Source organism: Primulina tabacum, chromosome 9, assembly GCF_025594145.1.
Source record: "Primulina tabacum isolate GXHZ01 chromosome 9, ASM2559414v2, whole genome shotgun sequence".
Lineage (NCBI taxonomy): Eukaryota > Viridiplantae > Streptophyta > Magnoliopsida > Lamiales > Gesneriaceae > Primulina > Primulina tabacum.
The window spans coordinates 2,058,073-2,119,020 of NC_134558.1; the positions used below are offsets into that span (position 1 = coordinate 2,058,073).

The window sequence follows — 60,948 nt, forward strand, 5'->3', positions numbered from 1 at the left end:
GAGACTAACTGTCATAAGTTGATCATGAACTGGGACTATTTAAACAACTATTAATAGAATTCAAACTGGTGTCAGTTGACAATGAACAACTGATAACTTAAAGTCCTTGGTAAATGTGAAAGACGCATTGATTAACTTGAGACTCTTCAGCTTCTCCAACGTCATTTTCCTATAAATAAGATGATAGTGATAAAAATGTGATGCAATATCAGTTCAAAAATATTTCAATATGTCTGATTCTGATGCATGCAGCAGCACTCATGTTTATGTTACTGAGCAGTCAACCCCTCGTTTAAAAGATATCAAGAGAAAGATGGAGATATATGTTTTTCAGAAGGTGATGTTAACATGGGAAAAGATTCATGAGTTGAAGAGGGTGAGTGACAGTGGTGCTATTCCTACTCGTGCTCAGGAGGCAAGAGCACTGAAATACCTTGAACGTTTTGAAGTGAGGCATGTTAGGGATTTGGTTGAAGACAAATGTCTTTTGGAGGCGATGCTATGGAAGGAGTGGCATGTTGTTGATAAGATTTCGAAATCTAGGGCATTTGCTAGAGTTCGAATTTATGAGTTAAATGATTGGGTTAGGGCGTGGCTAGATTCAGTTGATTCCATGATATCTTCTGTAAAATGGGAACGTTGGTATTCTTAATGAAGTGTTATTTTCAATTTGTTGTGTTCCTATTTTCTGCATATAATTCTGTTAGTGAAGCAATATTACTAATAATTTCTAAGATAAATCAATTAAACCAAGAATATTTCGAAAGTAAGAAAACTTAGCCTCGGGTAATGGTTTTGTGAAGATGTCAGTTGCTTGCTGTTCAGTTGAAATATATTCTAGTCGAATATCCTTCTTTAACGCATGATCCCTAATGAAGTGATGCCTGACATCTATATGCTTGGTCCTTGAGTGAAGAACTGGATTATAAGTGATGGCAATTGTGCTGGTATTATCACAAAATATGGGCGATTCAGTTGACGTTACTCCATAATCCTTCAGTTGTTGCTGAATCCAGATCAGTTGTGCACAACAGCTACCAGCAGCAAGATATTCTGCTTCTGTTGTTGAGGTAGTTATGGATGTCTGCTTCTTACTAAACCAAGAGATCAGTCTGTCTCCTAAGAACTGACAAGATCCACTTGTACTTTTGCGATCAAGCTTACATCCTGCATAATCTGCGTCTTAATATCCAACTAAATTGAAGGTGGAGTCTTTGGAATACCATAGCCCAACATTTTGTGTGTCCTTAAGATATCTCAGAATTCTTTTAGCAGCTGAGAAATGTGATTGCTTAGGATTTGCTTGAAATCTGGCACACATACAGACAGCAAAAACAATATCAGGTCGACTGGCTGTTAGATACAACAATGAACCTATTAATCCTCTATATAATGTCGCCTCTACTGATATTCCCCCTTCGTCAGTATCTAGTTTAACTGATGAGCTCATGGGAGTAGTTGCAGCTGAGCATGATTCCATACCAAATTTCTTTAGCAACTCATTTGTATATTTTGTTTGACTAATGAATATACCAGTTTCCAGTTGCTTCACTTGCAGTCCAAGAAAAAATGTCAGTTCACCCATCATGCTCATTTCAAACTTTTCCTGCATTAACTTAGCAAACTTTTCGCACAATTTGGGGTTAGTTGACCCAAATATTATATCATCAACATAAATTTGAACTAATAGAATATGATTATTTTTAGTAAATTTGAACAAGGTCTTATCAACTGATCCGACTGTAAAGTCATGATCAGTTAGGAATTTTGAAAGAGTTTCGTACCAAGCCCTGGGAGCTTGTTTAAGACCATATAATGCTTTGTTCAAATAGTATACATGATCAGGAAGTTTGTGATTTACAAAACCTGGAGGTTGTTCAACATATACTTCTTCTTGTAACTGACCGTTTAGGAATGCACTCTTCACATCCATCTGGTAAACTTTGAAGTTTTTGTGAGATGCATAAGCAAGAAATATTCTGATTGCTTCCAATCTTGCAACTGGAGCATACGTTTCATCGTAGTCAATTCCTTCTTCTTGCCTATATCCTTGTGCTACTAGTCTTGCTTTGTTGCGTATAACTGAACCGTCCTCGTTTAGTTTATTCCTGTACACCCATTTTGTACCTATAATGGTTTTTGAAGTTGGTCTTGGAACTAAGTTCCAGACGTTATTGTGAGTGAACTGATTCAGCTCTTCTTGCATAGCATTTACCCAGTTAGGATCAGCAAGAGCTTCATCAGTTTTCTTTGGTTCCATTTGTGAGACAAAGGCTGAATGAATAAATAAATTTAACATTTGATTGCGAGTTCTTACTGGATCAGATGGATTTCCTATTACCAATTCTGGTGGATGTGATTTTCTCCATCTGTACTCAGCATTCGTTGCATCTGCAACTTCTTCAGTTGGTAACTGAATGTAGTTTTCAGCTTCAGTTGATGCCTCGTCAGCTGATATTTGAATATTATCATTTTCCTTTAATAACTGTTTGTCAGCATTGACTTCCTGCTCATTTAATTGATCCAATATCTCTGGTTCTGGTGTTTGAAGAATGTTTTGATTATTATGATTTTCATCTTTGTCATCATCTTCCAAACTGATATCTGAACATCGATCAGCTAGCTCAACTTGATCAGTTGGCTTATCAGTTAGTGCAGTTTCATCAAAATCAACATGCGCAGATTCTTCAACATTTAAAGTTTTCTTATTAAAGACTCTATAAGCTATACTAACTGATGAATATCCAAGGAATATTCCTTCTGCAGATTTGGCATCGAATGCTTTTAAGTAATTTTTACTATTATCATGAATAAAACATCTACAGCCGAATATTTTGAAATAAGTGATTATACTTTTTCTTCCATGCAATATCTCATATGGTGTTTTCATATGATTCTTATTAATCATTGATCTGTTCTGAGTATAACATGCAGTGTTTACTGCCTCTGCCCAAAATCTTTGAGAAATACCAGAATCAGCAAGCATTGTTCTAGCAGCTTCTTTAAGGGTTCGATTTCTTCTCTCAGCTACACCGTTTTGCTGAGGAGTTCTTGCTGCTGAGAGCTCATGCTTGATTCCAGCATTTTCTAGAAAGCTTGAAAGTGTTTGATTGATGAATTCAGTTCCTCGATCAAATCTGATTCGATCAATCCCAACTGATTTTTCATTTAAAAGTCTTTTAAAGAGTTTAATTAGTTGTGCAGCCGTATGGTCTTTGGATTTGAGAAAGATAACCCAAGTAAATCTTGAAAAATCATCTACGACCACCAAGGTGTATTTCATTCCCCCTAAGCTCATGACTGGTATTGGACCGAAGAGATCCATGTGCAATAGTTCTAAGCATAGGGATGAAGACTTACAACCCTTGTTTTTGAAAGAAGATCGCACTTGTTTTCCATACTGACATGCTGAGCAAAGTTTTTCTTTTGAAAAATTTATTTTGGACAAACCAGTTACAAGTTCATGTTTACTCAGATAGGCAATAGATTTAAAGTTTAAATGATTTAACCTTTTATGCCACAACCAGTTTTGAGATGATTTTGAAGCAATAAAGCAGACTGGTGCATGAGGCTGTTCATTCCAACTGACTTTATATGTGTTTCCACATCGTTTGCCAGTTAGTATGATTTCATCAGTTGATGTTTTAACTGAGCATGAGTTTTTATCAAATTGTACCGAGAATCCATTGTCGCATAACTGACTGATGCTAATCAAGTTATACTTCAGATTCTCTACTAATAAAACATCTTTAATAGTAAAGTTATCATGGATAAGCTTACCCTTACCCACGGTTTTACCTTTGGAATTATCTCCGAAACTGATGTTTGGACCACTATATTTGGTCAGTTGAGATAGCATACTTGCATCTCCTGTCATATGTCGTGAGCAACCGCTGTCCAAATACCATATTGAATTTTTATCTGTACCTGTTACCTGCAAGCACACACATAATATGATTTGGTACCCATATCTATTTGGGTCCAAAACTTATTAGTCCCTTTGGAACCCATACTTGGATTAGTCTAACTGAATTTCCAGTAGCTGTATTCCAAATGGTTTTTCTCGGCTTTTGTGTGTTTGGTGAGTAGTGTACAGTTGATACAGTATGTGTTTTAGTCTTATTCAACTGATTGTTCAATCTGTATCTCTTCTGAACTGGCTTGCAGTTATAGTAATTGACATAGCCATTCGAATAGTTTTTGTGAAATATTTTTGATGACCCGCTTTGTGAATCAGTTGAAAGCTTTTGGCTATAGCCAATCCCATATCTTCTAGCCTTGTTCAACCTCTCAGTAGGTTGTTCAATCAGTTTACTGGGCTCAATTTGTTCTTGTACCACTGCTGATTTGACAAAGTGAATGTACTTCCCTTTGTTCATTGTCAGCTTTGGTTGAGTATCATTTGAAAACGTTTCTCCTTGATTACTGAACCCTAAACCAGTTTTATCAGAAACTGATTTTTGTGAATTCTGCATCTCATTCAGTGCAGTAGACGAGTTATTCCAAGATTGAATGAGTTCAGTCTGTTTTGAATTTTCAAGGATCAATTTCTGGATCAGTGACTGATCTTTCTTTCTCTCTGCTTTTAACTCAGCAATTTCCCTTTTTAGACTCAACCCATCAACTGATTCATCAGTTTTGGTTTTATTGTCCATGGGATCATTTTGCTTTGACTTTATTTCCTCAAATGATGATGCAAGTTTCTGGTACTCATTTACCATTTCATGCAATGTTAAAATGAGTTCTTCTCGTGTAAAATCAGTTGAACTAAAATCAAATACATGTTGACTTGTAGATTCTGCTTCTGTATCATTGGTCATTAGACATTTGACTTCCTCTTCATCACTTGAGCTATATGAGCTTTCTGGTTCTGATTCGTCACTATCAGTTTCTGCCCATTTGGATTTGTTCTCTTCAGCTAATAGAACCTCATGTTTCTTTTTGTAGGTTTTCTTATCATCTCTGGATCTTCTCTTATGCTCATATGATTTCTTTCTTCTGTCAGTTGATCCTTGACTGTCCTTTTTAGGTTTAGGACAGTCAGCAATATAATGACCTGTTTTGCCACAATTGTAGCAAGCATTTATTTCTTCTTTGGAATTGTTTTTCTGGTATTGCTTCTGAAAGTTTCCTTGGTTCTTTCTCATGAACCTCCCAAACTTTTTGATGATAATGACATAGCATCATTGCTTAACTGATCGGCAGATTTCTCGACTGAACTGGTTGATTCAGTTCTTACAGCTGCTAGAGCAGTTGTAGCTGTAGGAGTAAATGGTTCTCCTTCTCTGCTCTGCAATTCAAATTCATAAGCCTTTAAATCAGCAAATAGTTCATGAAGTTTGATCTGGTTCAAGTCTTTAGATTCTCTCATAGCCATAGTTTTGACATCCCATTCCTTTGGAAGACCTCTTATCACTTTTAGTGCAACCTCTTTGTTAGTATACACCTTTCCGAGTGCATTTAATTCATTTACAATACTGCTCACCCTTTCATCATACTCATTCATTGATTCTCCAACCTTCATTTTGATATTGTCAAATTTCTGAACAGCAATAGAGAGTTTATTTTCTTTTGTTTGGTCATTTCCTTCATATAACTGAATCAACTTTTCCCAAATTTCTTTTGCTGTTTTGCACATCTTTATTTTGTTGAATGTTGCTTTGTCCAGTGTTTTGTATAGAGTATCTTTGGCCACATTGTCAAGATTGGCTTTTTCTTTTGTCCTCAGTTGTCCACTCTTCTCTAGGCTTTTGAATTCTCTGTGGTGCCCCTTTAGTTATGGCAATTGCTTGTATTTGCTTTTAGAATCTTCATGGGTCCGTCTGTTATGACATACCACATGTCATCATCTTGTACAGCTAAGTGAGCCTACATTCTGATTTTCCAGTCATCGAAATCTTCTCTTGAGAACATAGGAATTTTATTGAATGAAGTCATGCTAGCAGATTTATAGATCAGAAGTATTCAAGACCAAGATTCAACCGCTCTGATACCACTTGATAGGATCGATTGACGTGTCAAGAGTGTTTAGAAGGGGGGGGGGGGTTGAATAAACACTCTCAATTAATATTGGTCTTATCGAATTTTTGGGTTCAGTTTGGTGACAAACTGATTCTCGGAATCTTGTTGGTCAATATCAATCAGTTAAACTAAGGTAGTTGCGGAAGGTAACTGATTGACAGATAGAATACAGAACTGAAATAAAATACACAAGGATTGTTTCTGGATGTTCGGAGAATTCAATTACTCCTACGTCACCCCTTCTATCACAAGGATAGGATTTCCACTAAAAGACTTTGATCCAATACAACACTTGTACAGACCCACTTCAGTTAGGACTTACCCACTGCCTAAACTGAAACTCTTAGTATTACAAAATGATCTCTGTGCGTAACTGATCTTAGCACTATTGAATTAACAAATATTACAGAGTGCTAGTTTGCTCAACTTGTAGCCTTGATTGCTACGAATAAATCAAGTAAGAGTGAGCTGAGATTTTGACAGAGTAATAGCAAGTTTTGAATGATGTATCGTTACTTCTTCTTTTTCTTCTGCCATATTTATACTCTTCTTTTCCAACGGTAATCTTGAGATAAATTTGAATCTTTGTATCCGTTGGTTTCCACTTGATTATTCCTTCGATATTGTTTGCTTCATTTGTTGTAATTCGGCGTCTTAATTGCTTTGTCCGGAATGCGTTGTTTTAAGTAGTCTTGGTTGTTGTGCGGTGCTCTTGTAAACTGTTATGTCTTCTTTGTTTTTTCCCGAGACATCTTCAGTTGAGAGACTTTGAGGCATTCGGCTGAATGTTTTAATTGATCAGTTCCAACTGATCAGTTTACTCTGTATCATTGTATCAGCTGATTTCAGTTGATAAGTTCAGTTGCCGAATTTGGTTGCGCGTATCAGTTGATTCATATTTTGTTAATTGATTGATTCATGTTTTGTCAAACTCCAGAATCTAGTTTCCAACATATAACACATATCATAATTGTACAATAAAACACTATCATATGAATACATGAAAAATAAATTATTGTACATTTATATTCCACCAATATATTGTTCATAGTCAGAGAAATCATTGAGAAAATCTGCAGCATCAATATTTTTCATTTCTATCCCACCAACATATTGATCATTTCCAGAGAAATCATTCATAAAATCAACAGCATCAAAATGAGTTGAATCACTCAAACGGTCACTGCGTTCAGTGAAGTTGGTCTCTTTTTCTTTCCCCTTTATCGATTCTTTATAGAGCTTGCAAAGGTGCTTAGGGGCTCGACAAATACAAGACCAATGTCCTGGAGTGCCGCATTTGAAACAAGAACTTTCAAATCTTTTCGAGTGATTTTCATTAACACTCATGTTCTCATGATGCCTTTTCTGTGGGTGGTTCGTGACGCCCTTTTGAGATGAGTTATAAAAATAACTATCTCTATTGTTTTCAAAACCACGGCCTCGACCACGACCACGGCCAATTCCACGTACACGTCCACGACCGACCTCGACCAAAACCTTGTCTTTGAATTCGATTTTGGTTTCCATGTTTGAATTCATTCTTACTTACAGCATTTACTTCAGGAAATGCTGTTGATCCAGTGGGTCGAGACTGATGATTTCTCATTAGCAGCTCGTTGTTCTTTTCCGCCACAAGAAGACATGCGATGAGTTCAGAATATCTCGCAAATCCACGCACTCTATATTGTTGCTGTAGAGTTATATTTGATGCTTGAAACGTGGAAAAATGTTTTTTCAAGCATTTCCGATTCTGTAACCTCATGTCCACAAAATTTTAGCTGCGAGATTATTCGATACATCGCTAAATTGTAATCACTTACTTTCTTAAAATCTTGGAATCTTAACATATTCCATTCATCACGGGCAGTCGGAAGTATAACTTCCCTTATATGTTCAAATCTTTCTTTTAATCCTTTCCACAGAGCCATGTGATCTTTTTCGATGAGATATTCACATTTTAAACCTTCATCAAGATGTCGCCGCAAAAATATTATAGCTTTTGCTTTTTTCTTGTGATGAAGATATACTATTTTCTTTAATGGTCTCGCTTAGACCCAATGACTCAAGATGCATTTCTACATCAAGGGTCCATGGCATATAATTTTTTCCCGTAATATCAAGAGCAATGAACTCGAGCTTTGCCAAGTTTGTCATGGTGGTACTAAAAAAAATTTACGATGCATTTTATTAGTTAATGAATATTGCAATACAAAGTAATGGATAAACAACAAATACAAGCATTCGTAAAAATAAAGAAAACACGCGAGGAGGATATTCTCCAATAAATACAAGACTCGTGAGTATGATAACCAAAATAATTAAAAACATCCTTGAGAAAGCCATCTTCTTTTTTTCTTCGAAAATTTGATGAAGAATAATTTTTAGAGAAGAAGTGAAAGTTGGAGTGATTGAATGTGTTTGTGAGATCATATTTATAAGGCAAAAACTAGCCATTTTTAGGGGTGTCAAAATGCGACACGATCCGTCAACCCGACACGACCCTATCACGAAAAAAATCAGGTTCGGGTTCGGGTTGGGTTGATTCGGGTTAGTGCCATGTTAGGCGGGTTTCGGGTTGGGTTGGGTTGGATCGCGGGTTGACCCGCGAACTTTTTTTTTTGAAAATATTACCTATATTTTTATATATTGTATGTTTGAACAAAATTTATTGTATATTTATATGATAAATTTTCATCATTTAATATTTATTTTGCATATTTTTATTTTTTTAACAATTTTTTATTTGATTTAGTAAATATACTTTTAATTTTCTACGATTAAACTTTCAAATTTAAATCGGAAATTTTGTTATTATGTGTTCAAATTAAAATATTATTATTTTTATTTTTTTGAATTTTTTTCATTAATTTTTTAAAAAAAATTTAAAAAAAATAAATAAAATTCGGGTTAGACGGGTTGAGTCGGGTTATACGGGTTCGTGTTCGAGTTGGGGGTTTTCGGGTTCGGGTTGAAAAAAAAATAAAAAAAATTTCGCGGGTTGACCCGAAACCCGACCCAACCCACCCGATTGACACCCCTAGCCATTTTGTTACCGTTTTGACCGTTGGTGTACAAAAAAATAAATGTATGTATTTGTATAATTTTATGGTAATAATATGATTTATATTAGTCATGTTTAAATAATTATGTATTTCATATCACATTATTATAATATGGTATCACAAGTTATTTTGTTTAAAAACCTTATAGGGTTTTATACTTGTCGTATCCCCTACCGGGAGTTTGGGATGTCGTCTTAACATCCTCCCAGGATTTATAACAAGTTTTTGAAAAATTTATTTTTATTATTTCTGAATAACATTATATTATATATTAAATATATACACAATAAATAAATAACAGTAAAATAAATATTATTACTTTTGTTACCTTTTTCTTCTGTTTTGGAGCTTGGAAAAATATGGAGAACTTTTAGAGCTTCGTGCTGATAACGTGTTATGAAAAAGTAAAAATTTATGGTAAAAAGTAAAAATCTCAAACTCTCAAAATTTACCAAACAACACACTTTATAATATTTTTCTCTCTACTCAATTCTGAATTTCTTCACAAATGGTGAGCCTATTTATAGAATTTCTTTACAAATAGTCCAAAAAATAAATTCATCATTACCTACATCATCACACACTAATTTACATCATCACACACTAATTTTCAATATTCAGCACCTAATTTTCAACATTCAAATATTCAACATTCAAATATTCAATACACACATTTTAAATATTAATTTTCAACAAATATAACTTTATAGTATACATTTAATTTGGAAAATGAATTCATTGTATGACAAACACTTCTTCCATTTCTATTTTTTGTGTAACCCAAAAGAGTTAATATTTTTTCTCTTTTATCTTCTCCAACTCACTGTAAAAAGTTATTAAAAAAATATTTATGTCTAGAAAAATATTTTTATTTACTATTTTTCTTGTCTATGTATTTTGTTATATGTGAACATATATTCTACTTCATTGTCTTAATTGCCATATATATTTACTATATACTTTGTGTACATTGAAGGTGAATAAGTTCATTTTGTAGTTTTTTATTACCTGGACTTAGGTTGTAAGGCCCGAGAATTTGATTACCGTAATCTGAACTGATTTGGATGTATTTACCGTAATCTGAACTGATTTGGGTGTATTTACCGTAATCTGAGATTATTCTGGAATGATTTCTTGATTAATTGAAGTGATTATAGACGGAACGGAGTGGACCGGGAAAGACGAGAACAGACGCGAAATATGTGCGAAGGAAATGTCATGCGCGCACATGCGCGAGTTGGTGCGCACACATGCGCGGTTTTGACAGAAGACTCCGCGCATATGCGCGGCATGAGGGCGCGCATATGCGCGAGGTGTACAGTAGCCTAGTGGAGTGCTCGGCGCATATGCGCGACGTGAACAGCGTATATGCGCGAGCAGGGCAGAAAGGTTGGCGCACATGCGCGGCAGAAGGCAAGCATATGCGCGAGTTGATATATGCGGAGACAGTAGGTCTCGCGCATATGCGCGATGTCAGTGCGCGCATATGCGCGAGTAGTCCAGTAGCCGGACAGTGCTTCCGGCGCATATGCGCGGATTTTGGGCGCGCATATGCGCGTGGCATGCAAAACGTAAGATTGCCACTTGGTTTGTATGAGCGACGTGTATATATATATATATACATACAAACGTTCCATTCTTTTCAGATTTGAGAAAAGGGTCGAGAAAGGTTACGAAATAATCCTTACGCCTTTTGTGAGAAATTCGTCCGTCCGATTTTAAATCCGACTTCAGTACTGTGTTCCTATCGACGTAGGCTACAACTGGACGTAAGTTTTGTTACGTTTTGACATGTTCTGAAATTATGATATTGCCAGAATTGAATGGAATTCATATATGATGTTCTTGACATGTTAAACATCATAGAATCGAAGTCAGATTAAGAAATGGACTGATTATGGAATTATTATGAATTTTGGAGTCGATTTGATTGAGAATCGATATCAGATTTATATTATCGTTGAAATTATGAGTTATATCGATAGTGATTATGAGTTCTGGTATTATATCTGTGGTGTTGGAATTGACGGGGTTATCGAGATTGTATTGTTATACCGTCGAAACATCCGTAAATTGATATTGATCAGACTCGGTATTGATTGAGATTGTATGTGGTATCATATGTCGATTGACATTGATCAGATTATGTTTTGATTTGAGTATTAATCAGAACAGGTTTTGAACTGAGTTATATACTGATATTTTATCTATTCGATTGTCATTATCAGATTGGGTATGGACAGAGTTGACTTCAATACTTCGTCTTCGTCGGACCGAGAAGATAAAGGTATAAATTAATGTTGAGTTGAGATTGCACAACTCGAGTGAGGTTTGGCTCGAGTTTCCCTAAATCACATACTTTACCTTATTGTATTGATTTGATTGATGTACTTGTTCTCTTGATTTATAGACAGCAGGTATTAGACGAGTAATCTTGTGACAGAAGTGCCTGATAGTGGTGGGATCGCCACGGGCACATTGCACGATGTCACAAGATAGTGTATTGGCGATTGTGCCAAAGTCTGTCACCGGATGTTTGGCTATCGATGTGCATAGAATTATAACTTCTTCTATTACCGATGATCGATATTATATCGATGTAGATAGAATCAGAGCTTCTTCTATTACTGGTGATCGGTACCATATCGATGTGGATAGAATCATAACTTCTTCTATTACTGATAGTCGATATCATATCGATGTGGATAGAATCGGAGTTCTTTCTATTACTGGTGATCGATACTATACCGATGTGGATAGAATACGAGCTTTTTCTATTACTGGTGATCGATACCATATCGATGTGGATAGAATTGGTATTTCTTCTATTACTGGTGATCGATACCCTATCGACGTGGATAGAACTGGAGTCTTTTCTATTACTGTTGGTCGATATGGGAATGCTAACTTCTGGAAATCGGGATCCCTAGACTAGGATTGAGTCTAGTCTTAAATGTGAAGTCATGAGTCTAATTGATAGTTATATTGATTCATGTTGATTATGTTCCTGAATATGGTACATATTGATTTATGTTCCTGATGATGGTACATGTTTAGAATAGGATTTATTCTTGATATGGATTTATATTCTGATTTGAATACATGTTAGACATATCTGTTATATGTTTTTATATTGTTTTTACGATTGCATGTATACATGATTTATACTGAGAATGTAATTCTCACCGGAGTTATCCGGCTGTTGTCTTGTTTGTATGTGTGCATGGCAACAGGTGGGATAGGATCAGGGTCAAGAAGAGAACGAGGCTGGACTAGATAGCGTGGAGATCCGGGCTTCGAAGCAACTTAGGATTCAGCACTGATATATAGTTGAACCTAGTTGAATTCTTGTAGATAATACAAGATTTGTATATTTATATTTAATATGTAATTTGAATTGAATTACATTACGTTTCCGCTTTGTATTTTAAAAAAAAATTTAGACCCTGTTTATTATAATTGTTTGAATCATTCCTAAAGACGATTAAGGAATTAATTAGCGTCTGGGTCCCCACATAGGTTGATATATTAATATGTGATATATATAGACATAAGAATTTTCAAATTCAATTTATTAACAATGATTTTTCATAACAAATGCCAACTCAAAATAATTAAAATTAGGATTCATAATTATTTTAAATATGATATAAAAATAATATGTGGAAATATTTTTTGACATTTTAGTTGCAAAATACAAGTGATAAATGCATGTAGGTGCACTATTTCATTGTGTCAATTATAACTTTCTTTAAATATCTTATTTCTCACTCAATGATCAAAATTTGTTTATTTCTTATTTGATTATCGACAAATCCAATATTTCATTTAAATATTTTTGTTAATAATATTTACATGAGTTTTATTCTATATTTATCCAATTTGAAAGGGATTAATTATAATTCAATCTATAATAATATTAGAAACCCGTAGAATGCTTCTAAATTTAAAAATCGAGTAATATGTAAGGGACCAATTCAAAACTAAAAGTTGATGCAACATGTTTCTTCTAGCTTTACAATCGAATAATGTAGGATCGAGCGTTTGTCGCTTTACCAAAAGCTATAACTGATACTAACGATGCAAGTCAAATCTTTAAATCGTACAACAGCTCAAGCGCATATCCATCGTTGACAATTATTGTACCCAACAATCTATCTCCTAATAATTGCACCAATTGCAATCAATGAAAATCAAAGTTGGGATATTGGCTCTGATATCAATTGTAGGCTCAAGCGTTTACCGTTTTATCAAAACATATGGATTATGGTAACGGTGCAAATCAAATCATTTAAATAGTACACCAGCTCAAGCGCAACATTTTAATTACTCTACCCAACATGATCAATTATTGTACCCAACAAATAAGTTTATGCAAATAACATTTTACTAAATCATATGAATTTATAAGACATTTGAGTATAATATATACTTGATATTCTACATAAGTAGTAGAGAAAAAAAAATCATTTTTCATCTATTTGAAAAATTATATTTTAAAATAAAAGAAAAATCAGGAAAAAAAAATATATAGCATGTTGACAAAATCCCGAAACCCAAATTGAAAGTTGAATTAATACATTCCTATTCATCATTAAATCCTACTATTTAATTTTAATAAATTTAACATGTTTATCCACTAAAAATAATAAAAGAATTGTTTATACAATTTAATTAAAAAGTCAAAGTACATCAGTTTCTGATTCCAAATAACGATCACATTATGATTACGTTACAATGATAAATAAATTATTATTTTTAGTTTATCATCATAGTCTTTACCTCAATAAACACATTTTCGAATGTAAGATGTTAAATTTAATATTGACATTAGATGATTATAGTATTAATTCTAACATTCTTTTTTTATTCTTCTCAATACATTACTTTTTCTATTTTCAAATATATTAATCTATTTATTTTTGTATACAAGTATAATAATTATTTGTTTAATTGATCAAATTTAAGATTAGATGTTTATAAAAAAATTAATATATCTTTAAAGATCAATAGATGATGAAATTAAATTTGAAATCAAGAAAAAAATTAAGAAAATGTAGAACACTACAGTGCATGAACTTTCGCTTTGTACAGTGACAAAACATAAGGTAAGACCAAGTGAGATACTTATATGAATGAGCCTCATTCAACTTAGCCCGTTATAATATTTTTATTAACCCATTTTTTCTTTCATTTTTACTTCACTAACTTTGCAGTATGACTCATTCAAGCATTAGATTTTTATTTTTTTAGCACATAATGGCCTTTCACTCTCACCGACTTCAATCTTTAGAAGTCGGTATTAGTAGTTTATATGTTATAGATAATTATTTAGATTTTATTTTCTGTCTTTTGATTAATTGTGTAATTTTTTTATTTTCTACCTAATTTATTTTTAAAATTTTTATAATCATGATCAGAAGTGTTGCACACATACAATATAAAATTATTATATTTTAAAACGTTAATATTGAAGTGTCGAATAAATGTATTAAATCATTATTTAAGAACTTTTAGAAAAACAATATACATCATAATTCAGATTTAAATATTAACATAAAAATAAATAATTACGATGAATATCTTATGAAATAAATGATAGTCCAAAAAGATTAAATATGATTATCGTAAATGAATTTTTTTAATTAATTATAAAATTTTCAGCACATGCGCTGAATTAATTAGAATATTTTCAATATAGTATGTAGATAAATGTTTTTCCATATGAGTTAGTGATTGAATCCTTATGAATATTTAAAAAAAATGTGTCTTTAGTTATAGTAACGGTATATTATAATTTAAAATATTAAATGAAACAAATTATCAAGATAAAAAATTAATTAGAAATTCAAGAAATATGGTTACTCAATTAGTTTAATTGACACGCTCTTTAGTTTGCTGATTTAATAGATGTTAGATCCACAATCACTGAGTTTGACAAGAATTCTTGTAGAATAAAATACAAATTTAATAAATTACTTGATTGTATATTGTAATGAAATTTTGTATATTTCATATATGTTTGATTTATTTCATTTATAAGGTTGAAATTTTATATATTATGATATAAGATTTGTTATGTATCTTAACATCGATAAATTCACAAAAAATTTATATATTAATTCTCGCTACCATATAATTTTGGTTTCGCCGCAGACTTTTGTGTATTCGTTTGCTTGAATTTATTATTCCTCATTTTATCAAGACTCATAACATGTCAAACATGAAAGTGGATATTAATTGAAAGAGATGATAATATTTATATATTGTAATAAAAAAATTTACCCCTCACGATACTGATAAAACTAACTTAAAAATAATATATTGACGAACATATTGTTAGGAATCCAAAAAAACAACTCAAATGCTTACTTTGGCACTCAATTTTGAGTGACTGCCAAAATGTCCCAACAACACAAAATTTTGGATAACATAGTAACATCACAATTTTAAAATCAAAATGATAATTTTCATTTTATATCAAGAATTCATGATTGAAAATCGATAATATTAGATATATAGATATATAATATAAACTCGTGCGAGTTCATTTAGGCTCACCTTTAAATGAGTCGACAAAATTTCTACCCAACTCACTTAAAATTTTTGGCGGTGCAGGCCAAACCGACAAACCCGACCCAAATCGACGGCTCAAATCACAACGATCTTTTACCGTGTTTTATTTAAATAATTTATAAATATAAACCGCAAAAAAATTTCGGTTGCAAAAAACTTTAATTTAAACTCATATATTCTAATAAACGGTCACAAGTAAACAGATTTAAAATTTTAAAAATATTTTTGTAAAAAAATTATACTACAATAAATTTTTTGACCATATTTTATTAAAGTATTTTTTAATTATAAACCTTTGCAAAAAATATTTTTTTAAACGTATAAGTTATAGTCCACGTCACAAAGACAAATTAACGAGGACATGAAAAAAATTAATAAGACACCAAAGAAAATTCACAATTCGATAATGGGTTATTTCTAAACTTTAATTATTTTAATTTACATAATGAAAAGATAAATAAAAAATCTAAATCATTGGATTAAAAATAACATATTATAATGTGGATAGGCACAAAAAAATCAAATACTAATTTACATAATTTAAAAATAACATATTATAATGTGTGTAGACATAGAAAATTAAATACTAATAATCACACATATTTAAAATATGAATAAAGAGGAAAAAAAGACACATTTAAAGTAAGAAATTAATTTAAAGCAAACAATTAATAAGGAGATAAATGAAAATTCACATATAAAATCGCATATTTATATTAGTCACACATATTTAAAATATGAATAAGGAGGAAAAAAAGAGACACATTTAAAGTAAGCAATTAATCTAAAGCAAGCAATTAACAATTTATAAGGAGATAAATGGAAATGTACATATAAAGTCACATATTTATTAAAAAAAGACACATTTAAAGTAAGAAATTAATGTAAAACAAATAATTAATAAGGAGATAAATGAAAGTTCACATATAAAGTCACAGTATTTTTATATATAATAGATATATTATATGTGATCTAGTGAATTTACTTGGGCAATGTTAAACATTAGCAAATATATGTTCACATTATTATTTTATTTTATTCGAAATTAATATATTGTAAGTTTAAATTTTGAAATACTCATTGATTGTCAAAAGGTTAAAATAACAAAAATATTTATTTTAAAAAAAAGTACACTAAATTTATTTTATATGTGGCTTAGTATATACTAGATGCATGTGATGCCATAAATATTAATTTTTTGCTTTTACATTATTTGTATAAAAAAAATTAGATTATATTAAAATTAGAAAATTTAAAAATATTTATTAATAACTATTTTTTTATTAGATGGTGATATGAATTTGGATAAATATAAAAATATAATTTATTTGGACAAGATTGTTTTAGATTGGATACATATTGACTACAACATATTTTTATGATTTTTTTAAAATAAAAATATAATGTTTTAGTAATTTTGGAAAAAAGAATTTTTGGTTTATAAAAACAAGTGACATTAAAATTAATTATTTTAAATATGTCAAATTTAATAATATTGTATAAATATATATATTCTTGCTAACTTTTATCTTAACATAACGAGTAAATTTTTTTTTTTTGTGTTCTGTATTTCTTTTATTATAATTTTTATATTATCAAATTTCAATTCATTATATTATTTTTTTATTTAGTTTATTTTTGACTTAACGCTAACATTAAAACAATATATTGTTAAATGTCTTACATAGTTTGGATAGAGTTTTTGTGAGTTGCATCTGTGAACTTGCACAATATTCTTATTTGAGTTAATTTTTGAGATTGAGTTAGGTCAAAGTCTCGATCTTAACATCATATCAAAGCTCATGTTCATTATTATGTATTGGACTGTGAGTTACGTATTTGGACTTGTACAATCCTCTCTCATAGATTAATTTTTAAAATTGAACTCAACAAGGTAAAATATGAGTCATTTTTTCGACTTACGTGTCACCTATTTGTATGAAAAATCAAATCGCCAATGCACGGGATTACGAGCGCCAGAGCAGTTGTCCTTAATATAATTTCACGTGTGTTCCTGTTCTTTTCTTTCTCCATGGCTACTCTCTGCAGCTTCCCCTCTCACCCGGATTCCGACCCGGACCCGAATCTCATGCTCCATCCGTACCTGGAGCAGCAGCAGCCATGGCCTCAACACGACCCGCCCGATGATGATTACTCCGGGAGATCTTCGGGCGCTGATTCCGCCGCACCAAACCCTGCTGGGATCGATCGCGCGGCGAAGCTTCTGCACGTGTCTTTCAATCAGGATTACGGTTGCTTCTCCACAGGAACCGATGGAGGCTTTAGAATCTACAACTGTGACCCCTTCCGCGAGATCTTCCGCCGTGATTTCGACTGCAACGGTGGCATTGGCGCTGTGGAGATGCTCTTCCGCTGCAATATCCTCGCTTTAGTTGGTGGCGGCGATGCGCCGCAGTATCCGGTGAACAAGGTCATGATCTGGGACGATCATCAGAGCCGGTGCATCGGGGAGCTTTCCTTTAGATCTGAGGTTCGTGGGGTTCGATTACGAAGGGATAGAATCGCGGTTGTTCTGGAGCATAAGATATATGTCTATAATTTTTCGGATTTGAAGCTGTTGAATCAGATTGAAACGATTGCGAACCCCAAGGGTTTGTGTGCGGTGTCGCAGATAGCTGGGTCGTTTGTGTTGGTTTGTCCGGGTTTGCAGAAGGGACAGGTCAGGGTGGAGCATTACGCATCCAAGAGGACTAAGTTTATTCTTGCTCATGATTCGAGGATCGCCTGCTTTACATTGTCTCAGGATGGCAATTTTCTTGCCACGGCAAGCAGTAAAGGAACCCTGGTTCGAATTTTCAATACTCATGATGGTTCTTTATTGCAGGAGGTAACTTTTTCGTCTTAATTCCTTTCTATTTTTATCTGTGATTATTGAATGCTCCATCTTTGAGGTTTTCGTTCGGCAAGATTTAACTGGTGAATATGTTGAGGATTGGAGACTTGGAGTAGATTTTGTTGGGCTTTGTTGCTAAATTGTATCATAATACCTGAAATTCTTTTCGATTGATGTATTGTTGGTAATATAATACCTGAAATTCTTTTCATATAGAATCAGTAGAATTTATTTATGTTTAATTGCTTCCAATTCTTATTTGAAGACCCTTGTTTCATACTGAAGGAATAATTGACATACTCAACCCAATGTCACTGTCAAACATGTTCTTTTATTCAGGAAATGGAACATGGTCTAACTCCTTTAGTTCATAGGGTAGCTTCAAAGATTACTTGCTGTATGAGTTAAGTGAACTTTCACCTCTTTTGTTACCCATTGTCTACTACCATAAATTTTTTTTAGTGTTGTTAGCACTTTTATTTCCATTTTTTGATAAATTTGAGCTTGGTTTAGGGTCAAATAAAATTTAACACTGACAAATTGTGTTTCGATTCTGCATTTGTATGTCTTTGATTTATCTCACTGGTGAGTGTGAAAGCATGACTGTTTCTGAATGGAACAAATAGCTGACAAAATATGATGCAGGTACGGAGGGGTGCAGACAGAGCGGAAATATATAGCCTGGCATTCTCACCCACTGCCCAGTGGCTGGCTGTCTCAAGTGATAAGGACACTGTTCATGTTTTTAGCCTGAAGGTTAATCCAGGAAATGTTGGAAGTGAGAGGTCTGATAGTCCCCCTGATTCAAATACTGCTGTTAACACTTCTATTTCGTCTCTCTCTTTCATCAAAGGTACAGTTTTTGCTCAAATGTGGAACATATATTTTTTCCCTTGTATGGATTTTAGAAGTTGATGACTTTTTTTGGCCTATAATCAAGTTGAATTGGTGAAATCGATGATTTGTTGGGTGTATTCTGGCATTTTTATGCTCTATCCATGGATGCCTTTGTGGTTCCACAAATTATTTACTCTGGTTTCCGTTCGGTTTTGCTATTTTGTGGGTGTTAGATTATAGTGATAATGTTTCATGCACCTCTTTCTTTCCTAAGAGTGGGAAATTGGCGTCCAAGAGTTTGTAAGTGAACACTACAGCCATTTGTTTTCGTTTACCTTTGGGTCCACCCTAAGTGAGAAGTTCATTTGGCAGGAGTGCTCCCCAAGTACTTCAGTTCTGAATGGTCAGTGGCTCAGTTTCGGTTGCCTGAAGGATCTCAACACATTGCTGCATTTGGTCACCAAAAGAATACAGTCGTAATTCTTGGCTTGGATGGAAGGTTTATTGAAAACTCTATAATACACAAGATTGCCATTATTAGGAAGGTCTCTTCGTGCTATTTTAAATGTCGTGGTCCTCTAGTCAAGGATGGACAAGCAGTGACAAACATGTCTCCAAGAAATCCATTGTTCTGCATTTATACTGTCATGTTTGCGGTTTTTCCCTTTTGGATTACTGTCTTTCGGAAAATTATTGATTTGTGTGAATTTTATGCAGTTTTTACCGATGCAAGTTCGACCCAGCAACTGGTGGGGAAATGGCACAGTTGGAGTATCATAATTTCCTCAAGCTTGAAGAAGCCTTCTAGCGTATGTTCTTCTGCATTTACGGGGCATAATATTCTATGTTCCTCTACTCATCTTGCCTTTCTGCTAATCAATGGAATCGTGATGTTGTAAATATCTGTATGTATATAACCAACTTGTTTGAAACTGACTAATTAATTGTGAACAAAAAAATAAAAAATTGTACTTCTGTGATTCTTGTTTGTGTTTTAACCGTATCCACGAAGAACATATATCATTCATTCGTTGGTATATCTGGAACAATATTTTTTTAAAAAAAATCATTGTATAGATTTTTGTTTTTCCAAAACAAAAATAAAAATAAAAAATAATAATAACTTGCGTATGGATGGATTGTATGGTGTAATTCAACCATTTTTTTAGGATTCGAAGATTTTGTGTATTTGTTTTTAATGAATATGTATATAGAAATATTGTTATGAATATGGTAATTTTATTTATTATTTATTGTTTGACGTAAAATGATTAAAATTACAATAAAAATTGAAAACTGTTTTTTCACTTTTAAAAACTTTTAATTAATGGGTTCAAAAAAAACTTTTAATTAATACTTGACCTCCACAAACAAATCGCATCATTGTTTCTATTTTAAAAAAAAAACACATTATCCACCGGATAATTTTACTTATTATAATATAATAGTCATAGATAACAATAATTATTCATATAAAGAAAAAAATGTGTAAGCATGTAATGCATTCATATAATTATTAGTATAATAGTGTACCGACGCATGCGTTACGTGCTTGTATAATATTTTTTATAATTCATTTGATTTATATTTAAATGATGATCAAAACATAATTATAAGAAATATTGAGAGAATACACTGTAATGTTGATATAGAAATTTTAAAAAAAAAAGTTGAAAAATAAAATAATAAAAAAATGACTTCAGTAAGAATTGAATCTATAACCTAAACTCCAAGAAACAATGACTCTATCCACTGAACTACATATAATAACTTACATTAAAAGTTTTAACATTTTATTAATATATATAATTATTAAAACAGACCATGACACCAAAGTTAATTATTCTAAATGTCTCAAACTTAACTAAATAGCATATATATATATATATATAATGCAAAAACACCTTAATTGATATCTCATGATGTACTAAATTTTTTACCCAAAATACCTTTTCCATTGCACTATTATTTTATGAATGAAGCAAAATGTACAATTCAATAAAATAAATACTCAAATATTAATTAAAAAAATACTTTTAACCTCATTATATTACATATTAAAATTTATTTTATATAAACTGAAAAATATTCAAAATTTAATTTTGTGTACGTATATATATTTATATACTATTATATTAAGTTTAGGACACTTAGAATAACTAACTTTTGTGTCATAGTCTGTTTTAATAATTATATATTAATAAAATGTTAAAATTTTAATGTAATAAGTTATATGTAGTTTAGTTGATAGAGTCATTATTTCTTGGGATTTAGATTGTAGGTTCAATTCTTTTTGATGTCATTTTTTATTCTTTTATTTGATTTTCATTTAAATATAAATCAAATGAATTATTTTTTATTTTTTTATTTTTTAATTTATATATCAAAATTACAGATAGTCTCTCAGTATTTCTTATAATTATATTTTGATCATCATTTAAATATAAATCAAATAATTTATAAAAAATATTATAGACTAGTTAATATTATAGTTGACCGATGTTATATTAAATCCTTGTATATATTATGTCAAGACCAAAAAGGTGAGAAAAAAAGAAATTGCGCATCCGGGGAATCGAACCCCGGTCAGTACCGTGGGAGGGTACTATGATACCACTACACTAGATGCGCTTTGTTTGAGTGGTAAAATTTTATATTTATTTATAATAATGACAAGCTGAAGCAATTTTTTGATTTTTGTTTTTATTTGATTGCATAATATACGAATTCTAGGAAAATATACCATATGACAAAAATAACATTTATTCAGCTTTCTAGTATAAAATTATTGCGAAAATTGGATTTGATGAGACCTTATTGAAATGGATGAGCCGGATAAGGGGCTCCAACAGATCAAATCAGTAATTTATAGTATTTGGAAATTTTATTGAAGATAGTGGCTACAACACAACCTGCAACTAAGAAAGGAAAGGAACTCGTGAATGGGCGCCGGATGGGTGTCCGGCGTAGCCACTCCGATGCTAAAGTCAGCAGGTTTTTCAGATGAACACAATCGATATCTGAGAAAATATGTAAGTGCTTGAGAATTGAAGGATTTCAGAATCTATAAATGACATTAATACCTGCTATTTATAGTAGAAAATGGGGTAGGTACCTCGATTCCAGAGCCACCTACTAAATATGTCAAGTCGGCTACCCATGCTTATAGCTTCTGATGGCGTCTAGGACACTCCAAGCACAAACTATTGTATGTATATTAAGGTTCGAGAATGAAAATTTGAAAGAACGAAATGTGTATATATATATTTAATATTATATAAATAAAATATTAATGTTTGCAAGCAGTTTACGAACTATCGAACAAAATAATTTGGGACTCGAATTCGACTTAAAAAAAATTCGAACATTTTCGAGTTCGGCTTGAGTTTGTTAAATTCGAATACGAATCAATTATTTATTAAATTGATTAAAAGAATTTACAAACCAACTCGAATTGTTTAATGCCCTTGTCATATCCTCGCAAGAGACGGATGTCATTTAGGCTTGCGTCTCAATCGAATCCTGATACCCCCATCAGGATCTGGGTCATCATTAACCCAATTTGTTACTTGGATAGCCCAAATCAGAACCAATATGCCAGATACTTTCCCGAGGACCCGGGCAGACCTTCTCTTCCCAGGCACTTCGCCTCTGCCCGGGCAATCATCATAGCCCGGGCCCTAGCACAAATACCCGGGTAACCTACTACCCGGGTCACCTCGAGAATTGCACCACACTCGAGTGTGATTGATACATATTGTCTATTCTGTCAGAACCACTTGTGCTTGGAGTGTCCTAGAAGCCATCAGAAGCTATAAGTATGGGTAGCCGACTTGACATATTTAGTAGGTGGCTCTGGAATCGAGGTATCTACCTCATTTTCTACTATAAATAGCGGGTATTAATGTCATTTATAGATTCTGAAATCCTTCAATTCTCAAGCACTTACATATTTTCTCAAATATCGATTGTGTTCCTCTGAAAAACCTGCTGACTTTAGCATCGGAGTGGCTACGCCAGACACCCCTCTGGCGCCCATTCACGAGTTCCTTTCTTAGTTGCAGGTTGTGTTGCAGCCACTATCTTCAATCAAATTCCCAAACTGTAAGGCCCGAGATTTATTTTATCTGTTAATTTGCGATTATGGATTTATGAAATGATATGATTATGAAAGGACCAACCGAGACACGAAATGAGATTGCATGTGAGGATGGGTGTGCGAGGACAGTATCCCTCGCTCATATGCGCGACGTGATGCGCGTATATGCGTGAGGCAGGCAGAGGACCTCGCGCATATGCGCGAGACAGGACGCGCATATGCGCGAGGAGGTGTTTTGGTAATTGCCGAGTCCAGAGAAGTTGGCACATGTGCGCCGAGTGAAGGCGCTCATATGCGCGAGGTGTCCAGTAGCCAAGATGTCATTTCCAGAGAGTGTCGCGCACATGCGCGAAAGACATGCGCGCATATGCGCGAGATGCCGAGAGTCGAGACCAGTAGGTCTCGCGCATATCCGCCGGTTGAGGTCGCGCATATGCGCGAGACGTGCAATGCAAAGAACAAGCCACGTTTTGCTGAGAAAGAAAATGAAAATGAAAATGAAAATGAAAAATCCTTTCCTTCATTCAGAGGCCGAGGAAGAAAATGAAAATTCCAGGGAAAGGCTTGAACTTCTTAGACTTAGAATTTGATTTGTGCAAGATCTGTCCGTTCGATTCTCAATCCGACTTCGGTATCGTGTTTCTATCGAAGAGAGCTTCAACTGAACGTAAGTTTTACTACGTTTTGTTATGTTTTGAAAATATGATATTGAAGAAATCGGATATGATTCATATATGGTGTTCTCGATATGTTAGACATCGTATAATCGAAACCAGATCGAAGAACAGATACCGTATGAAATTGTTATGAAATTTCAGAGTTGATTTGATTGTAATTAGACCGATTTAATATCAGAATTGTGTTGTTATTGATTATGAGATGTTGGGATTGATATCTGATTGATACTGTATTGATGGGTATGTTGAGATTGTGCAGTTATGCCGTTGAAACATAATTTGATTGAGTTCCGATTATATCCAGTATTGATTTGAATGGTGTATTGATATTATACTCCTCGACCTTTGTCATTACCAGATTGAGTATCGACAGATTTGAATTCGAGACTTCGACTTTCGTCAGACCGAGAAGAGAAAGGTATAAATTAATGTTGATCCGGGATTGCACAACTCGAGTTTGATTTAACTTGAGTTTCCCAAAATCACATACTGAATTGTCATTGCCTCGATATGTTGCAATGTTTGAGATTGTTATGCTTATTCTATTGATTTATAGTTAAGCATATGTTATTTGTAGAGTTAGGGGCGGATGTGCCTAGTTTTTGGGCGGACACGCCTAGTCTTTGGCTGATGTGCCAAGTCTTCGGCTGAGTCGCCAGGACACCGGACGTTTGGTCATATCGATGTTGCTTAGGAGTAGAGCGACTTCTATCGCTGAGATTCGATATGGACAGGACCAAAGTCCGTAAATAAGAACGTACCGCCACCACGATCGAGATAGTAGGTGGGAGATTGTTGCGTTCTTATTCAGATCGGGATCCCTAGATTAGGAAAGAGTCGAGTCAGAGATTGTGAGTCAGAGTTTGATTTACAGTGTTATATCGATTCATGTCTTCAGATTTGATATCTGTTATTGATATTTGCTGCATGCTTTTATATTTATTTATATGATTGCATGTATACATGATTTATACTGGGAATGTATTTCTCATCGGAGTTATCCGGCTGTTGTTGTGTTTGTATGTGTACATGACAACAGGTGAGACATGATTAGGGTCAAGACGAGGATGAGAGATTATACTTTAGCGTGGAGATTCGGACTCAGAAGTAGATTTGTTTCATCACTTGACATGTAGTGAAGGAACAGTAGTTGTTATGATTTACTTTTGTACAGGACTTGTACTTAGATCTGGATATTGATCTTGTAAATGAAATAAGATTTATTTCATATGTTGCGTACTCTCGTATTTAAAAAAAAATTAGACCCTGTTTATTAATTGATCTAATTATTCCCAAAGATGATTAAGAAATGAATTAGCGTCCGGGTCCCCAAACAAACATTATAAATTACTGATTTGATCTGTTGGAGCCCTTTACCCGGCTCATCCATTTCAGAAAGGTCTCATCATTGGCACCGTCTGTGGAAAATCGAGATTAAGACGTTTATATGGCTCGTACAAGAAGAACTAATCAAGATAATTCTCGGGCCCATGAAGATGAGGGGAAAACTTCGAGACAAGGTGGTGTTCATAATACTGGACCAAATCTCATTTCCATGACCCGGGAGAGTTGAAAAAAATTATATCCGATGCAGTAAAGCAAGATATGGCCAGGAAAGAAGTTTCTCAGCATGTTACACCACTCGGAGATAGACAGGAGCATGAGCAGGAGCAGGAGCAGGAGCAGGAGTTGAGGGAGGAGGAGGAAGTGAGAGTAGAAGACGAGGAATCCAGCGCCGGGTCAAAATCCCCGACTATGGCAGAAGAATTGCTGGAGTTAAGGCAGAAGATGAAGGTCCTGGAAGGACAGTTGGAGAGTCGGAGCACTTCCCAGACAGTCACCAGAGGATGCCCATTTGCTGATATTATCGTCCAGGAATCTCTTCCTGGAAATTTCAAGTCCGCCAAAGTAAAAGATTATGATGGCAATGCAGACCCCGAGGAGCACCTGGCCAGGTTTGAGAATATCGCCATGCTGCACTGTTACACTGATCGAATCAAGTGTAAGGTGTTCCTGACAACGTTGGTGGATTCGGCTCAAAGATGGTTTGATGGTTTGGCTCCTCAAAGTATTAGTCCTTTCAAAGACTTCCAAAAGGTGTTTTCACACCATTTCAGCAGCAGTAAAAGTACAAGAAGACTGCATTCAGTCTCTTTGAAGTTAAGCAGAGCTCGGAAGAGAGTTTAAGGGCTTACATCAGAAGATTTAATAGAGTGGCTCTTGACGTTCTTACTTGTGCCACTGAGACAAAGACGACTGCATTCACCCAAGGCTTGAGGGAGGGTGAATTTTTCAAGTCATTAACCAAGAAAATGCCCGGGGACTTTGAGGATTTATTATCCCGGGCAGAAAAATACATCAATATGGAGGAAGCCCAGAAGCAGAAGAGAGAGGCTGTGAGGAAGGAAAGAGGAGACCGGGTATCTAGGCCCGAGGAGAAGGGACAAAGAAGGGGTAATCCAGGGCATTTTTCTCACCATGTGCCCCTAAAGATTGTCCGGGAGAAGGAGATACAGGAATGCAGTAGAAATCTGGCCCCAGATTATCAACTATCCCGGCCCGAGAAGAGAGGATTCTGCACTATCCACAAAGTGTGTTACCACAACACCGAAGACTGTAAAACATTGAAGGGAGACTATGCCCTGCCTCCCGTCACGGGACCCAGTCAAGCCAACAAGAGACCGAGATTGCTGCCTTGGACATCTCGGCAGCCAGGATCTAGTGTCCGGGGAGGAGATGTAAGGGACAATGTAAGGAATGAGCCCGGGAAAAGGAGGGAGCCCGAGCCCGAGAGAAAGAAGAATTCGCCTCCTGCCATGGGTTTAATCAAAATGATTTATGGAGGATCCACTGATGGTGACTCAAACCGGGCGAGGAAATCCAGGAGTAGGAGGGACTGCATGGAGGTGGAAGGGGTGAGGAGAAATGAGGCGGTGATCAGTTTCGGCCCGGAAGATTTAAAGGGGGTGAATTTACCCCATAATGACGCCCTGGTTATCCAAGCCCGGGTAGCCAATTATGATATTTTGGGAGTCTTCGTGGACTCGGGCAGCTCTGTTAATGTCATCTTTAAAGACGCATTCAAGCAGATGGATTTGCAGGGCTATCATTTAGAAGCTGTGGAAACCGCACTTTTTGGCTTTACTGGCCATGTGGTTTACCCGGAAGGAGAGATTGTTTTTCCACTGACTCTAGGTTCCCAAGATCTCAAAAAGACGGTGATGACCTCTTTCACTGTGGTGGACTCCCCATCATCATACAACATCATTCTGGGGAGGCAAGCTATGAACGAATTAAAAGCCGTGGCATCCACCTACCACCAGAAGATCAAATTTCCTGTGGGAGCCCGGGTAGGAGAAGTCCGGGGAGACCAACCCTCTTCCCGGAAATTCTATGTGGAAGCAGTTCGAGCTGATCAGAGCAAAACTAGTAGGGAAGGAAAGAAAGCAAGAGTGGATGAACGAGGAGGAAGAATAGTGGAGAAGGGGGAGGTACATTTTGTGGCAGAGGAGGAACATGAGATGATAAAGGTCGGACCAGGGCAGCAAATCCGGGTGGCTCGGGACCTCAGTACATCCAACCGGGTTAGTCTGATCAATTTTTTAAAAGCTAATATTCATGTGTTTGCCTGGTCCCAACAGGATTTGACAGGGATCTCACCCCTGATATCAGAGCATCAATTGAATATTCTCCCGGGATCTCACCCGGTGAAGCAAAAGAAGAGACACTTTGGCCCTGAAAAGGACAAAGTTATTGATGAACAGGTGAAGGAGCTGCTGAAGGCCGGCCACATTCGAGAAATTCAATTTCTTACATGGCTTTCGAATGTGGTGTTGGTACCTTAAGTCCAACGGGAAGTGGAGAATGTGTGTAGATTTCCGCGACCTCAATAAAGCTTGCCCTAAAGACCATTACCCCCTGCCAAGGATTGACCAACTGGTGGATTCCACCTCGGGCTTTGAACTACTGAGTTTCATGGATGCTTACCAGGGGTATCATCAAATTCCCTTGGCCAAGAATGATCAAGATAAAGCCAGCTTCATCACCTCGGGAGGTACATTTTGCTATGTTGTAATGCCTTTCGTGTTAAAGAATACAGGGGATACTTACCAGCGTCTCATGAACAAAGTCTTTGAGAAGCAACTGTGCCGGAATGTGGAGGTATACGTGGATGACATCCTGGGCAAGTCTAAAGAGGTCGCAAATTTCATTATTTATCTAGAAGAGACCTTTGCCACTCTAATGCATTACGGGATAAAGCTCAACCCTGCCAAATGCATTTTTTGTGTCAAGAGTGGCAAGTTTTTGGGTTTCATAGTGACCGACCGGGGGATTGAGGTAAATCAGGAAAAAGTCAAATCCGTGTTGTGCATGCCATCTCCCCGATCTGTCAAAGAAGTACAGAAGCTGACCGAGAGGATTGCTTCCCTGTCTCGATTTATATCCCGATCAGCACACAGGAGTTATCCTTTCTTTCAGGTTCTAAAGAAGGCCCAACAATTCAGGTGGGATGAGAAATGTGAACAGGCCTTCCAGGATTTGAAGATTCACCTTGCAGAGCTCCCTGTATTGGTGAAGCTGGAGCCTGGGGAAAAGCTATTCGTTTATCATTCTACTACGGAGTATGCTGCCAGCTCGGTTATAATAAAAGAAGAAGGCTCTGATCAAAAGCCTGTCTACTATGTCAGCCATGCTCTAAAAGGCCCTGAGCTCCGTTACAGTGAAATAGAGAAGATTGCTTTGGCCTTGATCATGACCGCCCGGAAGCTACGACCTTACTTCCTGTCACATCAAATCATTGTTCTTACCAATAGTCCTCTTGGGAGGATTATGACTCATTCTGAAGTATCCGGGCGGATGATCAAGTGAACAGTAGAGTTGGAAGAATATGACATTGAGTACAAACCTCGGGTTGCCATCAAAGCACAAGCCTTATCAGATTTCTTATCCGAAATGGTTCAATCCGAGGAAGAAGAAGTTTGGAGAGTTTTTGTGCACGGGGCGTCTAGCCTTGCTGGATGTGGAGTGGGGGTTGTGATAATATCTCCCCCGGGAGAAAAGATTAAATTGGAAATAAGGATCGACTCCCGGGTAACTAATAATGAGGCTGAGTATGAGGCTGTTCTTGCTTGTATCCGAGCTACCTGGGAAGTTGGAGCTTCTCGGATTATTCTGTACTCTGATTCACAGCTAATCACTCAACAGATAAAGGGCGCTTATGAAGCTAATGATAGCAGGATGATCAAATATATACGGCTCATTCAAGCCCAAGCAGAAACCTTTGTGGATTGGAGTGTTGAACAAATACCCCGGGAGTAGAATGGAGAGGCTGATGCTTTGGCAAAAATGACTGCTTCACTATCAGAAGTCAGTACCCGGAAAGTCTTGCATGTTTATCGGTTGATCTTTTCTATTGAAGAAGAAACATTATCAACATCAGAGAATTCCTGGATGACACCTCTGATAAAGTTCATTGTGAACAATGAATTACCCGAGGATAAAGCCCGAGCTCAAAAGATTAAGAGACAAGCTCCCAGGTTTGTTATCTTAAATAATATCTTGTACATGATATCATTCCAGGGACCATTATTAAAATGCTTATCTGAGGGAGAAGTGGATTATGTCCTCCGAGAAATTCATGAAGGATGTTGTGCTGAGCACCTCGGAGGAATATCTTTGGCCCGGAAGACAATGCTTGCTGGATTCTGGTGGCCAACTCTTAGCCAAGATTCTACCCGAGTAGAACAGGCTTGTGAAGAGTGCCAACACCACTCAAATTTTCAACATAGCCCGGCCACTCTTATGAAGCCTGTTTGGGCATCTTGCCCCTTTGATCAATGGGGTATGGATATTGTGGGCTACTTCCCAATTGCCCGAGATCAGAAAAAAATTCTTGCTGGTGGTAGATTATTTCTCTAAATGGGTGGAAGCTGAGCCCTTGGCCAAGATCACTGAGCAGGAAGTTCTGAAATTTATGTGGAAAAACATTGTATGTAGGTTTGGAGTGCCCAGAAGACTGATATCAGATAATGGAAGACAGTTTCAGGGCAAAGAGATTACATCGTGGTGCCGGGAGATGAAGATCACTCAGTCTTTCACCTATGTTGCCTATCCTCAAGCTAATGGCCAAACAGAGGTTGGTCAATAGAATTATTGTACAAGCACTGAAAACAAGGCTACAAGGCAAATGAAAGGATTGGGTGGAAGAATTACCCAGTGTTCTCTGGGCATACAGAACCACTCCTCGGGCACCTACCCAAGAAACTCCTTTCAACTTAGTATATGGTTCTGAAGCAGTCCTTCCAGTTGAGATCGGGAAAACTTCTTCCCGCGTAGAATCTTACCCGGACGACAATGATCAAAGCCGGGCTATGGAGTTGGATTTGGTGGAAGAAAAAAGAGACCGAGCATTCATTCGAATGGAAGCGTATCGGAACCGGGTTATGAAATCATATAACAAGAGGGTCCGGATCTGAGATTTCCAAGTAGGGGATTTAGTCATGAAGAAAGTCAATTCTGCCGGGGATGTTGGGAAGTTGGAAGACAGGTGGGAGGGACCCTATAAGATTATCCGGAGGGTTAGTATGGGAACTTTTTATCTAGAAGATGCCCAGGGCCATCTTCTTAAAAGGCTTGGAATGTATTTAATTTGAAAAAAGTACTATGCATGACAGATGTAATTATTTGATGGAAGAAATAAATGAAAGATCTATTTTCTCAAAGGAAAAGTGTTATAAATGTTTCTTGTATCTTATCCCGGGAGGTACTAGGCCCCGGTTATTTCAAGAAAAGCCCAGGGCACTACACCCTGCCTCGAGGAACCACACCTCGACCATTTCCAAGTCTCGGGACATGCTCCCCGGCCAAAGGCTCCGCACCTTGGTTTTTAAAAAGCCTAGGGTGCTACACCCTGGCTCGGGGCACCACACCTCGACCATTCTTAAGTCCCGGGACATGTTCCCCGGCCCAAGGCTATGTACCTTGGTTCTTAAGAAATCACAAGAATTATTATTTGGATTCAAAGGCTTAGCAGCCCGGTCGCTTATTGAAGTTCCCGGTTATCGCTCGAACACTTAGAAATTTTTTGACTTATTGAGATATGAACATGGTGATTATGTGAGAAGACCGGGTGCTGAATATATGGCAAGTTATTATTATGACATGGATGAAGGGAAAATAAAAATTTCATTAAGGAAAGCCCGGAGGCCAAAAACTACAAAAGAAAATGTCAAGAAACACAAAATTACAATCCTATTCTAAGTCTACTGCAGTAGATTGCTCCCCGGCCTCTTCGGTAGTTTTCCCTTTCTCTTTGTCAGCAACATCGTCCTTGGGAAGGGAGTCGATGGTCTTATCAATATCCGGGAAGCCTTCCTTGCCCGCAGGAATCAGACCCTCTTCCTCAAACTGTTCCCGGCACTTCTAAAAGCCGACTTTGAAATAGTTATATGCTCCATCTTCAACAGCCGCTTGAAATTCCGCAGATTGAAGGAATACAGTCCTCCATTCCTCTTGGGTCAGCTGAAGGAGTCTGAGTTTATCCTCAGCAACAACAGCCCGATGTTGCTGTGTGTTGGCCTCATCCTCAAGATAATGAACCCGGGATTCCAGGAACGTAATTCGCCTTTGAGAGGTTTCCTCCCGGGCTATGCCTTCGTCCCGGGCAATCTGAGTAGAGGCCAATTGTTGATTGGCCATTTCCAGGGAAGCTTGAAGACCAGTAGTCTTCTCCTCGTGTAGCTTCTGAACCCGGGCAATTTCGACTTGAAGATGGTCATGAATTTCTTGAGCAGCCCGGGCTTGCTGACCTTTCTTTGTGGCCACTGTCGCAACCTCTTCAAAGGCCGAGACTATCATCTGGGCAGCCTGAACAAAAAAGAGTTTTTTTAAAAAAGAGAGAAAATAAAAAGATAGAGCATAAGAGCTTACAGACAGAAGCCGGTTTGATCCCTCCAGGAACCTAACACTGGCAGAAGCACTTTGAAAGAATACCGCCAGCAGGGCTAAGTATCTGCTTGACGCGCTTAACACCAGTGGCAGTAGCCCCCTCAAAAAAGATGTTAGCCTGGGTAGGCTGATCCGTTTGAGGGAGCTCTTGGCCGGGTTCATTTGAGGGTTGTTGGCGAAGGGGAGTTGACTGAACTGACCGGGAAGTGCCTTGGCCGCCTTCAAGGACGATCAGCTCGGGGGAGGTGACAGCTCTTTCTTTTCCTCTGACTAAGAGGAATGAGATCCTTGGCCTCCTCCACAGTCTCGGTCACCACCCGAGGCCCGAGCCCTTCTTGATCCCGGGTAGTGTTTTCCCGGGAAACTTCAACTCTCGAGGCTGCCTCCTCCAAAGCCTGCCTCCTCTCTTCTTCAGCAGCTGCTCGGCGAGCTGCTATTTTCTTCTATTGAGCCGCCTTCTCAGCTGTTCGCTTTCTGGAAAAAGCTGCCTGCATCTCGGAGTTATCTGCATAAAGAGGAAACATGGTTATGAGAAATAAAAATGAGCAAGATAAGGGAATAAGGAGACAGAGAAGAGAAAGGAAGTACCGGGTTGAGAGCCCGAGCTCGCCACCTCATCAATCACCCGGTCCAAGGGGTCCTCAGCCCGGGAACTCAACCCATAGGCCAATAAATTTTCGTCCGAGATGAGGGCTGAAGAGGAGTACTTACGCCCCTCCACCAATGTTCGACTCACAAGAAAAGGCTCCTCAAATTTGTAGGATTGGGGAAGGGCAGGTTGTTGGGGAAGGGAAGGGAGAAACTCGGTTAGACAGGGAAGAGGACCCGAGAGTTGGATATAAAAAAATCTTCCTTTCCATCCCTTTTGAGATGAAGGGATGTCATCAAGGAATCGGACGTTTAGACGGGCAGTCAGGGAAAATGCATTATCCCCAAGCCGGCAAGAGAAATAATAATGAAGGATGAGGGGGGTGATGAGAAGATTGTTCATTTTAAAAAGGACATAGGCCGAGGCCATGATCCTGAAAGAGTTGGGGTGAAGTTGATTGACAGGCACGCCAAAAAACTTGGCAACATCGATATAAAAAGAAGGGAGGAAAAATCAGAGACCATTTCTAACCTGGTCCCGGAAGAAGGTGGTGTATCCTCTTCAGCCCTCATCTCGGACAAAAATTTATTGGAATATGGGTTGAGTTCCCGGGCTGAGGACCCCTTGGACCGGGTGATTGATGAGGTGGCGAGCTCGGGCTCTCAACCCGGTACTTCCTTTCTCTTCTCTGTCTCCTTATTCCCTTATCTTGCTCGTTTTAATTTGTCATAACCATGTCTCCTCTTTATGCAGATAATTCCGAGATGCAGGCAGCTTTTGCCAGAAAGCGGGCAGCTGAGAAGGCGGCTCAGGATAAGAAAATAACAGCTCGCCGAGTAGCTGCTGAAGAAGAGAGGAGGCAGGCTGAGGAGGAGGCAGCCTCGAGAGTGGAAGTTTCCCGGGACAACACTCCCCGGGATCAAGAAAGGCTCGGGCCTCGGGTGGTGACCGAGACTGTGGAGGAGGCCGAGGATCTCATTCCTCTTAGTCAGAGGAAAAAAAGAGCTGTCACCTCCCCCGAGCTGATCGTCCTTGAAGGCGGCCAGGGCACTTCCCGGTCAGTTCAGTTAACTCTCCTTCGCCAACAACCCTCAAATGAACCCGGCCAAGAGATCCCTCAAATGGATCAGCCTACCCAGGCTAACATCTTTTTGAGGGGGCTACTGCCACTAGTGTTAAGCGCCTCAAACAGATACTTAGCCCTGCTGAGGCGGTATTCTTTAAAAGTGCTCCTGCCAGTGTTAGGTTCCTGGAGGGATCAAACCGGCTTCTGTCTGTAAGCTCTTATGCTCTATATTTTTCTTTTCTCTCTTTTTTTAAAAAAACTCTTTTTTGTTCAGGCTGCCCAGATGATAGTCTCGGCCTTTGAAGAGGTGGCTGCAGTTGCCACAAAGAAAGGTCAGCAAGCCCGGGCTGCTCAAGAAATTCATGACCATCTTCAAGGAGAAATTGCCCGGTTCAAAAGCTACACGAGGATAAGACTGCTGGTCTTCAAGATTCCCTGGAAATGGCCAATCAACAATTGGCCTCTACTCAGATTGCCCGGGACGAAGGCATAGCCCGGGAGGAAACCTCTCAAAGGCGAATTACGTTCCTGGAATCCCGGGTTCATTATCTTGAGGATGAGGCCAACACACAGCAACATCGGGCTGTTGTTGCTGAGGATAAACTCAGACTCCTGCAGCTGACCCAAGAGGAATGGAGGACTGTCTTCCTTCAATCTGCGGAATTTCAAGCGGCTGTTGAAGATGGAGCATATAACTACTTCAAAGTCGGCTTTGAGAAGTGTCGGGAACAGTTTGAGGAAGAGGGTCTGATTCCTGCGGGCAAGGAAGGCTTCCCGGATATTGATAAGACCATCGACTCCCTTCCCAAGGACGATGTTGCTGACAAAGAGAAAGGGAAAACTACCGAAGAGGCCGGGGAGCAATCTACTGCAGTAGACTTAGAATAGGATTGTAATTTTGTGTTTCTTGACTTTTTCTTTTGTAGTTTTTGGCCTCTGGTCTTTCCTTAATGAAATTTTTATTTTCCCTTCATCCATGTCATAATAATAACTTACCATATATTCAGCACCCGGTCTTCTAACATAATCACAATGTTCATATCTCAATAAGTCAAAAAATTTCTAAGTGTTCGAGCGATAACCGGGAACTTCAATAAGCAACCGGGCTGCTAAGCCTTTGAATCCAAATAATAATTCTTGTGCTTTCTTAAGAACCAAGGTACAGAGCCTTGGGCCGAGGAACATGTCCCGGGACTTGGGAATGGTCAAGGTGTGGTGCCCCGAGCCAGGGTGTAGTGCCCTGGGATTTTTAAGAACCAAGGTGTGGAGCCTTGGGCTAGGGAGCATGTCCCGGGGCTTGGGAATGGTCGAGGTGTGGTTCCCCGAGCCAAGGTGTAGTGCCCTGGGCTTTTTAAGAACCAAGGTGCGGAGCCTTGGGCCGAGGAACATGTCCCGAGACTTGGGAATGGTCGAGGTTTTGTTCCCCGAGCCAGGGTGTAGTGCCCTGGGCTTTTTAAGAACCAAGGTGCGGAGCCTTGGGCCGGGGAACATGTCCCGGGATTTGGGAATGGTCGAGGTTTGGTTCCCCGAGCCAGGGTGTAGTGCCCTGGGCTTTTTAAGAACCAAGTTGCGGAGCCTTGGGCCGGGGAACATGTCCCGGAACTTGGGAATGGTAGAGGTGTGGTGCCCCGAGCTAGGGTATGGTGCCCTGGGCTTTTTAAGAACCAAGGTGCGGAGCCTTGGGCCGGGGAACATGTCCCGGCACTTGGGAATGGTCAAGGTGTGGTGCCTCGAGCTAGGGTGTAGTGCCCTGGGCTTTTTAAGAACCAAGGTGGGGAGCCTTGGGCCGGGGAACATGTCCCGGGACTTGGGAATGGTCGAGGTGTGGTGCCCCGAGCCTAAGGTGTAGTGCCCTGGGCTTTTTTAGAAACAAGGTGCGGAGCCTTTGGCCGGGGAACATGTCCCGGGACTTGAGAATGATCGAGGTGTGGTGCCCCAAGCCAGGGTGTAGTGCCCTGGGCTTTTCTTGAAATAACCGGGGCCTAGTACCTCCTGGGATAAGATACAAGAAACATTTATAACACTTTTCCTCTGAGAAAATAGATCTTTCATTTATTTATTCCATCAAATAATTACATCTGTCATGTATAGTACTTTTTTCAAATTAATTACATTACAGGGCCTTTTAAGAAGACAGCCCTGGGCATCTTCTAGATAAAAAGATCCTGTACTAACCCCCCGGGTGATCTTATAGGGTCCCTCCCATCTGGCTTACAACTTCCCAACATTCCCGGCAGGATTCTTCATGACTAAATCCCCTACTTGGAAGTCTCGGATCCGGACCCTCTTGTTATATGATTTCATAACCCGATTCCGATACGCTTCAATTCGAATGAATGCTCGGTCTCTTTTTTATTTAACCAAATCCAACTCCATAGCCCGGCTTTGATCATTGTCGTCCGGGTAAGATTCTACACGGGAAGAAGTTTTCCCGATCTCAACTGGAAGGACTGCTTCAGAACCATATACCATGTTGAAAGGAGTTTCTTGGGTAGGTGCCCGAGGAGTGGTTCTGTATGCCCAGAGAACCCTGGGTAATTCTTCCACCCAATCCTTTCCTTTGTCTTGTAGCCTTGTTTTCAGTGCTTGTACAATAATTCTATTGACAACATCTGTTTGGCCATTAGCTTGAGGATAGGCAACATAAGTGAAAGACCGAGTGATCTTCATCTCCCGGCACCATGATGTAATCTCTTTGCCCTGAAACTCTCTTCCATTATCTGAGATCAGTCTTCTAGGGACCCCAAACCGAAATACAATGTTTTTCCACAGAAATTTCAGAACTTCCTGCTCAGTGATCTTGGCCGAAGGCTCAGCTTCCACCCATTTAGAGAAATAATCTACAGCCACCAACAAGATTTTTTTCCGAGCCCGGGCAATTGAGAAGGGGCCCACAATATCCATATCCCATTGATCAAAGGGGCAAGATGCCCAAACAGGCTTCATAAGAGTGGCCGGGCTATGTTGAAAATTTGAGTGGTTTTGGCACCCTTCACAAGCCTGTACTACTCGGGTAGAATCTTGGCTAAGAGTTGGCTACTAGAATCCAGCAAGCATTGTCTTCCGGGTCAAAGATATTCCTCTGAGGTGCTCAGCATAACATCCTTCATGAATTTCTCGAAGGACATAATCCACTTCTCCCTCAGATAAGCATTTTAGTAATGGTCCCTGGAATGATATCATGTACAAGATATTATTTAAGAGAACAAACCTGGGAGCTTGTCTCTTAATCTTTTGAGCTCGGGCTTTATCATCGGGTAATTCATTGTTCACAATGAACTTTATCAGAGGTGTCATCCAGGAATTCTCTGATGTTGATAATGCTTCTTCTTCAATAAATAAAGATCAACCGGGAAACATGCAAGACTTCCCGGGTAATGACTTCTGATAGTGAAGCAGCCATTTTTGCTAGAGCATCAGCCTCTCCATTCTCCTCCCGGGGTATTTGTTCAATACTCCAATCCACAAAGGTTTCTGCTTGGGCTTGAATGAGCCGTAGATATTTGATCATCCTGTCATCCTTAACTTCATAAGCGCCCTTTATCTGTTGAGTGATTAGCTGTGAATCAGAGTACAGAATAATCCGAGAAGCTCCAACTTCCCGGGCAGCTCGGATACCAGCAAGAACAGCCTCATACTCAGCCTATTATTAGTTATCCGGGAGTCGATCCTTAGTGCCAATTTAATCTTTTCTCTCGAGGGAGATATTATCACAACCCCTACTCCACATCCAGTAAGGCTAGACGTCCCGTCCACAAAAACTTTCCAAGCTTCTTCTTCCTCGGGTTGAACCATTTCGGATAAGAAATCTGATAAGGCTTGTGCTTTGGTAGCTTTTCCCCGGGCTCCGGCTTCACCAATACAGGGAGCTCTGCAAGGTGAATCTTCAAATCCTGGAAGGCCTGTTCACATTTCTCATCCCACCCGAATTGTTGGGCCTTCTTAGAACCTGAAAGAAGGGATAACTCCTGTGTGCTGATCGGGATATAAATCGAGACAGGGAAGCAATCCTCCCGGTCAGCTTCTGTACTTCTTTGACAGATCGGGGAGATGGCATGCACAACACGGATTTGACTTTTTCCTGATTTACCTCAATCCCCCGGTCGGTCACTATGAAACCCAAAAACTTGCCACTCTTGACACAAAAAATGCATTTGGCAGAGTTGAGCTTTATCCCGTAATGCATTAGAGTGGCAAAGGTCTCTTCCAGATCAATAATGAAATTTGCGACCTCTTTAGACTTGCCCAGGATGTCATCCACGTATACCTCCACATTCCGGCCCAAATGCTTCTCAAAGACTTTGTTCATGAGACGCTGGTAAGTAGCCCCTGCATTCTTTAACACGAAAGGCATTACAACATAGCAAAATGTACCTCCCGAGGTGATGAAGCTGGCTTTATCTTGATCATTCTTGGCCAAGAGAATTTGATGATACCCCTAGGTAAGCATCCATGAAACTCAGTAGTTCAAAGCCCGAGGTGGAATCCACCAGTTGGTCAATCCTGGGCAGGGGGTAATGGTCTTTAGGGCAAGCTCTATTGAGGTCGTGGAAATCTACACACATCCTCCACTTCTTGGGACTTAGGTACCAGCACCACATTCGAAAGCCATGTAGGAAATTGAATTTCTCGAATGTGGCCGGCCTTCAGCAGCTCCTTCACCTGTTCATCGATAACTTTGTCCTTTTCAGGGCCAAAGTGTCTCTTCTTTTGCTTCATCGGGTGAGATCCCGGGAGAATATTCAATTGATGCTCCGATATCAGGGGTGAGATCCCTATCAAATCCTGTTGGGACCATGCAAATACATGAATATTAGCTTTTAAACAATTGATCATACTAACCTGGTTGGATGTACTGAGGTCCCGAGCCAACCGGATTTGCTGCCCTGGTCCGACCTTTATCATCTCATGTTCCTCCTCTGCCACAAAATGTACCTCCCCCTTCTCCACTATTCTTCCTCCTCCTTCATCCACTCTTGCTTTCTTTCCTTCCCTCCTAGTTTTGCTCTGATCAGCCCGAACTACTTCCACATAGCATTTCTGGGAAGAGGGTTGGTCTCCCCGGACTTCTCCTACCCGAGCTCCCACTAGGAAATTTGATCTTCTGGTGGTAGATGGATGCCACGGCTTTTAATTCATTCATAGCTGGCCTCCCCAGAATGATGTTGTATGATCATTCTGGGGAGTCCACCACAGTGAAAGAGGTCATCACCGTCTTTTTGAGATCTTGGGAGCCTAAAGTCAGTGGCAAGACAATCTCTCCTTCCGGGTAAACCACATGACCATCAAAGCCAAAAAGTGCGGTTTCCACAAGCTTCCAAATGATAGCCCTGCAAATCCATCTGCATGAATGCGTCTTTAAAGATGACATTAACAGAGCTGCCCGAGTCCACGAAGACTCTCAAAATATCATAATTGGCTACCCGGGCTTGGATAACCAGGGCGTCATTATGGGGTAGATTCACCCCCTTTAAATCTTCCGGGCCGAAATTGATCACCGCCTCATTTCTCCTCACCCCATCTACCTCCATGCAGTCCCTCCTACTCCTGGATTTCCTCACCCGGTTAGAGTCACCATCAGTGGATCCTCCATAAATCATTTTGATTAAACCCATGGCAGGAGGCGAATTCTTCTTTCTCTCGGGCTCGGGTTCCCTCCTTTTCCCGGGCTCATTCCTTACATTGTCCCTTACATCTCCTCCCCGGGCACTAGATCCTGGCTGCCGAGATGTCCAAGGCAGCAATCTCGATCTCTTGTTGACTTGACTGGGTCCCGTGGCGGGAGGCAAGGCATAGTCTCCCTTCAATGTTTTACAGTCTTCGGTGTTGTGGTAACACATTTTGTGGAGAGTGCAGAATCCTCTCTTCTCGGGCCGGGATAGTTGATAATCTGGGGTCAGATCTCTACTGCATTCCTGTATCTCCCTCTCCCGGGCAATCTTTAAGGGCACATGGTGAGAAAAATGCCCTGGATTACCCCTTCTCTGTCCCTTCTCCTCGGGCCTAGATACCCGGTCTCCTCTTTCCTTCCTCACAGCCTCTCTCTTCTGCTTCTGGGCTTCCTCTATATTGATGTATTTTTCTGCCCGAGATAATAAATCCTCAAAGTCCCCGGGCACTTTCTTGGTTAATGATTTGAAAAATTCACCCTCCATCAAGCCTTGGGTGAATGTAGTCGTCTTTGTCTCAGTGGCTCAAGCAGGAACGTCAAGAGCCACTCTATTAAATCTTCTGATGTAAGCCTTAAACTCTCTTCCGAGCTATGCTTAACTTCAAAGAGACTGAAAGAAGTCTTCTTGTATTTTTTACTGCTGCTGAAATGATGTGAAAACACCTTTTGGAAGTCTTTGAAAGAACTAATACTTTGAGGAGCCAAACCCTCAAACCATCTTTGAGCCGAATCCACCAACATTGTCAGAAACACCTTACACTTGATTCAATCAGTGTAACAGTGCAGCATGGCCATATTCTCAAACCTAGTCAGGTGCTCCTCGGGGTCTGCATTGCCATCATAATCTTTTACTTTGGTGGACTTGAAATTTCCGGAAAGAGGTTTCTGGACGATAATATCAGCAAATGGGCATCCTCTGGTGACTGTCCGGGAAGTGCTCCGACTCTCCAACTGTCCTTCCAGGACCTTCGTCTTCTGCCTTAACTCCAGCAATTCTTCTGCCATAGTCGGGGATTTTGACCCGACGCTGGATTCCTCGTCTTCTCCTCTCACTTCCTCCTCCTCCCTCAACTCCTGCTCCTGATCCTGTCTATCTCCGGGTGGTGTAACATGCTGAGAAACTTCTTTCCTTACCATAGCTTGCTTTACCGCATCAGATATAATTTTTGTCAACTCTTCCGAGGTCATGGAAATGAGATTTGGTCCAGTGTTATGAACACCACCTTGTCTTGAAGTCTGCCCCTCATCTTCATGGGCCCGAAAATTATCTTGGTTAGTTCTTCTTGTACGAGCCATATCAACATCTTAATCTCGATTTCCCACAGACGGCGCCAATGATGAGACCTTGCTGAAATGGATTAGTCGGGTAAGGGGCTCCAACAGATCAAATCAGTAATTTATAGTGTTTGGGAATTAGATTGAAGATAGTGGCTGCAACACAACCTGCAACTAAGAAAGGAACTCGTGAATGGGCGCTGGAGGGGTGTCCGGCGTAGCCACTCCGATGCTAAAGTCAGCAGGTTTTTCAGATGAACACAATCGATATTTGAGAAAATATGTAAGTGCTTGAGAATTGAAGGATTTCAGAATCTATAAATGACATTAATAACTGCTATTTATAGTAGAAAATGGGATAGGTACCTCGATTCCAGAGCCACCTACCAAATATGTCAAGTCGGCTACCCATGCTTATAGCTTTGATGGCTTTTAGGACACTCCAAGCACAAGTGGTTCTGACAGAATAGACAACCTGTATCAATCACACTCGAGTGTGGTACAATTCTCGAGGTGGCCCGGGTAGTAGGTTACCCGGGTATTTGTTCTAGGACCCGGGCTATGATGATTGCCCGGGCAGAGGCGAAGTGCCTGGGAAGAGAAGGTCTGCCTGGGTCCTCGGGAAAGTATCTGGCATATTGGTTCTGATCTGGGCTATCCATGTAACAAACTGGGTTAATGATGACCCGGATCCTGATGGGGGTATCAGGATTCGATTGAGACGCAAGCCTAAATGACATCCGTCTCTTGCGAGGATATGATAAGGGCATTAAACAATTCGAGTTGGTTCGTAAATTCTTTTAATCAATTTAATAAATAATTGATTCGTATTCGAATTTAACAAACTCAAGCCGAACTAGAAAATGTTCGAATTTTTTTAAGTCGAATTCGAGCCCAAATTATTTTGTTCGATAGTTCGTAAACTGCTTGCAAACATTAATATTTTATTTATATAATATTAAATATATATATACACATTTCGTTCTTTCAAATTTTCATTCTCGAACCTTAATATACATACAATAGTTTGAATAACTCATAAATAGATTTGAAGATTTCGAGTCGAACTCGAGCTGAATTTTTTTAAAAAACTCGAGCTTTATATCAAGTTCGACTCGAATATACTTAATTCAAACCTTAAAATTTTACTTGAAACATTCGGCTCGATTCGATAGGTTGTGGAACTAAGATAATGGAAGAACTTATCTTTGACATTAAAGTTCAATCCATACATACAAATACTTCGTTTACAGTCCGCCTCGTTTTTCCTTTTCTTCCTTTCCCTCCACCTTCAAACAAGGATGTTTAATGTTCGAGTTCCATATGAAACACCACCTTTGCCCCAATTGTTATATATATTAGTGATCGACGATGTGTGTTATGTAATTTTCAGTTTTTAAAAAAGTTGTTTATCAAATAACAGAAGTTAAGAAAGAATAGGACTTCATTCAATACCCAAAAGGAAATCTCGAAGAAGTAAAATACAGTAACCGTCATGTGCTTCTTTTATATCAATACAAAGAAATATGAAAAACACGCTTATGCCTCTAAATGGAGAAATAAGAAAAGATAACAAGGACAAGCAAAAACGTGTTTTGCTTGTTAATACGCCCCCTCAAGATGGAGCATGGATGTTGTGAATTCCCATCTTGGACAATAACATGCGGAAGTGAGTCGATAATAGCGACTTTTTAAACAAATCAGCAAGCTGCAAATGTGTTGAAAGATGCAATATCTTGATGAGTCCACTGTGAAGTTTTTCTCGCAAAATATGACAATCAATCTCAATGTGCTTCGTTCTCTCATGAAACACAGGATTGGATGCAATATGAATGGCCGATTGACTGTCACAAAATAGCACAGCAGGTTCATCACAAGAAATGCAGAGGTCCTTCAATAATGACAACAGCCAAATCACCTCACAAGTAGCATTGGCCATCGACCTGTATTCTGCTTCAGCGGATGACCTGGAAATGGTTTGTTGTTTCTTGGATTTCCATGATATTAAGGACTCACCAAGAAGAACACAATATCCAGAAACTAAGCGCCGAGTGTCTTGACAAGCTGCCCAATCCGAGTAGGAGAAAAAACTAAGTTTGAGTGTGGTTGATTGTCCATAAAAGAGACCTTGACCAACCTGTGCCTTTCACATACTTAAGCACTGAATACACAGCCTGTAGGTGTGGAGTTCGAGGCTTAGATACAAAATGACTTAGCTTGTTAACTGAATATGCAAGGTCAGGTCTTGTGATGGTTAAATACAAGAGCTTCCCATTAGCCTTCGATAAATAGAAGGATCACTCAATAAGTCACCATCTTCATTGTTGAGCTTTGAATTGACATCCAAAGGTATTGTGCGAGGCTTGCATCCTAAAAGACCCGCCTCAGTAAGTAGTTGAAGTGCATAGTGTCGTTGACAAATGGAGATGCCACAAGAAGATCTTGCAACTTCTATCCCCAGAAAATATTTCAAGTTGCCCAAATCTTTTAGTTTAAAATGACTATTCAAGAACATCTTCAAGTCTAAGGCTTCCTTCTCATTATTCGTGGCAATGAAAATGTCGTCCACATAAACCAACAATGCCGAAAAAAACATCACCCCGTGATCGAGTGAACAAAGAGCTATCAGCATGTGACTGATTAAAACCAATGGTGAGCAACGTAGATGAAAATTTGGAAAACCATTGACGTGAAGCCTGTTTGAGGCCATATAAAGATTTGTGGAGCTTGCAAACTACATTAATGGGAAGATCTACCCCTTTTTGTTGATATCTCGGAGGCAATGACATGTACACCTCCTCATCTAAGTCACCATGTAGGAAAGCATTGTTGACATCGAGTTGGGTAAGAGACCAACCACGGATTGCAGCCAACGCCAGTAGTGTTCTTACCGTGACAATCTTGGCCACATGTGAGAATGTTTCAAAATAGTCCACCCCCTCATGTTGTGTGTATCCCTTAGCAACCAACCGTGCTTTATACCTTTCTAGTGTGCCATCGGCTTGAAATTTAGCCTTACACACCCATCGACACCCCACAACACTCTGCCCATGTGATAATGAAACAATAGACCAAGTTCGATTGCTTTCCAGAGCTTGCAATTCAGCATCCATAGCTTCGCGCCACTCTGGTTTCACAACAGCTTGGGAGAAAGTATTTGGTTCAACAATGGAAGATATGTTGTGAACAAGAATTTGGTAAGGAATGGAAAGTTTATGGTTGCTAAGAACAGAAGATAAAGGGTGAGTTGTGGAGGCAGGAGAGGAAGATGCAGTGGCATAGCATTGATAATCAGCCAACCATGCTGGCTTATTTGGAACTCGATGTGGACGGGCAACAACATCATTATTGGAGCCTGCAACCGGAGCATTTAAAGGTTGCGAGGAAAAAGGGGCCTGGGTTGGTAAAACAGAATCACAGAAGAAAGTAGAGTCCATAGAAGGAGAAGATTCACATTGGAAAGGAAAAACATTCTCATGAAATGTTACATCTCGAGATATATAAATTTCATTAGTGAGAAGATTAAGCAATTTATATGCTTTGTACCCAGGAGGATAACCAAGGAAAACAGATTTGATTGCTTGGGGAGAAAATTTGGTACGATGGCTAAGGAGAGTTGAACCACAGCACAGGCAACCAAACACCTTTAAATGAGAGTATGAAGGACTTTTATGAAAACGTAGATCAAATGGGGATTTCTTTGACAAAAGGGATGTAGGTGTACGATTAATGAGATATACGGATGTGAGAATGCAATCACTCCAGTATGCTAAAGGGATATGAGATTGAAAAAGTAAAGCCTGGTCCACATTCAAAATGTGTTGGTGTTTTCTTTCTACTACAGAATTTTGTTGTGGTCGTTCCACACAAGAATGAAATGAAATAATTCCTTCGGTCTTGAAAAATTCAGAGAACCGAAGTTCGGAGCATTGTCGGATCGAACTGATTTTATTTTCTTGTCAAACTGAATCATTCAACAGTAGGAAGGAAATATATGCAGCACATCGGATTTAGACTTAAGCAAATAAATCCATGTGTATCGAGATTGATCATCAACCATTGTGAGAAAATATTTGAAACCATCAACACTTAAAGGATTAAATGGACCCCAAACATCAATATGAATCAAATCAAAAGGACTATTGGACAATGAATTATTCAAAATAAATGGCAATCGCCTTTGTTTTGACAAAGAGCATATTTCACAGTCCAATATATCATTGTTATTGATGGGATTGATGTCCAAAGCTTTTCCCAAAATAGATAACTTGGGAAAAGAAGCATGTCCGAATCTATAATGCCAAAGTTGAGACTTGGAAAGGGAAACATTACAAATTGTAGTAGAAGCTGGAAAATGACATAAAATGTACAGGTCGCCCACTCTTCTACCCATCCCAATCATCTTGTCCTGGTTGAGAACCTGGATTTGACAAGAATCAGGAAGAAAAGAGACTAAGCAAGGAATTTGTTTGGTCAAAGAACTGATGGACAACAAGTTAAATTTGAAAAGAGGGACATAAAGAACATCTTTCAGGATTAGTTCACGGGACAATTTAACTGTCCCTATGTGGGTAACCGATGCAATCGAATTATTAGGCAATGTGACACTAGAGTGAAACGGTTTGAAGGCATGGAAAGACTTCAAGGAACAACAAATATGGTGTGTGGCACCTGTGTCTATGATCCAAGACAAGGTAAGAGCAGAAGTAGAGTTAGTGAATAATGAGGAAGTGCCGGTGAAACAAAGTGCAGTATCAGGTTGACGCCGCTGTGAAACCAAAGTATTGCTGTCACCAAGCTGAAGTTACGAGCTTAAGAATGAAATAAGCTGCCGGCAATGATCTGGATTCAGAGTTTCACCAGTAGTTGGTGGTGGCACATCAGAGTAGCTGCGAGCATGATATACATGAACTCTTCCTTCACTCTCTTCGCCAGTGGTTGGCAGTGGCACATCAGAATAGCTGCGAGCATGATTAACATGAACTTTTCCTTCATTCTGTTTCTGCTCATACCTTGGATGACTCGGAGGATATCCATGCAATTTGTAACACTTGTCAACAGTGTGATTGGGAAAGTGGCAATGTGAACAAACATGCCTATCAAACTTGGTTCTCTTAATGTTAGGAGCACCTCTTACAGCTGCAACGTTCGAGGTATTGAAGACTAGTGATTGATCAGGTAGAGTTACAGAAGCATCATGATGTATATATCTTTGCCTCTCCTCCTGAACAACCAAAGAGAAAGTCTTCGAAATCACTGGCAGTGGTTCCATCATTAAGATCTGAGCACGGATTTGAGCATATGACTCATTTAAACCCATTAAGAATTGCATCACACACTCCTGATTGTGATAATCCAACCATTCCTTTATCAAACCACAGTGACACACGGAAATCGGCTGGAAATCTTTCAATTCGTCCCACAAGGTTCTCATTCTAGTGTAATATGAACTAATATCCATTGAGCCTTGATGTAGTCCAGTCAAGAGCTTCTTAATTTGAAAAATTCTTGGAGAATTACTTTGATGAAATCTATCTCTTAGATCATTCCAAATGTCATATGCCGTGGATATGTATAATAAGCTATCCGCATTCTCTCGGCAGACAGAATTCAAAATCCACGAGATCACCATGCTATTGCAGCGGATCCAAGCAGCATATAACAAATCACCAGATGAAAGGGCGTAATTGTGTACCGTCAACAAACAAAAGCTTATTCTTAGCGGTCAAAGCCATTGACATCGCTCTACTCCAGGTATTGTAGTTGTTACCTGTAAGTAAATGAGAAACCAAGACCAAACCAGGATGATCGCCGTTTTGCATATAGAACGGGCTACTCGAATCTTCGTAAGATGCTCGACCGCCTGAGTTGTTTGAGCTGGTAGCTTGAGACGAAATTGTTACTTGATTTCCTCTCGCTATTGAAGATAATCAGAGTTTTAGCTTAGAGATTCTACTCTGATACCATAACAGAAGTTAAGAAAGAATAGGACTGTATTCAATACCCAAAAGAAAATCTCGAAGAAGTAAAATACAGTAACCGTCATGGGCTTCTTTTATATCAATACAAAGAAATATGAAAAACACGCTTATGCCTCTAGATGGAAAAATAAGAAAAGATAACAAGGACAAGTCAAATTAACTATTTCCAGCTCAAGCAGAATGTTTGTTGTGCTATAATTGTTTACACCATTTTTGTATTGTTTTGATTCCTGGTGGAAAAATTTTCTATCCACGTAGATACTCAAATTTTATTGAACGGATTGCTGGCTACATGGTATAATTTATGTCTTTTTTCACCCTTACTCAAGTCCAATCCATTTTTGTGTTAATATAATATATAGTTACTTGCTTACAGATTTAATTTTTATTTTTCCCGTTCCTTGTTTAGTTTCACTTTGTTGGAGTGGAGTGGAGTGGTAAGTTTTGAACAGGTAATGATTTTGTTGGTGGAGTGCCCCAAAATTTATGGGAAAAATTCTTCTAATTCTCTTCATTTCCTACAACTAGGGGTGTTCAAACTTCGGATAAAACCGAAAAAATCGAAAATCCAAACCGAAAAATCCGAACACCAAACCGAACCGAAATCCGAATTTTGTAATTCGGATATAAATGTTAAAACCGAAGTTTATTTGGTTCGATTTCGGATTATATATGTCAAAACCGAAAAAATCGAAAAAACCGAAATTTCATTAAATTTATAATTTTTTATATTTTTATTTATATTATATATTTTGTTATGATATTTAGTGAATGAAAAACCATTTTGAACAATTTTTAGTTGATTGTTGTTTGTTTAACTAATTTAGACCTTATGTTTAAATATTTTACTAAGAAAAAATTAACATATTATATTTTATAATATATTTATATTATTAATTTAAATAATTATACATAAACCGAATTAATCGACCGAAATAACCGAACCGTTTTGGTAGAAAACCGAACTGAACCGAACCGAAGAAAAATGGTTCGGATATCGGATTATATATTTATTTTCAAAACCGAAAACCGAAAAAACCGAAATAAAAAATCGAAAATCGAACCGAACCGACCGATGAACACCCCTCCCTGCGACTGAAACTTAATCAGATCAGAGCCTATCCGTGTCCCTTGTGTTGGGATTTGGGAAACTTTGCTCTACTGTAAGTATTTCTCAGTTACTCTTTTCTTGCTGCCTCTCTAATTATGTCTGATTATGGTGATTAATAGCGTAATTCTGAATTTCTATCTTCCACGTGGTGTTTCGTTGGATTAACTTCTCTTAATTTATGCTGGGTAGTTTGGATTTTTTCTGGGATTCTTCAGCTTCCTATATTTTTCATTTTGCTGGACTGCGTTCTTGAATTGGTTGTGGTTTCTTGTGTTGTTGACGGTTTCTGATCCAATGAGGTTTGGTTAACTGGGTTATTAGTTGTTAAATTTTATGATGATCCGTTATGTAAACTGAACTGAGAAAGTTGGGAATTGGGATCTAAACTAGTGTAATTTAGCATATCCCTTGAATTAAGCTACTCATGAACAACAAATTCTGGATTTTGACAAGTCTTTTCTATTATTTGATTTCACGGCAAATCTTTACGCCATAGTAACTTAATCCAGGCGTTATATGACGAAATAAAGTATGCTGCAACTAGGTAACATGGGAGAGGTTAGAAATACATAATGGAATGTGAATATCTGAAACTGATTGATTTCAAGTGAAATCAATTATTTGAGATCATTATGTCGTGATTTAGTGATGCATTGAGGACCAAGGAAATGAATTTGATTATGAGAATTTATTGTGAAACACACATCTTGCTACATCTGTGAATCGTGCCAATCATATATGTTGAGCCCATATTCGTTTATTGAATGATTAGTTGAGTGGCATTTGCGAGGATTGGAGGGACGCTATGACTGTGGATTTGAGATTCCCATTTCATATTTCATCGACATTGTCGGCATCATGCTTTGCATTTGCATCTGATAATTTCACGTTGTACTTTATTTCTCGTTTTTATTAAGACCATTACATATCGAGCTTGTGCTCACCCTTCAGGACTATTATATATGTTTCCTGTAATCATACGATAGGTGGAGCAACACTAGATATGCGGAATAGTAGTATCACTGGGAGCAGTAATGTAACTAGGATACTTAACGAGGGTGGGCTAAAATAAATATAGATTATAGTTTTTTTATGGAAAAAATCATTGTATGAAAAATAATGAATTAAAACATATCATATTGCACCACAAAAACCTTGTTCTTGTTTAACTGATTTATACACTTGTTTATGTAAAATTTTCATTCTATTTGATCATAATTCTTGAAATTTATCTCACAGATTTCTAGTTCTTCTCCATTCTATCAGCAAAATACATTGTTATTTGTTAATTAAGTCACAGAACTTGAAGATTCCAACGTGAAGATTGAAGGTTCAGTGGGCATTCAAGTTCTCCAGGGATACTTACAGGCATGAGGATAGTGGGGTTGACCGGAGGAATCGGTTCCGGAAAGAGTACAGTCTCCAATCTTTTCAAAGCTCATGGTATTCCCATCGTTGATGCTGACGCAGTTGCTCGTGTATGCTTATGCCCTGATTTTCTTAAAGTTTATTGAAATGTTTAGCTCGAATTATCTAATGTTTATGAAATTTTACTACTGTGACTACCTCATCTTATCTAAGTCCATCTTTCCAGATCCCTCTTTCCAGACTTACTAGTATTGACCATTCCCACTCATTGGATATGAACATTTTTTAATTGGTAATAATTTCCTATATATTACAGAATGTATTGAAGAAAGGCACGGGTGGCTGCAGAAAAGTGGTGGCAGCATTTGGGGACGAGATTTTACTGCCTGATGGAGAGGTGGATCGCTCAAAGCTTGGACAAATTGTATTCAACAACTCTGATATGCGACAAGTTCTTAATAGGTATTGTTTATGAAGGATATGCTAATGACGCGATGACAGAACCAGTAGTTACTAAAAATTTATATCTAAGGCCTAAGGATTTCTTGTACTTGAAATTTCTTTCTGCCCGTTTATTCCATTGGTCAACTCTCAATTTGGTGAGTATATGATGAGGAAACTTGGGTTTTTTTTAGAGGCGAAAATTGGGATGTTTTATGACTAACTAAAAATCACATTCCGTTAAGCCTTTTACTGAATGGTTTGTTTTAGAAGGCAGTTATTGTGGTATTATGTTGTATAAAGTGTTAAACATAAGTGGAGGTGTGGAAAAAAATGCAGAAGCTTGAAGACACTCTAAAAGCAAGCAAAATGTTCAGGGCTTCTTGTAAATGTTGTCCTCACTCCTTGTTTAGCATTTGGTGAAAAATAATCGTGCTTTATTGAATTAATTGTCAAATGCTATGCTACTCGTGTCAATATTCAATTGTATCTATCTAGTTTTTTTCAAAACCATTTGGTGGAAATCCTCATGCTCATGCTCGTAGCTAATTCGTTATATTGCATGCTTCTCATTGTGTTGATTGAACATGTTGGCCACATGTTTCAATTGTTGTTATTTCTGAAAGCTATTATCATTGTCTCTGAAAATCACTTCTCAGCAACTGTTTCTTTATTACCCTGAAATGAAACCAATATCTCGGTCCTTGTTAATCTACCACCAGAACACACTGAGCTCATTGGATATCACCGTTCCTTAATTATTTTCAACAAACTCATATGAAGCTGCTTGTCCTTTCCTGCCTATTTTTGTGTTATGTGAAACACTGAAACTTCAACTGATGTTCTGAATTCTTTAACAGGTTACTGGCACCTTACATTTCATCTGGGATTTTTCTAGAAGTGTTCAAGCTATGGTTGAGGGGTTTCAAGATTATCGTTCTCGACGTGCCTCTCTTGTTTGAAGCAAAGATGGACAACTGGACTAACCCCATCATTGTGGTTTGGGTTGATCCGGAGACTCAGCTTCGACGACTTATGGGAAGAGATGGGACAACAGTCGAAGAGGCCAGCAGTAGGATTGGTTCTCAGATGTGTCTAGATTTGAAAAAGACCAAGGCTGATATTGTGATCGACAACACGGGAAGTATAGAGCAACTGAATGACAATTTCAGGGAAGTGTTGATGAAGGTGAAGAAACCTTTAACATGGACTGAATTTGCACTTTCTAGAGATGGAGCTATTGTGGCTTTTGTTTCTATTCTTTTTGGTGTCATCGTATGTAGGAAAGCATTGAAGCCCAATTAATTTGTGTCTGACCAAAAAAAAATCTCAAAAAAGGATATTGGGCAGCAGACCTTCAGCTGGAACTGTTGTTTGTTCCAGCAATCTCAAAAAAGATCTCACGTAGTCAAATTAAAATCTGACCATTAGATATAGTATGACGGTACAACTTTTATATATCCTAGCATCTCGTTGAAAGTAAATTGAGTGCAGGAGATTTTGAGATATTCTGACTTGTACGGTGTTACTATTACCAGAGGAGAATAAATGATACGTTAAAATACAAAATGCACAACAAACTCATAATTTTATTAGCAAAAATATGTTCAAATTATAAAATATTTGTGTACGTATGCCCAATCTAAAAAAATGTTTATTTAACAAAATATTTCGATTAATTATTGAGGCTTCAATATATATAATTAAAGGAATTAAGGAAGCATATGCAAGAAACATGAAAAGAAAAAATAGTGACATGTGCATTGGCCAACCTCAGTTCTATAAAAGTAGAAACTAAGCTTTTCCCTTCCATCTCTTCGTATCTTCCTTTAACAACTGAGCAGGAACGATGGCCCGACTCATTTTGTCGATTCAATCATGTCAACTATAGGACCGAACGCTTGTCAGTTTTACCAAAAACTATAGCTAGTGGTAATATTGTAATTCAAATTTTTTAAACCGCACAACAGCTCAACCACCACGGTTCGATCGTTCTACCAAACAAGGACAATTATTGCACCCAACAATCTTCCTCCCAATAATTACAATCCTTGCAATCAATGAGAACCGAACCCGTGATCTTGGCTCTGATACCAATTGTAGGACCGAGTGCTTGCCGCTTTACCAAAAGCTATAGCTGGTGGTAATGGTGCAACTCAATTGTTTTAAACAGCACAACAACTCAAGTATCCACGGTTCGATCGCTCTACCAAGCAAAGAAAATTATTGCACTCACCATCAACCACCCTATCCACGATTTGCGGCTGGACAAATTCGCCGGAGCGCTTCAGTAGGTCAATGGCCAGAGTAATTGTCCGGCCACAAACTGTGGATAGTGAACTTATTTAGTAATGGCTATTGACATGAATTGAATCGACAAAACGAGTTGGTCCAGTGTAGAACTAGCTTAAAGTGATCAAACTGGTAGCATCAAAGTTAAATGACTTGCGGATAAAATAAAAATAGAGAGCAGACAAACATAGGTGTTAGTCATTGTTGAATCATAACTTTTCACTCTAAGCACTCCCTATTTATAGATATATAATATTGAATGTCCAACTCGATCAATATTTATTTTATTTTTTACTTCTCACGATACGTTTTGAAATTAAATAACACAAAAACTCTTGTGAGACGATCTCGTAAATTCATTTTATTAGACGTATCTTCTATTTTAATCAACCATAAATATGTTAAAAACATTATATTTTATTGTAAAAGAGTAGGTCTCCTGTGAGACGGTCTCACGAATCTTTATGTGTGAGACGAGTCAACCCTACCGATATTCACAATAAAAAATAATGCTCATAGCATAAAAAATAATAATTTTTCATGAATGACTCAAATAAGAGATCTGTCTTACAAAATACGACCCATGAGACCGTATCATATAAGTTTTTGCCTACAATACGGAGGAATGGAATAGTTTTTTCTTTTCCCTAACTACAGTGTTACCATTCATATTCCTGAAGGATGCTGAAAATGCAGCATTATTCTATAGTGTCATTCCATTTTTTTCCTCATAAATACCCTTATTCTATAACTACCATTATTTTTTAAAATAAAACAAAGTATAATAAATTGGTGAGGAAAAAAACATAGCATCAACTAAAATTACTATAATCTTGTTGTATTTCATATATAAAAATTTATGTACCAATACAAAAAACTACACTTTAGATTAAAATTCGAAAATTATTTATCCAAAATTCATCAATTTTTTTTACTAAAAAATCCATTGGATTAAAAACCGAGACCAGTCGTCCCAAAGTTTCCCTTGAATAATTTGCTTGAAGAAGTGACGATTGTCTCACTAAAAATAAATGATAAAATTTAGTTAGAATCTCAGATTTATCAAGTAGGTAGTATCATAATTTCATCAAAGTTATATAAATTAAATCAACTTACATAAAATATTATTCATTAATTTTGATCAATTTATTGGTGGAATTTTTTCTAAGTTAATTTTTAATATAAAGGTATATATATTCTTAAATTTGGAAAACATACTTTAACATATAACTATATAATATGACTATATATTATTAAGAGCTAAGTCTTTTTAAAAGACAAACTCATAAATTTATGAGTAGGTCTCTTGTGAGACGGTCTCACGAATCTTTATCTGTGAGACGGGTCAATCCTATCGATATTCACAAAATAAGATATTCGTCTCACAAAATACGACCCGTGAGACCATCTCACACAAGTTTTTGGCTAAATTTATATATGTGAGACAGATGACCGAATTCATATATGTAATGAAAAATAATAATTTTAACATAAAAAATAACGTTATTTCATTATTTGGCTCGGACCAGAGATCTATTTCACAAAACTTATATGTGAGACCGTTTAATAAGAGTTTTTTGTGATTAAGATATTATAATCTTCTCAATCGGATATATATTTTACAAAATTAATCATTGAGACATTTTAATATGAGTTTTTTGTAATTAAGATATTATAATCTTCACATAAATCTTATCTTTTTGTTAATAACATTAAAATTGAATCCCACTAAAAATAATTAATCAACTCAACATCCTCTATAAGAAAATATTTTTATTATTAATTATTTTTGTGAAACACAAACATGAAAAAAATTAAAAATAATAATAATTAGATTTTGAGACAAAATGGTTTTTTGAATATAAAAATGAAGTTTGTATTGGTCATGGGAGCAAGAGGCCACAGCCCACGTACCTTCTTCTCCACCTCTTTCGCCCACATACTCTCAATCTCCCAACACCACAAAAACCAGCCATGGCTTCCAACACACACCAAAACCAGATATGCAATACAGAAAACAGAAGAGAACCGGCATGGCCGCGCGCGGCCTCCGCTCGTTGGCCATCGCCATCATCTTGCCACTGTCCCTCACCGTCCTCGACATCATCCTTTTCGGGTCCGGAGACCGCTTTCGCTCCATGCAAAGGCATCCCTACTTTCCTCCCATGTGGGCTTTACACTCCGCTTGGTTGGTCGCGGCGTTTCTTTCCGGCCTCTCCGCTTGGCTTTTTTGGGTGGACGGCGGGTTCCACCACCAACCAGGAGCGTTGTTCCTGTACTTGGGCCAGCTTGCGCTCAGCCTGGGATGGTACCCGATTGTGTTCGGGGCTGGGGCTATACGGGTTGGGTTGGTCTTGTGTGCCGCATTGTTTGGGTCGCTGATCGCGTGCTCTCGGATCTTCAAGAATGTGAACCCCATCGCGGGTGATTTGTTTAAGCCGTGCTTGCTTTGGGGGATGCTTCTGGCTGTTGTAAATGTTAGGCTTGTGTACCAATGGTGATGATGGAGTGAGAAATATTCGTCTTTTGTTGAGTTTTATAACATGGCTTGTTGCATTGAAACATAGACATTATTACTGTATGTCTTTTGTTGAGTTTTATTGATTTATGTATTAGGTAACACGAAATGTTGTATTGGAGCATAGAGATAATTATCATACGCAGATTCAATCGTAAAGTGGATGCTAAGAATAAAAAGAAAGTGTCACTTTCATTTTCTTAGTTCAATCTTGTACCTGTGTTTTATTGAACATTGTGTCTGAAAATGATGAAAGTATTTTGTTGAGGGAATTTGTCATGTGTGTTTGTGTCCGAAAATGATGCAAGATTTCGTCTGGTTCGCAAGCTATGATTAACATAGTGGTGTCTTCCTGGCAACGTAACCCCTTCAGAAGTAAAAAAATTAATATTTTACTTAAAAAAAATGATCTAACAGCACAAAATTCAGAGTACGTTCCTGAATGCGTCCTGATGGATCAAGAATGAGGCAAATCTCGATTGAATAACGAGGCAAATCTCGATAAAACCGAGCGTTTAGGAACGGGGATGGACGATTTGAATCATGGGTGAGTAAATATACTGTAGGGGGTTTGTTTTAAGGAGTTTCTGATCACTCATGTTTATTTGAATAGGTCTGGTTTAAAGTTGAAATATGCAGAGCTGTACGGTAACACATTAGCCAAAGTGGAAAAACAGCGAATGCATGAGGCATGCAGCAAAGACATGAAGTCAAGGTCTACAAGACAAAGCAGCTATTACCCGCGAATAACACTCTTTTGCAACAAGAAGAATTATCAAATAAAGGTTTCTTACAGAAGGCACCAAACGGACTTAAATGATCCTAAACAAGCTAACTAAAAGAATATGAAAATAGCGAAGAAGATAGAGTTCCGTCTTGAACTGGATCACTACTAATCTACATCACATGCCGGGGCGAATAGGTATATATCCAATTGAGTGATTAGCACAGCTAACGTCCCATGTTAAAATGTGTAAGCTTCTCTTCTAAACCACACACACTTGTTCTCTCAGAGATAACTAGATAGCAAAATATGGATCTTGTGAGAACATGCAAACAAGTAGAATCAAAGATGAAATTTTACCATGAGTATTCACAAAGAAGACACAGTAGCAGTCATAGTCTTGCTTGGTGCTTGTAAACATAACAAATAAACAAAATATAATGATCAACTAATAGATTGAGTACTTCTCATTGGCACCAGCCCAGAGTTTTTTGTAGATGGAAATGGCAGTAGGAATTATGGCTGCTAGTGCAAGAGAAATATGCTCCGAACTGCTTGTCCTCACAGTGACCTGACCACTGAGCTTGTTATTGATTCCAGCTCGAACTGCCACCTTCGAGTTCCGACCCACAGAAAACTGAGCCAGTGTGTTGAACCCTAGTGCTAAATCGCCTTTCCATTTAATGATAGACATGCTAAACGTGGACTGAACCTGGCCTATTGGATAATCATTCTCCCTGTGTTGCAGCTCAAAATTGGCACCATATGCCGTGTCATTCTGAGACCTGACAGCACCAGCTCCGCCTACTAAAACATATTGTTTTCCTAGTGTAATCTGATCTTCAACCTTGATACCGGGGACAACATTATCCCCAAGAAATGTCACAGATATCCCGGCAGCAGCTTTATTCTTCTTCAACTTATTAGATTTTGTTTCTCCCCGTATGATATAAGCGAGTTGCTTTCCCATACTCTGAATGTCAAAGCCAGCCATGGTTGACATGCTATTATCTCCATGCTTGGCTGCAATAGAGGAATCTAAGCTGACACTGAAATCTTTCTTGTCTTTGGTGATTTGAATGGTGTATACCGCTGGAAAACGATTAGCAATAGCTAAGCTGTGTTCAAGGTTGACACCATCATAGCCACAGTCATGGTCCCAACCATGAGTATCAAGAACAGGACGTGCAAGAAACTGTGAAGTTGGCTCTAAGAAACGATATCGGTGAGATGGATTATCACCATCAAATGAAGGTGGCAGAGCCATGTCTGGTAGAGGAACTGCTATAGGAGCTGAGGCTCCTGGATCAGTATCATCCTCGGCACCAAAGCCAGTTGCAGCATTCGTACCTTTCTTTTTAATCTCTCTCAATCTTTTCAACTCCTCTTTCCACTGCTTCTTTTGGAGAATTTTTACTCGGTAATCATACTCTTCAAAGTATGCTTTCCGCTGTTCCTTGCCGAGCTTGGCTAACTGAGCTCTCTTGAGAGGCCTAAATGGTGGAAGCTGATCATACTCATCTTCTTCTTCATTGTCAGAATCCGATAACTCATCCAAGTCCACGTCAGAATCAACACTATCTCCACCCTGATCGGATGGAAGTTTTGGGTGTGCACGAGACTGCAACATTGTTGACAGCATGTATGGAAGAGGTGGTGAGCGAGCCCGAAGACCAAAAATCTTGCGATGGTCAAATGGATCTTGAGGTTTTGAGAGTGAGTTTGCTTCTGATAAAATTTTCATCGCGTAGCATAACAACAGTAACTGAGGTCTCCAACTCTGACCATTAGGAAGTATTTTCTGGCCCTCCCTGTTTTTCCGACAAGACGTATGGTTTTCCACGAGAGAAACCGGATTCATCAGACTCGGACTCATCATCCGTAGATCACCTACTGCATGCCCGATCGACTGCTGAAGAATATGAGATCTTTGAGTGACAAAAACCTCATAGCTTAGAGGCGTACCAGAGGGTCCATCTGGTGGTGCCGAAGCAGCATGAGTGAGGGTCACAATGGCACTTCGCCAGATAGAAGGGCCAAGAGCACTTGTGATAGTCCTCAGGAGTGGAAGGTCATTAAGATCTCTAGTTTGTGCATCTAACCGATCCACATAAAGCATGACATCCGGGGGACATTTCTTTGTGAACTTCTTTGCAGAAGTCAATACATTTCGGTTGAAAGCCTGTTCCATTGCCGAAGACTTGAGACCAGGTGTGTCAACAATGCAAACCTTAACTCCATCAACAAATCCAGAGATCCCTTTCACGGATGCTGTTCCCACTTCAAACGCATCAATTGGAGACATATCCTGTCCAAATATTGAATTTATGGTAGCACTTTTCCCCAGTCCAGATTTTCCAAGAACCAGAATATTAATGGAGAAATCCAAGCTCTCTCTTTCATCTTCTTCTAGCTGCAACGCCATCCTCTTGGCAGTATCCAGGCTAAAGATTTGGTTGTTTTGCCTTCCCCCAATAATCGCAAGCCGATATAAAACCTGTGCAGCCACAGATTCCTCAGGAGAAACGCCTAATCTATGAACAAGCCTCAAAAACTTTACCCGGATTTTCTGCAAGTTTTCCAGTTTCTTTTTCTCTTCTTCACTCAAGTTGGCTTCAGATTCCCCTCCACCTGTAAACGTTGAAGGACTGAAAAGATTGGGTTGGTTTGGTCTTGTAGTGGGAGCAGGGGCAGGTCTCAAAGACCGAAGTGAAGATCCCAGACCAGCAGGACGCTCAACAGAGAAAAGCCTAGACCCATCTTGAGATGTGATTGTAATACTACCACCATCTGTGTCAACAGCACCAGTTGCAGCCTTCAATAGTGCAGCCAATGCAGCTGAATCAAATAACCCTTTACCATCTCCTTCATCGTCAGTATCAGCGTCTTCTTCCGAATCTGTAACAATTTGGCCATCAACCCTTTGAGATTGCTCAAAAGTACCGTCAGCACCTGCATGAGAACCCACACCGGATTCTTGTTCCAATTCCTCAATGAACTTTCTGGCAGCTTCAGAACTCCCAAAGATCATACCATCAGTATCTCCTTCTGATATTGAATCAACAGGCTCAACTACTTCACCTTCCAATTCGGTAATTTCCTGGGGATGTACAGCTTTAGATTCAACAGAATCGGTCTGTTTTGATTCATTGGATACTCCATCAGCTAGTTTATTAACACCAGAATTATGCTCATGATTGGTCTGCAGAGATTCATTAGTAGGCATGACCTCTCTATCAGAGTCCACGTTGCATGTGGTGCCTTTCTCAACTGCCTCAGAAACAATAACAGGCTTAAATCCTTCCTCTTCTTTTTCCACATTCAGAGACCCGCTTCTATCAACAGAATCCACTCCATTAATCAAATCTGTAGCAACTCCTTGACCTAACTTTTCATCCGTGTTCGACCCAGTGGCTGATTGAAGCGGCTTTCGCTCCTCAGGATCAGCATTACCAACTTCCCCAGTGCTGACTGTTTCTTTATCACCATTACCACTCACAACCGGCGCATCCATTTCCTCAGTTTTTACATCTCCATTTTCTTCTGTCTCTCCAACTACAGCAACTCCAGGACCTGCAGCATCGACCTGAATTGTAACAACGACAGAATCCCCTTCAGATGTGAATTTCACATCACCCGGACCAACCACTTTAGATTCTTCTGTTGAACCAACAGCAGAGGCATCCACTTCCTCGGTTTTTACATCTCCATTTTCTTTCATCTCTCCAACTACAGCGACTCCGGGATCCGCACCATCAACCTGAATTGTATCACCAACAGAATCCCCGTGACCAACCACTTTTGATTCTTCAGTCGGACCAACACATGCCCCGGCATCCATTTCTTTGGTTTTTGCATCTCCATTTTCTTCCGTCTCTCCAACTACAGCGACTCCAGGACCTGCAGCATCAACCTGAATTGTATCAACAACAGAATCCCCTTCTGACGTGAATTTCACATCACCAGGACCAACCACATTCGATTCTTCCATCAGACCAACAGCAACCTCCTTATTCTCTGGTAAAATAACCGCATCTTTAGTACTCAAATTTCCAATCTTGCCTCTCTCTTCGGACTCCTCCACTGAATTGCCACCCTGAACCTCACCCCCACTCTTTATTTCACCCTTCCCTGCAGAACCAACAACCCCCTTAAGCTCAGCACCATTAACAATATCAGCTGCAGCAGAAACAGATCCAGAATCTTGAACCAACCCTGACTCCTTCCCTTCCGCGGCCTTATTAATATTTTCGACATCATCTGCACCCACCAAAACCCCCGAAACAGGTAAAGTTTCAACCTTTTCATCAGATACCCCCGAAGCATCCACAAAGCGGGGGCCATCAAAATTCCCCTCCCCAATAAGCTCTCCCTCATTCGATGCTCCATCTGGGCGATCCAAACCCGCTTCAAACTCCTCTTTCCCACTCACATAACCCCCCTCTTCCTCGTCATCAAAAACGCTACTACCACCAATATTCTTACTTTTAACATCATTATCATCGTTAGCATCATTCGTTTTCTGCAAATTCTCATTTTGAGTACTATAAGGAGATGGAGACACAGAAGAAACAGAAGAATCTGAAGCAGCCTCCGAGGTGGGATTCCAGTTTCCTTCTTTCGAGTCCATGGAGTGCCGAAAAAACAACAACAAAACGAAGAATTTGAAAGGCGGGTGGATTAAAAGACGAGAATTTTGAAGGATATACGGATAAAAAAAAGGAGGAGAGGAGCTGTGAAGCAAAGAATTGAGTGGTGATAAGGTTTTGGTGTTTTTGGGTTTTTGAGAGGGCAAAACAGAGTTTGGCAGCCGCACACAGGCGCTGCTGCGTATTGTTTGAGATTGTTTTTCTCATTTTTTAAATATATATATATTTCCTATTTTTTCGTTTAATAAAAATAGCAATGATAAATAAATTGTGACACCAAAAAAACAAAGGTGCATAAATGCATTTTTATCAGGTATAAATTTTATTATTTTCACTTTTAAAAATTTATCATATTATTTTTCGATACAAATTTTATTTGTCCAAAGTATTTAGAAATACATTAAAATACATCACCATACACTTAAAAATTCATCAAGCACTATAAGATTCTCATTCCAAAATCAAATACCCAAAATGTAATAAAATGTAATAAAATAATATAATTAAACTCAACATATATGTTAAGTAATTAATTACAATAATTATTAAATTCAATATAAGATAATTAGGTTTAATAATTAGATACACGAATATGATAATATTAAGTTTGGATAAACATAACATTTTTTCATTTAATAAATAAATAATAATAATAAATTATTAAGGATAAGCTCGGAATTTGGCTATAAATACTGAACACTTTTCATTCCACAACTAACCAAACAACCGAGAGAACGAAGAAAGAAACCGAGAGAGAAGGAAGAAGGAAGAGGAGAGGAAGAAAAAATAGAGAGAAAAAGCTATATCCCTTTCCGAAAAATCCCAATAAATCACCAACTACTCACCTCATATCGTAAAGCAATATAGCACTGAAGGTGACGTAAAAAGATCGCTCAAAAACCAGAAAATCAAACAAAGACATTCCGCAAAACGGCAACAGTATCCCGTATTCAAGCTAGGTAATTTTCGCTCATTTTTCTTATAGCTACACACCAAACTAGAGGTCGGTTTGAATATAAAAGTTGTACCTCTTGTTGCATATATGAGGTACATACCAGCCGTCGTCCCAAAATATTGCCGGAACTAACATTTTTGGAATGCCGGAGTACCTTAGTTAACCATACGGCGATATTTAATTCTGATGTTGATCGGTTAGGAATTTGACAAAAATTTCAACGGAAGAATTAAAG

General features: G+C 38.3%; 8 protein-coding genes, 1 long non-coding RNA gene and 1 other non-coding gene across 17 annotated transcripts; 5 read left to right on the forward strand and 5 right to left on the reverse strand.

Annotated features, from left to right (window-relative positions):
- The first annotated feature begins 17,618 nt into the window (after window positions 1-17,618).
- On the forward strand, window positions 17,619-20,330 carry LOC142556602 (autophagy-related protein 18a-like). Its single transcript, XM_075668070.1, has 4 exons — window positions 17,619-18,507; window positions 19,159-19,366; window positions 19,723-19,849; window positions 20,068-20,330. Exons 1-4 carry the CDS (start codon window positions 17,692-17,694, stop codon window positions 20,156-20,158), a joined length of 1,242 nt encoding a protein of 413 aa, XP_075524185.1. The 5' UTR covers window positions 17,619-17,691; the 3' UTR covers window positions 20,159-20,330.
- A 1,580-nt stretch (window positions 20,331-21,910) lies between these two features.
- On the reverse strand, window positions 21,911-21,981 carry TRNAG-CCC (transfer RNA glycine (anticodon CCC)). The gene has a single exon. It is a non-coding gene; the product is annotated as a tRNA-Gly (tRNA).
- A 3,750-nt stretch (window positions 21,982-25,731) lies between these two features.
- LOC142556837 (uncharacterized) lies at window positions 25,732-27,971 on the forward strand. The gene is made up of 3 exons (XM_075668342.1): window positions 25,732-26,223; window positions 26,295-27,656; window positions 27,768-27,971. Exons 1-3 carry the CDS (start codon window positions 25,732-25,734, stop codon window positions 27,969-27,971), a joined length of 2,058 nt encoding a protein of 685 aa, XP_075524457.1.
- A 1,108-nt stretch (window positions 27,972-29,079) lies between these two features.
- LOC142556838 (uncharacterized) lies at window positions 29,080-29,445 on the forward strand. Its single transcript, XM_075668343.1, has one exon. It carries the CDS (start codon window positions 29,080-29,082, stop codon window positions 29,443-29,445), a length of 366 nt encoding a protein of 121 aa, XP_075524458.1.
- Window positions 29,446-36,767: 7,322 nt separating this feature from the next.
- LOC142556840 (uncharacterized) lies at window positions 36,768-38,633 on the reverse strand. The gene is made up of 7 exons (XM_075668344.1): window positions 38,571-38,633; window positions 38,319-38,513; window positions 38,103-38,166; window positions 37,819-38,057; window positions 37,457-37,696; window positions 37,111-37,371; window positions 36,768-36,896 (listed from the first exon to the last, which is right to left on the reverse strand). Exons 1-7 carry the CDS (start codon window positions 38,631-38,633, stop codon window positions 36,768-36,770), a joined length of 1,191 nt encoding a protein of 396 aa, XP_075524459.1.
- Window positions 38,634-39,013: 380 nt separating this feature from the next.
- On the reverse strand, window positions 39,014-39,883 carry LOC142556841 (uncharacterized). Its single transcript, XM_075668345.1, has one exon. It carries the CDS (start codon window positions 39,881-39,883, stop codon window positions 39,014-39,016), a length of 870 nt encoding a protein of 289 aa, XP_075524460.1.
- A 6,917-nt stretch (window positions 39,884-46,800) lies between these two features.
- On the forward strand, window positions 46,801-50,982 carry LOC142556605 (dephospho-CoA kinase-like). 8 transcript variants are annotated; one of them, XM_075668074.1, is made up of 5 exons: window positions 46,801-47,107; window positions 47,766-47,818; window positions 49,061-49,244; window positions 49,451-49,596; window positions 50,436-50,979. In XM_075668074.1, the coding sequence occupies exons 3-5, from the start codon at window positions 49,137-49,139 to the stop codon at window positions 50,878-50,880; spliced, it is 699 nt and encodes a 232-aa protein (XP_075524189.1). In that variant the 5' UTR covers window positions 46,801-47,107; window positions 47,766-47,818; window positions 49,061-49,136; the 3' UTR covers window positions 50,881-50,979. The 8 variants fall into 8 exon arrangements, with proteins under 8 accessions (XP_075524189.1, XP_075524190.1, XP_075524193.1 ...); XM_075668075.1 differs by lacking the exon at window positions 47,766-47,818 and having other exon boundaries at window positions 49,006-49,244; window positions 50,436-50,980; XM_075668078.1 differs by lacking the exon at window positions 47,766-47,818 and having other exon boundaries at window positions 49,067-49,244; window positions 50,436-50,980.
- LOC142556607 (uncharacterized) lies at window positions 47,038-48,999 on the reverse strand. The gene is made up of 2 exons (XR_012822660.1): window positions 47,752-48,999; window positions 47,038-47,179 (listed from the first exon to the last, which is right to left on the reverse strand). It is a non-coding gene; the product is annotated as an uncharacterized LOC142556607 (long non-coding RNA).
- Window positions 50,983-53,779: 2,797 nt separating the features above from the next.
- LOC142556487 (translocator protein homolog) lies at window positions 53,780-54,482 on the forward strand. Its single transcript, XM_075667940.1, has one exon. It carries the CDS (start codon window positions 53,871-53,873, stop codon window positions 54,366-54,368), a length of 498 nt encoding a protein of 165 aa, XP_075524055.1. The 5' UTR covers window positions 53,780-53,870; the 3' UTR covers window positions 54,369-54,482.
- A 964-nt stretch (window positions 54,483-55,446) lies between these two features.
- LOC142556604 (translocase of chloroplast 159, chloroplastic) lies at window positions 55,447-59,949 on the reverse strand. Its single transcript, XM_075668072.1, has one exon. It carries the CDS (start codon window positions 59,737-59,739, stop codon window positions 55,558-55,560), a length of 4,182 nt encoding a protein of 1,393 aa, XP_075524187.1. The 5' UTR covers window positions 59,740-59,949; the 3' UTR covers window positions 55,447-55,557.
- Window positions 59,950-60,948: the final 999 nt, after the last annotated feature.

Bases quoted from the DNA above. Each gene is read 5' to 3' on its own strand.
- LOC142556487 (XM_075667940.1), top strand. From the start codon at position 53,871: ATGCAATACAGAAAACAGAAGAGAACCGGCATGGCCGCGCGCGGCCTC.
- LOC142556840 (XM_075668344.1), bottom strand. From the start codon at position 38,633: ATGATAAAGGTCGGACCAGGGCAGCAAATCCGGTTGGCTCGGGACCTC. The intron at 38,167-38,318 runs GTACCTAAGTCC...ATGCTTACCTAG, and splicing joins GGCTTTCGAATGTGGTGCTG to GGGTATCATCAAATTCTCTT. The intron at 36,897-37,110 runs GTCATTACCCGG...ATATCATTCCAG, and splicing joins TGGCTGCTTCACTATCAGAA to GGACCATTACTAAAATGCTT.
- LOC142556604 (XM_075668072.1), bottom strand. From the start codon at position 59,739: ATGGACTCGAAAGAAGGAAACTGGAATCCCACCTCGGAGGCTGCTTCA.
- LOC142556838 (XM_075668343.1), top strand. From the start codon at position 29,080: ATGGTTCAATCCGAGGAAGAAGAAGTTTGGAGAGTTTTTGTGCACGGG.
- LOC142556605 (XM_075668075.1), top strand. From the start codon at position 49,137: ATGAGGATAGTGGGGTTGACCGGAGGAATCGGTTCCGGAAAGAGTACA. The intron at 49,245-49,450 runs GTATGCTTATGC...TATATATTACAG, and splicing joins ATGCTGACGCAGTTGCTCGT to AATGTATTGAAGAAAGGCAC. The intron at 49,597-50,435 runs GTATTGTTTATG...ATTCTTTAACAG, and splicing joins ATGCGACAAGTTCTTAATAG to GTTACTGGCACCTTACATTT.
- LOC142556841 (XM_075668345.1), bottom strand. From the start codon at position 39,883: ATGGAGGGTGAATTTTTCAAATCATTAACCAAGAAAGTGCCCGGGGAC.
- LOC142556602 (XM_075668070.1), top strand. From the start codon at position 17,692: ATGGCTACTCTCTGCAGCTTCCCCTCTCACCCGGATTCCGACCCGGAC. The intron at 18,508-19,158 runs GTAACTTTTTCG...AATATGATGCAG, and splicing joins ATGGTTCTTTATTGCAGGAG to GTACGGAGGGGTGCAGACAG. The intron at 19,367-19,722 runs GTACAGTTTTTG...TTCATTTGGCAG, and splicing joins GTCTCTCTCTTTCATCAAAG to GAGTGCTCCCCAAGTACTTC.
- LOC142556837 (XM_075668342.1), top strand. From the start codon at position 25,732: ATGGCCAGGAAAGAAGTTTCTCAGCATGTTACACCACTCGGAGATAGA. The intron at 26,224-26,294 runs GTGTTTTCACAC...GAAGTTAAGCAG, and splicing joins CTTTCAAAGACTTCCAAAAG to AGCTCGGAAGAGAGTTTAAG. The intron at 27,657-27,767 runs GTCGGACCAGGG...TGGTCCCAACAG, and splicing joins AGGAACATGAGATGATAAAG to GATTTGACAGGGATCTCACC.